The sequence below is a fragment of the Octopus sinensis genome, unplaced genomic scaffold (assembly GCF_006345805.1).
Source record: "Octopus sinensis unplaced genomic scaffold, ASM634580v1 Contig10780, whole genome shotgun sequence".
Classification (NCBI taxonomy): domain Eukaryota; kingdom Metazoa; phylum Mollusca; class Cephalopoda; order Octopoda; family Octopodidae; genus Octopus; species Octopus sinensis.
Window position 1 is genome coordinate 160,839 of NW_021832221.1, and position 72,089 is coordinate 232,927.

Below are 72,089 nucleotides of genomic sequence, written 5' to 3' on the forward strand. Positions count from 1 at the left end.
AATCAACAAAACAGACGGTAAAGACAGCCTCAAAACATATATTAATTACAAATTTGGTTTTTCTCGGGTAAATTTCTTAATTATAAATAAAACTATGGGGGTAAATCGATCGAAACATAAATTTAGCATCAAAAAGTATTCAATTTATAATTACTTAAGCAGTTCGTATTCGGAAGGACTAATTCTTAACTAAAATCAATAACCTTTGTTTCTTTCGTTTTTTACTTTGTACTTTCGTATTTTGAGAAGTTTGAAAAACTCATGTTCTTTCTCAACATTGATTAAGAGTTCATTAAAGTAAGCTACATATAGCGTACACAAAAAAATTGGAAGACATGTGTCAATTAAATTTTTATTTTTAAGAAAATGTTGTGAAAATGTGGCCGATTTAGAATTTGGCCAGTTTTCGAAACTTTATTTTACTTTTAATTATTTCTTACAAAATTAACGTTTTAAGTATATAAAAATAAATTAAATATTGTGTTGTTGATGGCAGAGCAGCTCGCTTCGATTTATGGGTCAGAAAAAGACAAGTATAGAGGGTATAGTCACAAGCAGAGTAAATTGTTCATTTTTCCTCAAAATCGGAGCATGCAGACACGGGGACCAGTGCACGCGCATTCACAACAAACCCAACTTCAGCCAAACCGTGCTGATCACGAACATGTTCCCGGGGGCACAGGTGAGTCACCTCTACTCGGGGTCAGCTCCAAGTTGGTCTGCAGACTAACCGACAGTTCCCACCAATTCGGAGGACCAGAGGAAGTTCGAGGAATTCTTCGAGGAGGTGTCGGGGAAGGGCTTGCTGTGGAAACAGATCCTCCATATCGAGATTATTACCAAATGGGGTCCCTCAGGGTTCTCCATTATCTCCACTTTTATTCAATCTCATGATGAACGACATACCACAGCCAGAAGGGGACAACGATCTGTTATTACTATATGCAGATGATATTATCGTCGCATCAAGGGATGTGAGCATAATAAAAGCAACGGATAGAATACAGGATAACCTCAACAATCTGAGTTCATAGCTATATAAAAACGAACTGGAGGCAAGTCCGGAAAAATCTATTTTGACTGTTTACGAAAAACAGAAGGCTTGGGAAAGTCTCAATTGAAGCGAAGTTAGACGGGGAAATTATACCGCAGAGCAAAAACCAGAAGATTCTTGGAGTTACATTCGACACCTTTCTAACCTTTTCAACCCACGTTGAAAATGTAGTTATGGCGGGTGCAAGAAAGGTTAACTTCCTGAATGCCTTCCTGAAGAACGCAGGAGAATGCAAAGGCCTATATGGCCTAAACAACATATATAACCAATACTTGGAACCTACGATCGGATATGCGTGCGGAATCTGGGGAACAAACTTAAGTACAAACAATCAATCAAAAATCGACAAAATTCGGTTGAAAGCGGCAAACCTGCTAAATACTTTTTCCGATAAAGAGATTATCTCAAAAGCCTGGGACAACATCATAAAGTCATCTGCAATCCATCTACGAGAGGTTCGTCCTGAAAATCCCCGTCCGTACCGAAAATGCGTCGGGAAAACGGCGGAACATCGGGAGAGGCTGCGCGAACTGCTGAGGGAGGCTGGGATCACCTGAATTCTTCTTTCTTTTGCCTATGACGGTGGTTTTCTGGTTCAATAAATAAATAAAATAAAATGTAGTCTGGATGGCAAAATGCGAAATGTACCAAAATAAAAAGCTCGAAACCTGAAGGCTCAGATTTTTAGAAAAACTTTTAATTAAAAATTTTCATTTTAGTCTTATTCATAAAAATATCTAGATGTACAAAAGTGAAAACTTTTTTAGTTATCTCCAAACTTTTTGCACCCAATTGAACTGCAAACAGTTTCTATTCTTCGCCGTCGTCCCAACATTTTACAAATTTTTCACGATATAGAGCATTTAACCTTTGTTTTAACACTTGAAACAATTCAAAAAATTAAGAATTTCAGTGAATCCGGACTACTAGATGAATGCATCGACTGGAGGGAAAGGGCAAAAATCAAGCGATATACCGAAAGTTTCACTTTCAAGAATTCCGCAGCCTACATTGCTAAAAATGGTCGAGAGTTGCGATTCTTTTGTATCGAGGAAGCTGAATTATAGCTAAAATACATTGAAGTTTGATATTTCCTGATTTAAATTAGGCTCAACACAATTTAAACCACTTTGGACGAGATAAATTATGTCACCGGTTTTATAGCCCACCGGGTTGGATAACCCACCATCGAAAAAACTACCAAAAAAATATAAATATAATCTAAAAATCATCAGAAAATATAATTAACTATGATTTTCTTCTTTTTTATTAGTTTTTATATTTCTGCATGTTGCATAAATCACACATCATTAATTTGTGCTTTACATTTTTTAAATAAATAAAATTTTATTTATTTAATGGGAGTCAATAAAAAATAAGAATTAATTCTTTAAAAAAAATCAAAATTTTAATCAAATTTTTTTTAATCTACTAAAATGAACGGTGGATACTGATTCTCCATTATCTTTATTAATAGTACACGTAGTTTCAAATTTTTCTGAAACTGTGTACTTATTTATATCCAGTTCGTCATATAATGGGTATCTCCGGTTACCAGGGTTATCATCCCTGTCGTGTTTCAGCAGCACTGTATCTCTAATTTCAATGTCTTCTGCGTCATATTTCCACTTACGACGTTTTTTCATTTTCTCTCCAGCTCCGAATCTCTTTTATCCCCCATAAAAATTTTGAAGGGCGCCCATTTGGTAGTTTCATGTGGTCTCTACCAAAATGAGTATTCATATGCTCGATCTTCAATTGTTTTGAAATAGATACCTCAATAATTTTTAACTTTAGCTCACTTTCTTCTAGAGTAAAAAAACGCAGTTTTTTATTTCCGACTTTTATATACGTTTTTTCAGGAACTTTGAAGCAAAAACGATTTTTAAGCGTCATGAGCCTTCTCCTTTTCTCTTTATCGTATATAGTAGTGGTGTCATCAAAATTTTTTATTTCATTAAGTTGGTTTGTCGTTAATTTCAAAAGAACCATATTCTAATTGAACTTTATTGAACAACCCTACTTATTTTCACAGTTTTTAAACTTTATTAATAAAAAGTTATAGTTTTCACGCTAAAATAGTTAAAAAAAGAACAATAAATTATTAAAATAATTAAGAAAATCATTTTTTCCAATGAAATTAAATATATGAAAAATATTATTATTATAAAATATGGCAGTAGGTGGGTTATCCAACCCAGTGGGCTATAAAACCGGTGACAAATTATATAGTTTATTGTCACTGACGATTTTCCAAAAAATACGAAAAAAGGAAATTGGAAGCACTATTAGATTTTGATGGTCAAAATGAAGACGCGGAAATCCATTCTACTTCGCCTCGAAAAAATTTAGAGGGTGAAGAAAAACGAAAAATTGCCCTCGCAAATTTTGTTAAATCTGGCGAAAAAATGAAAAAGCGAAGAAGATGGAAGCACGACGAAATTGAACATGGTGATGAGATTTTAATACGTCACGATGAGGACGCAAACGTGGGTAATAGAAAATATCCGCTGTACGACCAAGTTTCAACAAAAAATATAAAGTAACAAACACTGACCGAGAGATGATCACCATTCTTGATGATGAAGAAATAGAAAACACCGTTCATATAAGCCGCGTAAAAAAGTTGTAATAACTTAAATTTCCTTAATTTTTTGATTTTTATTTTTTTGAGTCTAAGAGAATGTTTTCGGAAAAATACCTCTCTAGAAAGTTAGGGTATCAAAAATACCAAGGGTATAGGGTCTAGTAGCAAGCTAAAAGATCTGCCCGTAGGGCTGTCGGTTAGTTTATTATTATTATTTTTAACCCAAGAATCACCAACAGTTAATTAGGGTAATTAAATAGGTGATTCCAACAATCCTCAAAATCTTTCTCAGCTTTTCCCGATGTTGGACTCTGGACCCAACGCAAGTGCGGGACGGGCGGGGAGCAGTTTTTGTGAGGAATTGAATTGGGGTGATGTGCTTCTGGTTGTTAAAGTCTTTTGGCAGGTGGTCTTGTTGGATGGCTAAGAAACCCTTGGTTAGTTTAGTCTTATAAGTTTAATATTATAAATTTTAATTAATATTTTTAATAAATTTCGTCGCAAAAATTAGTTTGTAGAAAAGCAGTTTCATATTAAAATGCCTACAAATCAACCAAACACCCAAATATGGCATTTGACGAAAAAACCATCAAAAGACTCATAAACTCCTCATATGCATTCTTCAACATCATCCCTCTTGAACATTCACAATGAACAGACAAATTATTTCCCCTAATCTACATTTCACCAATCACACCAACATACCATACGACAACGCCCACATTCCAAATCCTGCATTTGATATTCCAAACAACCTCCATCGCACAATCAAGACCAGTCGCCCCTCAATGTCCTCCATGTCATAAACTGCTGAACAGTCTGAAGAACTACAAGTCCAAGCCTTCTTTCATATTCCACCACGTTCTTGTCTCTACACAAATCAACATCTCTCATAAAGTGACACCCAGAATAAGTGACCTATCATTTCTCACTCACAACTACTTCCGTCAACATAAATGACCGACAAGGGTCCTCAAACTTCGTTCTTCGACTAAATTAACTCACTCCCAACATTGTAAACAAGATATACGAATTCTATCCACCACAAGTTCAATATTTCCATTCGATTTGAGTATCTTTTGTAAAAGAAGTGTATTAACTTGATATATTCTTAAAAATGCCAATCCTTCACTTTCTCTCAAACCCCGGACACCAGGAATGTCCGGAAATGACGATTTAGACAAAACAGACTGCAGGGAATTGACATATTTAAAAATAAGTTCCACTCTCCTACTTAAATAGACGTTCTGTCAAATTCTCTACACGAATTTAGCCATGGTCTCTTCCACGGAGTCGGAAAGGACTGTTGTCCCATCCAATCCTCCACTCTGGTTATTGAATAAGCAACCCCAACCATATTTTCCCAGAATTGAGCCTCCAAGACCTCTCTGAGCTTACTGAAATACTCAACGAGCATATTCTACAATAAATACAAGATATTTAAACAAACATTAAACATTCGTCGACTTCTCTCTGGCAGATACTCAGAAATATTCTAATTCATCATAATCTAAGCATATTTGCTAACAGAACGACTCACAGCCATATTTCCCTCAGTGAAAGACTCGGAAGTCAAGGAACCGTAGAAAATAGACTCTCCTTGACTGACACACTCACCTGACCAATAACCCCATGGTTAGTCTATTGCAATACTCAATCAAATTCAGTACAGTGTCCTGCCAAAGTAGGGCAGTCCATAGACGTGAGCAAACAATGGCCAATGAACGAAATACAAAACAACTGAGAATACGCTTATTCATATATTCCAAATAATTAGTGGCCTTCGACATGTTGGACTTTCCAGTCGATATCACTACTTGTGTAGAGTCAGAGTAGATCACAATAACCCCCAGACTACGAATTTGAATAATAAACTGGATATTCTTTGGTGGTAAATCCGAATAATCAATTTTCTAATCAAATTAAAAATCATTCTCACACAGGCCGGCCCATATAACAAACTTAATGTTAATTTAAGCCATCTTCAACATAAAAAAACACAAATAGCTGAAAATCAGCAAAATGATTCAGTGTTTGTATAAAGTCATTAAGCCACGTGACCACCATCATTTTAAGAATTCTAGTCATATAGTAACACTCTTTACCGGAACGAAGGGGCTGTAAGAGCCGAATCGTCATTTATTGAATAAATGGAGGTCTCATCAAATCCTTCCATTTTCTCGTTGAGTGAAGATGAGACAGGGACCTCTAATTCGTTAGGCTCAACTCCTTCCAACGCTTTTATTCGATGAGACTGAATTAAAACACTACACAAATCAACTTGAAGAAGGGCTGTCACAGCAACACTTGAAATTTTCAATTCAGCCACAATTCCGGGGTAAAAACCAGAACTATTCAGTTCAAATGACTCCACGTGGTCAAAATTAAAACTAGTCAGCCTCAAATATTTAACTACAGGTATGTTCTCTAAAAAGGAAATGCTTCATGAAGCCACTTTTTCTCTAAAAATGGCAGGAAAACTTATAAACCTAAACAAGATTGTACTACAAGACAACAAAGCGATTTGGACAACGCGGAGATGGATTTGTTTAAAGAGCGAGAAACCTTATCCATTGAAGTCTCCGCTTTTACGGTAAAAACAAAGTCAGGAAAGTCATTTGTCGACTCATTCAAAGTCTCTGATCTTACAAAACTCAACATTCGACCACAAACCTAACCGAGGAGTAAATATTAGAGAAATTGGGCAGTTGGGGTGACTTTTCTTTATCAACGCAGTCGAAAACGAAACATTAAAAAACCTACAATCTGTTTAGTCTTTCTAAAAAACTGTAGAAAAAACGCGGAAATACGTTGAACGTGGGAGAGTTGGGTCCTGTGAGATACCCATAGGTGGAAACGGTGCCCATCTCCAGCAAAGTATTGGGAAAGGCATCCAAATCCTGGGAACTTTTTTTGATAATTGATGAGCCGAAATTTTTCTTTTTTGGCTTTTGGCTTGTTTATTGTACAAACACAGCCAATGTTGATCATAAAGGGAAACTAGTCTCGTAGACACCCTCTACGTCACTCCCATTCAAATCTTGTACAGATTCTGACATTTTCTCGAACATGAGAGATGTTCTTCATTTTCACACAAACTACAGATTTAAAGAAAAGTCCAACAGTCAGCTCTCCCTCGGAACGTCTGTTTATATAAAAACGCCTTTTCATCATGACTTGAAGATCGTGCGAATGCCCATTGACTGTCGCCCATCATCCAGTTCACAAACCTAAAATGATTAAGTCAACATCACACTTAAATAATATGCCTGGGATGTTTATAGAAATCTGATGGGGACTTTCCCGCCTTTGAAATATCACGTGGGTCAACTTGAAAACCAAAACATTTTTTTCTGATTTATTTTTACAGGCCAATTCTTTATGTTTCCATTTACGTTTATGAAAGTTGGAGCCATTCCCCAAATGCGAACTATTATTGTCAGCCAAACTATCCAACTGTAATTAACGAGGGATCTCCCAAGATCTGTCTTCAGTGACCCAACTCCTCCTCTTATCCCTTTTCTGAGTCATGAACTCCCCGGGAGACTCACTAATCTCTCAGGGGACTTTTTATCTGTTTTTGAAAAAATTGATTTATTTTTGGCTGTCGAAGAACGTCATGTTTGACTAACTGTTTTTTCTGTAACCAGCCCGGATGACTCACACGGGAAACTCATCAAAGTGGAGTTAATTCGAAGAAAAGAAGACAGGATGACACGAATGAGGTGACAGAAACGAAATTACATAATTTTCTAAATTTTCTTGTATAAAATTTCAGTTGGATCTAGAAAACTCTTTACTTAAGTTCTTTCAACAGTGAACAAAGTTGGCTGACAATTCAGGAGTAATGAATACTTAGCCGGAGATATGTATGAATTAGTCATCTTTGATAAATTTTTCGTCATTTTCAAATTCCAACAATTCCAAACAATCATATGCCTGTTCAATGTGAAGCGCGCACTTTCGAATTTCGTTATATCTGGTATAGGGACATTACTCAAAAATTTGGAATGTTTGAATAGCATAGGATAAAGTCACCGCTCACTAACGAACGGTTTTGAAGACTTTCTTTGGCTGTTCAAATCATCATTCGCGAATGATTCGAAAATATTTTGTAATCCGATCAGATTTTCTGAATAGTAAGAAGCGGCCTTATACCAACTCTCCCATCTTATCAAATGTACACGAAATGGGATGGCGATGTTTCTGTGTGTAAATATTCAAATAAACTCAATGAATTTTGATGTTTCTGCGAGGATCGATGAGAATTTACAAAATGCCTTTTATAATACAAGGGGTGGGCAGAAAACATTGCCGGCTGTTCTGAAAATGATCTGATAAAACCCTAAACAACTGTGATGACCAGGACTAACTCAGGAGCCTACCCCAAACCCACGGGAGTTGGAAAACGATGTGGCAATGAGATTACTGTTCATAACAATATTAAGTAATTCCAGCCCACTGTATACATCAGATTGATGCTAAAGTAATGTCAAATGTTCAAGATTTTAAATTTTGCCAACAATCTCTTGACTTTCCCAAATTCACTAAATTATGTTTACTTTATCAAACGCGTATAGAGAAATATTTATCTTTAGTTAACACTTAAACTAATCATTCTTTTATAAAATGAAAACAATTGACAAATGCAATTATAATAACCCTGATCAATAAAGCTCTTTAAACCATTTTATTGACAATCCCTAATTAAAATACAATTTAAATAGTCACAATCACTTAGTAGGAACCATGTAATATACGGACCGTAGAAAAATGAATAAACTAAAAAATAAGAAAAAAACAAACTTGATCAAAAGAATTCCGCCAGTCAAATACGGCTTCTTGGTGGACATGTAACGTATGCACATCGGAGGAATGAGGACACCACTTGTTACTAGTGATTGTGACTGGAATATTTACTGAATAATGTTAAGTGTTTAGAAGGGTCAGAAAATGATTTATTGGCAGCATATACACCTGCAGTTCCACAGCCGATCCCCGTAATAAGAGACATTACACTTCCTACAAATATATAGCCGGTTTTTGCCTGCCTTGACGAAACCCATAATTCCTCCAACTGCCATTGAGATTCCATAACAGACAGAGACATAGTCGAACATTATTTAAATATATATTATTTTATTTAAATATAACAAATAATAATAAAATAATTTTAATTATTTAAATATTAAAATTAATAATGATGAAATAATAAAATAAGAAGCACACATATGATAAATGAGGAAAAAAAATAATTGCATATGAATTTTGCTATTTATAATAAAAGTGAAATACTTTTTTTATTTAATATATATTTAGTTAATTTTTTAATTGTTTTAAATTAAAATATATTTTAATAATAACGTGTTATCCTGCTTTAGTTGTGTTTGTTGCTTTAATTCATTCTTAAGACTAAATGGTTAAATCCTACGGATATCGGCATGGAACTCGATACATGTTTTCCCGTGATTATAGAAAACACGGGCCTCTGACCATTTCAAAGTCGATGAACGTTTTCAAGATTGGCGATCTTGTTGACATCAAAGTATTTTAGTCTCCTCTATTCTCAGGGCATTGGATCCATACAAAAGGGAATGCCCCACAAATCATATCACGGAAAAACCGGCCGTGTTTTCAACGTCACAAAAAGAGGCATTGGGGTCATCGTGAATAAACGTGTCAAGTTGAAATTGTCAAAAATATAATTCCAGGAACCGAATTTTGGCGAAGAGAATTTGTGTGCGGACAGAGCACGTGAATCCTTCAAAGTGCCAAGAAAATTTCAAAAAGAGGGTGCGGGAGGCTGATGCTTACAGACGGTCACTCAAGAAGGGAGAGAAGCCCGAAAAGTCATTCAAAAGACAGCCTGTGGGACCAAAGGGTTCCTTTTTTGTGGACGCCTCTGAGAAGGAAATGGTCGTAATGGCACCAATTCCTTACGAATTAATTATCTAACTACTCTCATTTGGATTATTCTTTCTTATGATTATTATTTGATTTGTTCGAGATATAGAGATGAGGGCGGGCGTTTAAAAATCAATTTTAGGAATCTCAAATTGCATTTTACTTTTTGTACCTTTTAGCCAATTTTGGTCTCAAATTCTGTATTGTGTGATCTTTCCATGTGTCTTTTTTATCACCTTTATTGGTATATACAACATGTATTAAATTTGTACTTTTGTTTCTGCTTTCTCTTTTGAATTTTCTATGCTTATCTTCAATTACTTTTACATTCTTAAAAAAGCGCAGGGGTTCTTCTAAACTCTATTTTGTACCAAAATCATCTTTAATATCTTGAATCAGCATTTTTATGTTAATAAGCTAAGCTGGATCTAATGCCGTTGCTGTTGTATCAAAAGACTATCAATTACCAGTCTGCACATACAATTTAATTTCCCTCATCCCTTCCGATGTGAACGGTTTTTTTAATAAACTGCTAAACAAAGATGTCTTCAAACCTGTTTGAACGTCAACTTCTTTTTTATAAAATCATTTCCCGTGTCTTAAACTAGCATTTCTACCTAAAATAGACCTAGATTGGGAAAGCCTCGATTGTATGACCACCTTCCTTTATCAAGTCTGGAATGTTTTTTTTTAAACGCGAAATGTTCAGATATCATTGCGTCTACTTTCCTAAACTTCTCTGCAGTGACTTTAGAATATTCATGTTCAAGAACTGAAAAGAAAAAGATTAAAATATGTTTATTTTCTGTAGTTTTTCTAGTTTATTTTAAAGTAGTGGTGTCAACTATAGTAAAGAACAAGGGCATGGAAACGGATGTGTCTGAGGATACTGGCTGTGGCACAAGGAAAACTTAATTAAATTTATGATTTTCCGATAGTGCTATATAATAATAAGTGGTGTCGTCGGCACGCATGTACATTCTCTTTTTTTAGTCTTCCTCGTTTTGAGAAACAAATCTGCTAATTAGACATCACATAAAAACTAATTTGTGGCATGAATATTTTGAGTTTTTTCGCCAAGTTCCTTGTGGTATTTTTCATAAAAATAGAAAAGAAACTTAATATAATAAAAACATTATCAATTTACAAATAACAAATCCAAAAATCAAATCGGGGTTTAGGCGTCCGTTGGTGTGCGATAAAATCCAAATTCTTTTCAATTTATATTTGATCGAAATAGATTCGAAAGCGACATTTTTTTCAATTTTCGAATCGAATTCGTAGATTCTTGGCTAGACGGATCTGAACTCCAAAAGACACACCTCGAGTCGAAAGACGAAGATAAGATACAAAGTCCCAACTACGGATAAACTTAAGGTTTTTTCCACGGTGGTAATCTCTTAATCCACCCAAGGAGAATAGGGTCATCAATATTAATTTTAAATGATAATTTAAGGAAGGCTTTTCCAACGCATATCAATAGCCATCTTGCGTGGGAATTGCCATTCCATCTTATCCTCTGCTGCTAATTAAATTCTAAATGATTAGTTTAAGTAATGAAATTTTTTTTATAAAAAAAAATTTAAGGGAGTAGTTGCAAGTTTTTTTGGCATGATTTACATAAAGAGCAAGGATTGTCCGTTGTTTGATTGTTTGGTTCTTCATAGACATGTTAAATAACAAAAGTTAAGAGCTCTGAAGAACTCCCAGAAGATACTGATTTTTCTGACTGGAATCAAGATTTAAAGACAAAAGAGTAACAATTTGAAACAAAACTCAAATAGAAAATGCTTACTGGAGGTTGCTAAGAAAGGAAGTATATATAGTGAATACTCCTAAATTCGCCATTTTTGGTTCCGTCATTTTTTGCGGCGAATTTCAGAATATAATCAATAATTTTTGAATGTGAGTAGAACTGTTTAATAATTCGAAAATAGCCAAAATTGACGTAATTGAAAAAATTAATTTTATTTTAACAAAGAATTAGGCTTTTTTATTAAAGTAATATTCCAGTCCCATTTGTTGTCTCTTTATATTTTGATTTTTTCCCACTTAGTTTGGTGTTAGTCCCATTTAATATGGTGTTAATCCCATTTAGTATGGGAAATGGTATAGTACTAAACCCACGTTGCGCCATGTTTATTTTTTGTATTTTTTATTTAAAAATTTTCAAAAATTCTGGCGAATTTCAGAATTGGCGAATTTCCATTGAAACTAGAATTTTTTTTTAAAAAAGGCGAATCTAAGAATTGGCGAATCTAAGAATTGGCGAATTTAAGAATGGCGAATTGGGGGTATTCACTGTAGTTGAGCTAGTCCGAGAAATAAATGCATTTGATATCTAAGAATCGATGGGTCAAATGATTAGTTGATCCAAATTAAGTCAGATTGCCGTTTTAATCATATCAACTAAATCGTAGTGCTGTCTGTTGATAAATCAATGTCTACAAATATGGCTGTCAAATTCTGGACATAATAGGATCTTTTAATTTTTCAATGAAGTCGATATATTTCAAATTCAATTTCTTTGAAAAGCACGTTAAAGAAATTGTGAATTTCAACATCTGATTCAATCCCTCGACTTGTCTTTGCACCCAAGGACACCTAGGACGCTCCCTGACGTGTTTTATAGCATTAGGTTGAGCATAACTCGAACATTTTTCATTTACAAATTCCTTGGTTTTTAAAACATAAATATACTCTTTATTACAATTAACATCGTCGTGGCAGATTTACTCTTTAGAAATAATGTCCAACACTAAATTTTTTTACATTTTTATTACAATTTTTTATTTACAAAAGGAACCAAATTTAGATGAGGTTACACTATTTCTCTCGGAACAACCATTGCTTTTCTTGAGGCTCTCTTAGTTTTTTTGAAATCAGTTGCCGAATTTTTCAACCGAGTTCAAACGACTGTGGCTCCGGAAGTTTATACGAAAATTGGAGAAAAGATGATGCGGTCTGACAGATTGGAATATTTCGAGATTTTATATTCTTCAGCCTTGTAGCGACTGAACCTGGACTGATTTGCGGAATAGTGCTGTAGATCAATTACATCAAAAATATACCTGATAATAGAATAGATAACTATTACTTTTTTACTGTATATTAGCGATTTCCAACCCTGTTGCCGCGAGATTTTTAATATTTAAAATTTAATTTTTTTACTGTCCAAGAAACCAAAGTCAAAAAAAGCGAAAAAAATCATTTACGGGGAGATATACACAAGACACAGAAGTGTCTTCTTTATTTCTATCTCAATTATGGTCATGAGACACGGAGAGGGGGAGGACTGATCGTGTATAATAATATTTTAATTTAATTAAAGAAAAATTTAAAAAATTATCAGCTACAGTGAGCAAAAAAGTCATTTAAGATTAATTTTTCAAAAACTATCTACAAATAACGAAAACGGAAACTGAATAACAATTAATTATAATTTGTGCCTTTGTGCCTCAGCTAATAGTGTAACCTCAGCTAAATTTGGTTCCAGAAGAACATCACCCCGATCCAATTCCTCACAAAAACTGCTCCCCGCCCATCCCGCACTTGCGTTGGGTCCAGAGTCCAACATCGGGAAAAGCTGAGAAAGATTTTGAGGATTGTTGGAATCACCTAATTAATTACCCTAATTAACTGTTGGTGATTCTTGGGTTAAAATAATAATAATAAAAGATATAATCAAAAGTTGTCTGTTGAGACGTCAGGAATACAGGGGCCTTCTACTCGGACCCTACTCCAGCGCATTGCCTCATTAATGGAAAGGGTTACCGGCGACCCGTGTGAGCACCGGTATTTAATCGAAAGAATATTTATAGCCATAGTCAGAGGCAATACTCTGGCTATTTGTCAATGACGATTTTTCCTTTGATTTGAAATATATTAAAACTATACTAACTTGAGTTATTTCTACTGAAATAATTAGTTGCATTCCCTTTTGTTAATAGTACTGGTTCCAATCTTTTTTTGTAATGATAAATAAGCTTCTGACATTCAAATTAAGTAATATTTTCTCATTCTTCATAGCAAATTGTTTTCAACTCGTGAATGTTTTTTGATTTCCTTATTTAAAATTTCCAATATTCGATTGGATTGAGATCTGGTGATTGACTTGGCTATTCCAAAAGATTTAAACATGCATTCTTACAGGATTTCGCGATATTTGAGTGAATTCATGTTTCCATATATTACAAATAATTCACCGACACCTGTTGATGAAAAACATCCCCCACAGCACGATACTTCCTCCCCGTGCTTTATGATGGGTATGGTGCATTTTGGGTTATACGCCTGATTGGATTTAAGCCACATTGAAGGCGTATATTTGGCATATTTAATTCTTGCAGAAATTTGTATTTTCTTTAATAACGGAACACAACGGGGCCTTTCTATTTCTTTTGATAGTCTCCTCACTTTTTTCCATGTAAAATTTGGTATTTTAAAATTGATAGAAAATAGGTTAAAAAGAATAAAACATTTCATTGTGTAATTTGGTAAACTAAATGGAAAAAAATTTAAACAGGTCAAATTAAAGAAATGATAGGTGTTTCATGACTTATTTGCCCCACTGTATCTTATCGATTGTATAGCACTAAATTCATCGCCAAATGCATCAATTGTATGTCAATGTTGAGAGAAAAAATTTTTACTTGTAATTAACAGACGCGGCAAATGTATGATTTCACCTGGAAAAACACTAAAAATTTGTATTGTAACCGGAAAAACACTAAAAAGTTTAAACACAAAAAATTGTTCCACGTAACATATATTTCACAATTGATTTAAAATGTCCTGTAGTGGACAACTTAATTGCATTTATAAACGGAGTCGTTCTGAAAAATAGTAGTCAAAGGCAATTATTTGCAGAAATAAGACCATTTCCAGAATCTATTGTTATAATTTTTTGCTTTTGAAGAAATTTCAACTACTTTCAATGTCAGGCTACTACGTGTTCGGTGGAGCGTTCGTTTTCAGTTTTTAATAAATTTTGTAATACTGAAAACGTCATTATATTATGATTCTATATAACTGCTATGTCTAAAAAACTATTGCCTAATTTTTTTGGGTTTCTTTGAATTTAAAGAAAAAGGGAAACAAAGAGAAATTTATTTTGAACTGCCGGCGCATAAGATGGCCTGCCAGTTTCCCTAGAAGATCGCTAACGGGACTTTTTTTGCAAAAGATGATAAGTCTCGTCTTGGAATGTTTTTTCCTAACAGACGAAGAAAAGAAAGCGATTCCGGACCGAAAATTATCTTAAAACTCATTTTAGGTTCAATTTTATATGCTATTGGACCAACTTTGTTGACATCAGTCTCTCGCAAAACCGAGATGAAGATCGGAAGTACAAGGAGCCTCTGGGTTGGATTTAATCCACCCTGCCTGTAAGCCGCGGTGGGATGGACTCCGTTCTCCCGTGTCTATCGCTCTTCCTGCTTTCCTTTCGTCAACGCATCATCCCGTGTCCTCACTGACATTGTTCTCAGAAACCTACCCGAACGAAAAATTGTCAGTTTGATCACGTGGCCGCTTTGGACCTTTGGGATTCATTGTACAACAAAGACCCAGTGACCCGTTTATCCAAGCTCAATGGGATGCCATTTCTTGTGAAGCTCTTGACGTACATCTACGCAAAAATTTCGATCAGCACAGACTTGCATGTCTCCGCGCAGGCTGATACACAGGGAGTGGGGCCGGCTGGATGCTCTCCTGTCCCTTCCACCGGTAACCTATTGTCTACGTTGGATTATCATTGCCTCGGATTGGAAATCTGCGAAATACATAAATGTCGTTGTGGTGCTGTTATTGACCGTTTCGGTCTACATCCCCTTTCCTGTCGTCGCAGTGCAGGGCGCGCACCACGCCATGCAGCACTTAACGACGTTATTCATAGGGGGCTCACGGCGCTGGAATTCCATCAATCCTTGAACCCGTTGGGCTTGCGAGGGGAGACGGAAAAGACCCGACGGTGTCTATCGCTTTCCCGTTTGAGTTCGGCAAGTCTCTGATATGGGATGCAACGTGTTTTCAACACTTTCTCGGTGCTTAATCTTCCTTAATTTCTTTTTTTATTGTTATATAAAAAAAATGAGATCATCACGACCGAATGTCAATTTTTGAAGTGAACAAATTCGCTGGTATAATTTATTTCTCAGATAAGTTAATATTCTATTGCATTTATTAATTTAAAAATTATTAATTTCTAACGGCTTTAACGCCGTATAACGTCTTTAATAGCTCGTATTAAACCGATCACATTTGTGGTAAAAAATAAAAACTATCAATAACAATAAATGAGCATTCAATTAAAAGGATTTTTTATAATTATTTTGTTAATAATATAAATAATGAATCTTTGTTGGGCTATTGCTACAAATTGGCGCAACCTGTCTTTAGTGATAATTAGAATGGTGCAATTCTTTAAATTCAATTTTTTAAAAAGGCTTCAAAAAAGAAGACAGTTGAGGACGTATACCAAAAAGTGACCCAATTAGAACACATATTACTCCGTCCTGACACCTATGTCGGATCGGCTGACAAAGTAACCCAAGTACTTGTCTCCCATTCTAATCTACTCAAGATGCAATGGGTTTTTGACGAAACTGAACAAAAAATGGTCCAAAGAGAGCTAACCTACGTCCCAGGACTCTACAAAATATTCGACGAAATCCTGGTCAATGCTGCAGACAACAAAGTGAGGGACGAGTCCATGACGACCATAAAAATCGACATTGATTCGTATATTCCTTCAACATTCCAGAAAAAATAATTCAATCACGGTTTTCAACGACGGTGCCGGGATTCCAGTAGTCGAACATAAAAAGGAGAAAATAATAGTCCCCTCCCTCATATTCGGCCATTTGCTCACATCCAGCAACTACGACGACGCGGATTATAAAATAACAGGTTCAGTCTTCCCAAGTCATTTTAGGCGGAAGAAATGGATATGGGGCTAAGCTGTGTAATATTTTCAGTACAAAGTTCACTGTGGAGACATCCTGCAAGGAATATGGCAAACAATTCAGGCAAACGTGGAGAAACAACATGACAGTGGCAGAGGAACCCAAAATCTGGCCAGCCGAAAAAAAAGACTTTACAAGAGTCCAATTCAGTCCAGATTTATCAAAGTTCAAACAGGAGACATTAGACGAGGATATTGTGGCACTCTTTTCTCGCCGTGCCTACGACATTGCTGCCACAACCAAAGGAGTGAAAGTCACCTTAAATGGTCGGTTATTGAAGGTGTAGTTGTCCGTTAATTTTAGGTTAATAATTTCCGTGATTACGTCGAGTTGTACACCAAGGATAAGACCGACGACCTGGACCAGCCATTAAGCATTATTTACGAGCAAGTTAACAGTCGTTGGGAACTTGCCGTGGTGGCCAGTGACACGAATTTCCGCCAAGTGAGTTTTGTGAACAACATTGCCACACATCGAGTAGAAATATGTGCCTAATTCGTCAAGGGTGGGCGACACGTGGATTACATTGCCGAGCAGTTTACCCAAAAATTATTGGAATGTGCCAAAAAGAAGCACAAAGATGCCAATTTGAAACCATCCCATGTTTTTTCCAACATTTTGAAATTTAGGTAAAAAATCACCTTTGGTTGTTCATAAATTGTCGGATAGTAAATCCGAGCTTCGACTCCCAGACCAAGGACTACATGGAGTTGGTTCCCAGGTCTTTTGGGTCCACGTGTGTATTGGGAGACAAGTTTTTTGCCCAAGTAGTGAAAAGCCCGATAATGGACAATATTCTGAGTTGGGTGAAGGCTAAACAGCATCAGCAATTGTCCAGCAAAATCAAAGGGACAAAAACCGTGAAGGTGAAAGGAATCCCCAAATTGGACGACGCCAACGAGGCCGGGACCAAGAACTCGTACAAATGTACACTCATTTTGACTGAGGGGGATTCGGCGAAGGCACTGGCAATGGCCGGGTTGGGTGTGATTGGTCGAGATCACTACGGAGTGTTCCCTCTCCGTGGTAAACTATTAAATGTCCGCGATGCCTCACACAAACAAGTACAGGACGGGAAATGTGATTGTAGATTATGGCGAATCAGGAAATTGTCAATTTGACTAAAATTATTGGATTGCAGTTCAAAGAGACGTACATTGAGCCAGTCAAACTGCAATCTCTTCGGTATGGGAAGATTATGATCATGGCCGACCAAGACCAGGACGGCTCCCACATCAAAGGATTGGTTATTAACGCAATCCACTTCTTTTGGCCACAGTTAATAAAGAAGGATTTTATAGAAGAGTTTATCACGCCAATAATCAAAGTAGAATATTCTAATTTGAATGTTTAGGTGAGCAAAGGAAGACAGGAAAAGTCTTTTTTTACAATTCCTGAGTTTGAGAGTTGGAAGGCGAGTTGTGCTGACTGGCATACGTGGAGGATGAAGTACTACAAGGGATTGGGGACTTCCACGTCTAAGGAGGCCAAGGAGTATTTTTCCAACATGGACAGGCATAAGATCGCCTTGGAATATTCGAATGTAGATGACGACAATGCGATTGATTTGGTGTTTCGATTATTCTCATTTTAGGCGTTTTGTAAGAAGAGAGTGGAGGATAGAAAGTCGTGGCTGACCAGTTGGATGGAGGAGTGTCGTTCGAGAGAGGAAATGGGCCTCCCCGAGCAGTATTTGTACCAAGCCGACACAAAAAAGATAACCTACAACCAATTCATAAACAAGGAATTGATATTGTTCAGCAATACCGACAATGTCCGTTCAATTCCCTCACTCGTCGATGGTTGGCACACATTTTAATTGTAGGCTTCAAACCTGGACAGAGGAAAGTGATGTTTACATGTATTAAGCGGAATATTCACAAGGAGATCAAAGTAGCTCAATTGGCCGGATCAGTGGGCGAACTGTCGTCTTATCACCACGGAGAAGTGTTTCTGTCGTTTCAAGTCTTAGCAATCCCTGATGAGCACGATTGTGAACTTGGCCCATAATTTTGTGGGGAGTAATAATCTTAATTTGTTACTTCCGGTTGGTCAATTCGGGACGAGACTTCACGGAGGGAAGGACGCGGCGAGTGCACGATATATTTTTACATGTTTAAGGTAGTGGGTATAAGAGAGGGTTAGTCCATTGACTCGGCACGTCTTCAATAAACAGGATGACAATATATTGAATTATATATACGATGATGGACAGTACATTGAGCCAACGTACTATGTCCCGATCATTCCGATGGTGTTGGTTAACGGAGCTGACGGAATTGGGACAGGGTGGAGTACTCATATTCCCAATTATGACATTCGGGCGATTGTTGGCAATATTCGTCGGTTGATCAGGGGGGAGGAATTGGTCTCCATGGTATGCTCTTAGTGATATGGTCAGACACCAAGTTACAAGAATTTCCGTGGGAGTATTGAGCAGGTGAGTCGGGATAAGTATGTGGTGAGTGGAGAGGTGGGTGTTATTGACGATCGGACTATTGAAATCACGGAATTGCCAATAAAAACGTGGACTCAGTTGTACAAGGAGGACGAGTTAGAACCATTGGTGAATGGTGGAGAGAAAGTGACTCCAATCATCAGGTTAGTGATGATAATCCATTCTAGTGATTACAAGGAGTACAATACTGATTCGACAGTCCGCTTTGTGGTAAAACTGAAGGAAGATGTCTCCAAATTTGAGGAGAAGGGACTCCACAGTGTGTTTAAATTACAATCCACTATATCGACCAGTTCAATGGTAGTATTTGACTGTCATCCACAAGGTTCTTTTCGATTCGGGTGGAGTTCTCAAAAAGTACAAATCTGCTGAAGAAATAATGCATGAGTTTTTTGTAGTTCGACTACGATACTACAAACTACGGAAGGAATATATGGAAGGCATTTTGGGAGCAGAGACTTTGCGGTTAAAGAACCAGGCACGTTTTATAAGTGAAAGACTGGGAGGGAAGATCGCGATTGGTAGAGAGGACTCTTATTTGTAGAAAACAAATCTCGGAAGGACATTGTACAGTTGCTTGTCTCTAAAAAATACGACGCGGACCCAGTAAAGGCGTGGAATGACAAAAATGGCAAAAACCGAAAGACCCACGTGGATGTTGTAAGTTTTGTGATTGGAGGGCAGGACGAATTGGGGGAGGAAGAGAAGACGGAGACGGGAGGGGATTACAATTATATTATGAAGATGCCGTTGTGGTGTTACAGCAAAGATGACCACGACGATCTGATGAGAAGGAGGGACTTGAAAATAGCAGAATTGGAGGATTTGAGGAAGAAGACGCCGTCTGATTTGTGGAACATTGATTTGGACGCGTTTGAGGTGGAGTTGGACAAGGTGGAGAAGGCGGAGATTGAGGACGCCAAACCTCCAGAGGGAGGACAGTCCGGACCCAAAGGCAAGAAAAGGGGGAAGGGCAATCCAGCCTCCCAGAACAATCTTCCGTCATCCATGGCCACTAGAGTGATCCCGGCCATTCAGTCATATGTCAAGAAGTACATGGCACAGACTCTCACGCAGGAGAAACGTGATCAGAAGAAGAAGGACAAGTTGTCCGGAGAAATTGTCACCAAGTCGCAGAAAAGACAGAAAGTCGGTTTTTGTCTGGCATTTTTAGTCGTCGGCCAAGAATGATGATCTCCCATTGGCAAAAAGATTGGGAAGTGCAGCGGCAGGAATGAAGTCGTCGAGTATGTTTGATGAGTGAGGTTGTAGATGCGGATATTCGGGCATTTATGAAGTCTGCTGTGAATAGTATTAGGAATTAGTTATGGGTTGTAGATGTTAAGAGTGACGAGGATTCTGGACCTCCTCCCCGAAAATTGTTGCCCAGTCGAACTGCCAAGATTGTTACTGATGTGGTTGATATCATTTCTGATGATGAACAATGTTCGTTGAATATTGTGTCCCGGAAGAAGCATGTTATATCGAGTGATGAGGATATTTCGGCTAGTGTTGAATCGTCCTCTGAGTAGTCTCGAATTTTCATTCTTTTTCGTTTTTATAAATGCTTCAAATGTTTAAATAGTGGATAATTATCAGTTTATATCTTAGTATTTTACCTATGGATTTTGTACAGTCAGGAATTTTATATTGCCATGTTAAATCACTATAAAATCGACCACTAATTTAGTTTATAAGCATTTGGTTGCTTTTTGCGTTTTTTCCATAACGAAAATTTTTTGAGAAAAAATTGGCCACTTTTAAATTTTCTAAGATAGTAAAAAGTTCTGCTTATGAAGCAACTGAGGCCTTCTTCGAACTAGTGACATACCTCTTTTGTGAATTAGGTTAGCTATTTAATTGCCAAAATGGGTGAAGCGCATTCGAATGGCGAAACACTGATTAAACCATGCGTAAAAAGATTTTTCAATGTTTTTTTTGGTGATGATTCTAAAAAGATTACCAGTTTCGATGACATATTTATGTGAATCTACATTTTTGTTATACACTCCGACCAAAACAAAATACAGGAATCAATTAGATGCGTCGGCTGACATGAGAGTCGATTCTCAAGTTTATGAGAAACCATTGAACGTTCAAAATAACAAACATCGATATACTTAAACAGTTGAATACAAATATTTTGCTTGAAGGGACAAATCCTAAAACAGATCAATAATACAAATATTCTGCTATTGATTCCGATCAATAAATAGATAGATTCTTCAATGGCCTGCCGTATTTCCCAAAATTTAATCTCCCCCCAACTTGAGACTGGGCTTCCTGCAGGATTTTCTAGTATTGCTTTGAGTAGAACCACGCTGGATAGTTTTGCCTGAAAGGGGAAGGTACAGTTTACCCTCTATTGCTCGCAATTCTATTGCTCGCCATTCTATAACTCGCCACTTTTTTGGAAAAAATGCCATTTTACTAAGGAAATTCCATTGCTCGCCAATTCTCTTACTCGCCACGTTTTAATATTAAAAATATTAAATTTATTATTAAAAAAATAATTTTTTCAAATATTTATACCGCGTGTTTTTTTTGTAACATGAAGAAGTGCTCAAGATTATCTTATGATCAAAAAAGAGAAATTATAAATTATCTTATTGATAATTCTTCTCTAAGTCTAAGGCGTCTTTCAGAAATTTTTTCGTCGCGTTTCAAAAAATCAATTTCGAGACGTGCAATTAACGATCTTAAATTGAACAAACAGAAGATTCTTGGAATTAATCCAATTTATGGGAGAAGTTCTCGTTTTTCGAAACTTAGATATTGGAAATATTTAACGAATGGTTGTATAATTGGAACAAGACTCTCAAACAAAAACAAAAAAAGATACTTTTGGTTGTAGACCATTGTCCTTCGCATAGAATAACAATCGAATTAAGTATGATAGAAGTTTTATATTTACCAAAAAACACGACTACTGTGCTTCAACCGATGGATCAAGGAATCATTAGATCATTCAAATCTCATTTCAACAAATTTAAATTTAAACATATAATTGAACAAATAAACTACGGTGACGCAACTATTGAATGCTATAAAAAATTAACCCTGAAAGATGCAGTCTTATTTTCTTATCTAGCCTGGAAAGAAGTGTGTCAGTGGATACAATATCAAAATGTTTTCAGCACGCCAAATGGGAAAACAGAATTGAAGAACCTATTACGGGAGACCATAAAATAAAAAATTTCGAACAAATTATAGAAAAATTAATGATCACAGATCCCATAAAAGAGGAGGAGTTTATAGACTTTACGTACTCTAAAATGACGAACTTCATGAATTTGTTCAAAACAATAACTATGAAAATAACGATGAAAATGCAATTTTAGACAGTTCAATTACTGAAGATTGTGAAAGAAAACAACTGTATTACACATCGAGATGCGATAAAATGTATTTCGGACCTCAAAAAATATTTTTCACATGACGATAATTTGATGTGAAATGCTAGAAAGTTTATTAAAAATGCAAAAAAATATAGAGAAAAGATCATACAAAAAAACTATAAATGATTACTTTACTTAAAATTTTGGTTTTTTAAATAAATGTTTCGGCTATTTATTAAATGTTTAGATAGTTAAAAATTATAGAAATTTTTTGTTGATAGAAAATAGGATATTGATTATTTTTCTTACTCGCCAAATTCTCTTAGTCGCCAATTTTGGCTTGGTCCCAAAAATGGCGAGCAATAGAGGGAAGACTGTACTTGGATCCAGACGCATACTTTTTAAAAGACGGAGAGCGGCAATGACTTTTCATTTTTTTTCCTTGATATATAAGTAGTAATTCGAGTTAGCGTGGATTGTAGCGTAAGCACTTAGGCCTAGGAATTTTACTGGGGCCCGGTCTCTAATCTAATGGCTTTCTTTCGTTGATTTGGATATAGGAAGATATGTCCATGGCTAGCGAGTGAAGCTTACTGATGGACCACTTCTTTATCACCTCATTGGAACTGAAAAGCCGTTTTAAAGGCTTTTGCGTCTTTTGAAGTGTTTAGAACAAGGAAGTTGTCAGCGTATAAGAGAAAGATTGTCTGGGGGTTGGGTTAAGGGAACTGCTCATTACCAAGTTGAATAGAAGTGGACTAGACAAGACTTTTTTGTCACCCCTCTTCGAAGCGTTGTGTTTCTTGAGTGAGAGTCAGATTTAAATAAGAATGAGTAGCGGTTTGAGAGAAGGCACCGTAGCAGAGAAAGGGCTTTACTGTTGGCCCTTTTGGGAGTTCACTAGAGTCAAGGATTGTACGTGGCTATTAAATCACAACCTTGCTACGTTCCTAAACACGCCTCTTTGATTTTGGCCAAGTGTACCGCGAATATGTTTGGAATTTTTCCTGCGAGGTAGGCATGCCGGATTGATTACAAACCTCGGCAGAGAGGAGGTTTATTACTTTATTGAAACAGTCGCTATGGTCAAAATCTTTACAAGACTTTTACTATTTTCTGACTGCGTCGAGCTTCATCGTGTGGTTTAGTTTTCCACCGATTTCAGAGATCATGTCTTTAAGCGTACCCGGTCGGTGGGGAACACAGCGTCTGAGTTTATTTTTCAAGCGTTTTCTCTTGTTGAGCAGGTTCGTCACTTTGGCGTTTGATTGATCTTCTGCACGTGGTCAGGACGTGGCTTGGTTGTGTAGATGATAGACATTGATTCATAAAGAGTGTTAACTACAGTCTTACAAGGCAATTTTGAGTTACTCACTGTTTCGACATCTGTCTTCTTAATGTTTTAGGAATAAAAATAGGACAATAAGAATGTAAAATGTATTCTTGGAAAATTTTTATTATTATTCAAATGAAAAAATTACGTAAAGTTCACTCAGAGGATTTTGTCATACTTTGACCAAATAAACAAATTTTAAATTTCAAAAATAAATTAAATATACGACGTCAGTGATAATGGCTGTGATGAAAACCCCTTAGACTCCTCATATTTTGAATGCCATTTGGCAAAAAACTATGATCCGAAAGAGATTTGTACTTGTTTTATAGCACAGTCTGACTCGCTTGCAGCGTGCACTGGGGATTCTGTGTACGAGATTATGTTTAAGAACATGTCCGCGCACTTTAAATCCCACACATTTGACCGGCTTCTTTAGATATATACATCCCTTTAGGTGATTTTTCATTACCACATTAAATTACTATAAAATCGACCACCAATTTAGTTTATAAGCATTTGGTTGCTTTTTGCATTGTCTACATAAAGTTTTTTTAGTTGTAATTTTAGAGATCGATTGTGAATTATGTAAGTTATTTTTTAACGAATTTATTATTAAACCAAGACACTAATTTATTCAAAAAATAAAGCTTTCAGTGACTTTAATCAGGGGGACATGTCCACCTGATATTCATCTCGAAAGTTTTCGTAAATCTGCAAACCAGGAAATCTAAATGCCGACCGATCACAAATGGGTTTATTTTCTGGCTTCATCTTTCTTCTGCCATAATAATAAATGGGGAATAACAAGGCCAAAACAGCGATCCCAAGAGTCACTAAATATTACAGTCTGGCAAGCGTACAACATGCAACGATCTCGCTCCAACTGAACCGAGAATTGTACAGAGAGGCCTCTAAAAGTCAAAATTATGTGGCAACTTGAATTCGATTTGTAATTCTGGTGGAATTTGAAATTTTTGGGTTTTTGAATTGACTCGAAATGGAGTGAACCGTTTTTTGAAATGTGCCGAACTAATTCGTCCATCGAAGAGGACCGATGAAACTTCCATTTCTCCGACTCTGTAAAACTGTGGGTGATCACCAAAACGCTAACTCCGAGTGGAAATCTGCATAATCACTCACAAGCTCAATCAGTTGTTCTCTGACGGGTAAACCAACGTATCCATCAAATGGAGAAAACCCCTTAATTTTAAAGGCGAAAAAACAACCGAGGCCTTGTTTTCGAGGCAACTGGTCGTTGGAGTGTCAAACTCGACAAACGTCGTTTCCCTCAAAACGTCGAAAGAAGAGTCCCAAAGTGCGAACATTCCACACGACTCCAATATAAATCGACAAAATATATTTCCGTAATTTTTTAGCCCCAAATCAAAATAAAACTCAAAAATTTTCTGAGCCGTCACTTTGGTGTATTTTCTAAACTGATTAGCAGGAAAATCCGACTCTTCCAGGCCGAATTTAAGCAGCACTGCACTCAAAGCGGTACTCAAATCTTGCTCAGAAACGGGCGGGTAATTGTCTCCTGAGTACCACTGTCTGGCCATTCCACATCCATCACAGAAAGAAAAGCCAAAAAATAATTTCAAATTCCAACCGTAAATCACACGAAGAAAAAAAAGGTTCTTGAATGGCTGTTGGTCTGTCTTTGCACTGGGAAACCAGGGACCGACAGAATTAGCAACCGCTTTCAAATCGGAAATTTTTTTCACGTTTTTCTATAAATACAATTTGTTACAAAATAATTATACAAGTTTGTTTCTTAGACAGGAAGACTCTGTACAGTTGTAGTAAGCATAAAGTTTGGTGCTTTGAAGGGAGGCGAGGAAAGTGGAGTCGAGTACCAGAGATGGTCCAAACAAAGCGTAATATCCCGAATACAAACGTTCAGTCATCGCCAAGTATAGGAGATCTGTGGCACTACTGTAATGTCCACTGTAGAAAATCCTCTCCATTGACACACAGAAAAGTTTGCTCAACTGAATAATCCTTAAATTGGCCATGGTTAAATCCTCGAACCCCAGATTTTCAAATTCAGGAATAATACTTATTAAATCACAAAAAATACTTTAAAAACCCCAAAAAACCCGACCGATAGTAGACAATGTAGACTAGTGCCCCACTCTCCCTAACAAGCCTAAAAGCGTCCTCAGTCAGACCCCGACGGTCTCTGTCAAGAACGTCCACATGCCATACAAAAGCAAAGGACGCGGGTTTGTCCTTGTAACAATTTATTTGCTGTTTTTGACTTTCGTCGTTAGTCGGAACAAACAAGTCGAAATCCAAACAGTATTTTCCTGAGAATGGAATTCCTTTTTCTCCCAGACACAAGTCAGGGTTGTCGGTCCTCGTTTGGAAGGTTCCTTTCATTACACGGCCGTGGATTTCAACGGGTCGTTTATAAAATTGTGGGTTGTTGTTGAGAATGAGTGGCAAGGAGTATGGAATTCCGTAGAAGTAAGCCACGTTTTGACTTCCTGGTTGTTTATTTATCTAGAATTGTGTGATTGGCTGATATTTTACTTTTCCCTCTAAGGAAAATGTCTTGAAATTGAAGACTACATTCTGATCCGATGAGAATAGGGGGAGTGTAAGCACTATAAATGAAATCTTGTGTTAATAATGATTGTATTCTAACCATATCTTAACAAAAGTTCCAAGTTATAGAATTTATTCAAAATCGATTGTACACATGTATTTAATAAATAAATAATTATAATTATTTTAATTTAAAATCATTAAAATTGAGTTTTTTGATATTAAAAGTTTGTGATAAAAATTACCTGAAGATGCGCAATTTAATTCGATAGTTCACCTTGAATCCACTTTCTGACATTGTAATATGAGAGATACCAATTTCTATAAATTAATGTCATACCACAATCGTGATATTTAAGAAATTTAGATATGAATGGGCGGATTTTTACATTTAGAAATTCATTTTTTATCAACTTTAGACAATTTTCAAAATTCAATCGAAAGATCGAAATTTTTGTAATCGAATATTACTTAATTACCAAGGTTGAGAGTCGACTTTTTGATATTAAATTTGAATTTGTAAATCGAACATTTGCAATGTCTTGCTGCTGTAAATTAATCATTTTTTAAGTAGTTTGTGGTCTACTTTTTGTTAATATCAGCTTTATCGTTTTTATGAAATCACAAGAATACCGCTCCTATGATGGCTTGTGTGGCAATTTTCATGTTTTCAATGAACGAACACTTTCTATTATGTTTTAACCATATCTTTTTAAATCTTACAATGGAGCCTTCACTTAGCGATTCTAAAGAGGAGAAAACAGTCGTGAAAATTTCATTAGACGCGCAACAGCTTATCCCTAAAAACGCATTGAGAAGTACATTTGCACTTTATTCTAATTCTCAAATTTTACTTAGAGTACTATGATAACTCTGTTAAAAAGTAAAGTACCCACTTCAGGAATTAAGTACTCTTTACAGCGTCTAAAAAATCAAACATATCTAATGTCTTAATAGCTGTATTAATCAAAGAGATAAATTTAAACAACAGTTAGCCTTCCTTGCTCTAATTAGCAAGAGCATTTATAGTGTTGATTCGAAATATTTTCTTTGTGTATTTTGACGGGGGAGTGACTCCTCTGGTAATTAAACTGACATTCCTAATTTTTATTCTGTTCTGTAAGATGCCCTAAGAATTTCAAGTTTATATTTTTTAGGACAGTCTATGTAGAATAAGTTTTTTCGATCTGATCAAAATTTGGTGACCACGACTTCAATGTCAATTGTGTTTTTAGTGTGCAATTTTATTTTTTTGTATAGTTTATATAAACACGGCACGAATTTAATCGGCCTCTTGAAATGAAAATTTTGGTAAGAGTCCAACTTTTTGATCGAACAATCCAGCTCGTGAACATGAGGAATTTCTTAGCTAAAGTCAAACAAAAATAGGGAATTTAAGAAAACAAGACACTACACGAAGTCATAAAAAACCTCCAGATAAATCTCTTTCGCAAATGATTAATCGATAACTTTATAGTACAATTCAATAGGTCTGTCCGTGTTCCACATTTGCTTTCCTTTATCTCGCTTTCATAATCGCTTCCATCCTTTTTAATCGCCGGCGGTTCTTTCATTTCTTTGTCTTGTGGCGTCCAACAGGGCGATCCTTTGGGCCCTTTATTGTTCGCTCTTGCAGTGGATTCTGTTGCCCGGGTAAATGAATCATCTCTAAATCTCTGGTATCTCGACGATTTTACCCTGGGCGGTCCGCCTGATGTTTTGTTGAAGGACTTAACCACTCTAATTCCGGCGTTATCTAACATTGGTTTGGTTATTAATTCCAGCAAATCTGAGTTTGTCAATCTTTCTGTTGAGTCATCAATGTTTAAGAACTCCTTCTCTCTTTTCTGCGGATTCCTTCCTGAGTTAAGACAGACACCTCTGTCTGATCTGAAAATTCTGGGGTCACCGATTCTCGCCGACTCAGCTACACGAATCCTCCTCGCCAAAAAAATCGGTACTTGTAGATTTCATGCTGCACGAAATAAGGCTCTAACTGAATTTTGGAAAATTTTTTTAAATATTTGAACTAAAATTAAAAAAAATGAACAATGCCGAATTTGTAAATATTATTAAATTTTTTTTAATAAAATTTTGAATTCTTAACGTCTTAGTGGTGTTAAGACGATACCGACAAAGTCAAAAAAGTTATTAAAGTCAAAAAAGTTCAGTTGTTTCGACGTAGTGTGACGTTCGGTGGGCGATATCCAACGATTGCGTCTAATAATTCGTCGAAAGCGTTGTCCAAATGGCTCACTTGCCTTCTCCATAAAAATTCTACACATTAAATCGGAGTATACCAGCAAAGTATTCACCCATGTAGTGTCGTGCGGTTCCTCTGTGTCTTTTATTGCGCCATTTTGCGCTCCCCCACATTCTCTCCACAGTCTGAGTATGTGCACCGGTCCTCGGGTCTACAAAATTCCGCCTGTGATTGACTGTAAGGTGCACATATGCAAGAGCATTAAGATCTGGCGTTGAATAACCTATTAACAAGAATAAAGTAATTACAATTACCCTTCCATTTGTCAGAGTATATCACTGAACCCGGTGCGATATTTCGCTGTACCGCGGCTTGACTTTTTCGCCAAGGGAGCCTTGAATTCCACGGCTTGTCGACCCGGTTCGTCTGCAGAGAAGTCCGAATTCACGAAACTGACGAAATACGAGGATTTACGCGATCGATTTTGCTTTTGGGCTATTGCCGTCGAGACTTCCTCTTTTTTGGGGTCAAGACGCTTGCTCATCTTAAGAAACTTGGCCGTCTGTGCACCCATCGCTCCAGAGATCCCAGGGAATTTATATTCCTTATTCAGAGGATCTCACTGGCTGTTTTACGCGGAATTTTCTCTCAATCCTGCAAGCCGATACTTAATCGATAACTGTATAGTACAAATCAATAATTCATTTTATTCTTATCGATTGTTTAGAATAGCTAGTGATCAGTGGTCCTTCAAAACTCGATTAAAACGACAGTTCGCTAGAAATGACACCCATTCTCCCGGATTAGACAAGTCAAAGACTAACAAATAGCATCCAAAAAGAAGAATAGCTGAATTCCCTTGATGTAATTCAATGAACGGCCATAAACACACAATTTGCACTTTATTGCGTCAATTAAGTAGAATTATGTAACTTTGTGTATAGAAATTGATAAAAAAACTAATTAAAACCACAACTCAAGTAACTTTTTAAATTGTTAAAGAACGAAATTGATTAGTTAGTAAAGAGTCCAGTTCATTAATTAAAATCAAAAAGGTTTATTAGCGAATTTCAGCTCCACGAATCTTTCTGGCGAGTTCAAGATCCTTAGGCATGATGGTGATCCTTTTTGCATGCCGGGAACACAAATTGGCGTCCTCAAAAAGGCCAATCAAAAAATTCTCTGCTGCACACTGAAAATGAAATATTTAGAATGCCTGAAGAGCTGATAATGCTGCCCCCTGGTATCTGATTCCGTCGGCCAAACTCATGGTAACTTCACGGACCAAACGCTGGAATGGGAGACGGGGAATTAAGAAATCTGAACTTGTCTGATATTTGAGGACTTCTGCATTCACACGAGTAGTTCTGGAAATTTTTTTAAGTTTTTTTTCGGGTTTTTGTTTATTTTGAGAAGGGAGAAGTGTATTATTTAGAAATTTCTTAACCCCACTGGAAGACTTCCTAGCTGTGTACTTAACAGTTTTCATTTAAATTATTTAACGATTTTATACAAATTTATTTAATAAATAAATATATAATTAATATTTATTAATAATTTAGTAATTTTTCCAAGTTTATTTTTTTGAAGTATTTGTTAGCTTAACCTTATTTTCTTACATAATGATAATTACCTCATCGCCAATCAGTTTGAATTAGCAACATTTTCTGCTTCGTCTTATCCTCACTTAGGCAATTTAGTGTTTCAATCTCCCTTAAAGACTTTATATTTATGAATTTTATGAGAAATTTTTATTATTGCAACTAATTATGTTTAAAACTAATAATAATCGAGATGACGTTAGTCTCAAAATTATTGATCCAATTGTAAATTATTGAATCAATTGTTAATTAATAATCGAACTGTAATTTTTTAAGTAACAAATGTCGCGCGCAATGGATGAAACGCGTGCCTAAAGTGAAACGCTGTGAACCTTGAGAAAACCACAAAAAACCTCGAAAATAAAATTAACAATCCTTTGATGAAAACAGGAATAAAACCGAGAAATCAATTTTTTTTGCCACTCAATACGCAGCGCGGCATCGTTGAGCTGACCCTCAGGCTCTCGACAATTCCCTTAGCCACCCAATTGCTTACTTTTTTTTTCTTTCTTTCTTGGAATTTTTTATTATTATCGTTTGAAAGATTAACAATTTATTTAAATAATGGTTAGCCATTTTAAAATTACCAAAAAATTAAAAATATTTTAACCTGAAAATTTACCTGTCTAAATTTTTTAACTTGTGATTTAAATACTATTTTTTCATTTCCATCTTGATCTTTTATTTTAACTCTATTATTTGAAATTAAATCTTCAACAGTAAAGATTTGTTGATGATAAAAAGATTCTAATTTTCGCTTCTTCGTCCTTTGATTTGTATCAAAATCTTTTTTCAGCAAAACATTATTTCCAATTGCAATTTCTTTCAATGTTTTTGAAAAATTTCGTTCCATTCTTTCAAGATATTTGTCATTTATGATAGTTTGATTTTCATGTTCTTCAATTAATTCATCATCATTATAATAAGAAATGTTATATCCTCTTGTTCGGAAAAAAGCCATAAATGGTGACATATTTATAGAAGAATGAATTGAAATATTGTACTGATATACAATTTTTTCTAACACATCCACCCATTTTTTCTGTTTGTCTGTGAGTTCTTTTTGAATCCATCTGCAAATGGTTTGATTGCAACGCTTCACTTGTCCCTGTGATTCTGGATGTCTTGGACGTCCCCTTTTATGAATTATTTTAAATTCTTCACATAATACGCCCGAAATCCCAATTACTCATACACCCGAAATCCCAAAAAAGTGATGTGTGATGTGCAGGAAGTGGCTGCTCTTTGGAAATGTCCTAAGAGCCTTGCAAATGACGCCGGCCAATTAGGCCATGGAATCTTACTTCTGCTTACCAAACAAACCAACATGTCGGGCCGAAAAGAATAACATTACCGACAACAATCGACCTTGAACTCAAGTCGATTGGAAGGAAACCGAAATCGGTGAATTATTTAAACGATCTGAGAGATCTTGCACCAAACAGAAGAGGATGGAAACAATTTTGGATACAATTCCGAGTCACATGGCAAAAGTGAAATCTTAATTAACTTTTCAATTTCGCGAGAATAGCAGTAATAATAATATTAAGGTCTTTTTTGTAGTATGATTTTAACAGCAAATGTTTGTTGTTTATTAGAGGTGCACCCATTAATCGGCGATTATCGGTAATCGGCAAAATCTGCCGATTAATCAGTAATGTAATTATTTTCCGAAATACAATTGTATACAACAAAACGTTAAAAAACAAAATTTTTTTAAAAGAATCAATAATTAAAGTCTAATGTTTTTAAATTATATTGAAGGTACATCATCATTTCTCCATTCTCTGGCAAAAGTCTATTTCTTTTCGGTTGATATATATTTCTTCCAGTGCTGAAAACTCTTTCGCTTTCTACAGACGAAGCAGGAGCTGTTAAATATTTCGACGCCATTTTACTTAAGCGGGAAAATATATTCGTGAAGTTCTTCCACCACGTAAATATATTATCAGTTCGTCGTATTAAATCTAGCTCTAAATAATTTTGAAGTTCCGTCAAATAGCAATGTTGGTAATTTTTCTCCATAGACATAATTCGGTTAGAAGATGAAATTTGAGAAAATATTTCCGAATTTTGTATTTTTGTCAAAGAAATGGCATTCTCGTGCCTGACCTACCCGAGCAGAATAATCTTCCACCCTCCATTCCCGCATCCATTCCCAATCCCTTGGTTTTTCTCAAACTCCTATCAGCATTCCGGAGTCATTCAATCATTCCTGCCAGAATCCCAAAATCAGCCAGACTTACCGTGGCTAAGTCCCTCTCGGTCTTGATCGACCAGGCACTGTTATCCAACGATCCCGAAACCTGGTTCAAGTTATTCTGTTTCTTCCTGTCTGCCTTAATTCTACATCAATTCGCTCACACGATGCCAAACTCGTTTCTTCCGCTCAGCGGATCAAAGATCGCTGTTTATCCTTTATTCATTCTGAATTCAACTCTGACTGGCTGTCCGTCCCTTGTTCTCCGTCTAGTAATGAGCCGTCTCCCAAACAAAGCGGTTCAGCTGAAATGCGCCTATATCGAGCAGTTCAAAGCAAACTTCTCCAGGGGGACATCTCCGGTGCTGTACGTGCAATCTCGTCGGACTCCTCAGTGGCTCCCCGGTGTGACACTGTCCTAAATCAACTCCGAAGTAAACACCCTCGCACTCCCGCCGATATACGAGCAATTCCGACTTTGGACACGGTCCCGCCTATCCCGATCACACCGGCCGAGTTCTCGGCTGCCCTGGGGTCTTTTGCTCCCAGCAGCAGCGGGGGCTTAGACGGTTTAAAGCCCATCCATCTCCGGGATCTCGTATCACCCATAACCCTCGATTCCGGTAGGGACTTATTATCCTCCATCACCCGTCTTTGTTCGCGCATTGTGTCCGGCACGATCCCAGCCGTCGCAAGGGAGCTTCTCTTTTCTGCGGGGCTTATTGCCCTGAAGAAAGCCGAGGGCGGTGTGAGACCGATTGCTATCGGCAACGTCTTCAGAAGGCTCTCAGCCAAAATCATGTCATTCAGGGTGGTTCCAACTCTGAGTTCGGAGTTTTTACCCTTCCAGTACGGTGTTGGTGTTAAGGGTGCCTGCGAAATCCTAGCGCACGGTACCCGCCAACTCTTACATTCTAAACCCAACGACTGTGAGTTTATTGTCAAACTGGATGTCAGTAATGCTTTCAATTGTGTCCGTCGTGACCACATGTTCGAGGTGGTCTCAAAACGGTGCCCAGAGCTCTGGCCAATCGTAAATCTCGCATATTCTTCTCCAAGCTGCCTCCTGTTTCATGGCGAAACCATTATGTCCGAATGCGGTATTCAGCAGGGTGACCCCCTTGGGCCATTGCTGTTTGCCCTCTCTGTTGACCATATTGCACGCAACCTTGCTTCCAATGTCAATTTTTGGTACCTGGACGATATTACTATTGGAGGACCTTTGGATGTCGTTATGGAGGACATTAACAAAATCACGTCTGGTTTCGCGGAGATCGGTCTATCCTTGAATGGTCGTAAGTGCGAACTCGTAAATATCTCGTTATCCTCGGGGGCTCTTTCTCAGGCATCTTCTTCCCTACGCGGTCTGATTGCAGGGCTAAGGCTCACACCTACCAACGATCTAGTTATTCTGGGGTCACCAATTTCCGAACATGGAATCTTAAAGAGCTTATTGTCTAAATTGGAAGAAATCAAGCTGCTTACCGAGCGGATCCGCGGGCTTGACTCGCACATGGCTTTTTTCTTGCTGAGGAATTTCCTCTTTATCCCGAGGCTAACATACATCCTCCGTTCTTCGCCTTGTTTCGTGGCTCCCGATGCTTTACTTGCAATCGACAATCTTATCCTCACCTCGCTGGTATCCCATCTCAACACGAGACTCACTGGCGTCGGTCTTACCCGTGCGTGCCTACCTATACGTTTCGGGGGGATCGGGATTCGCTCCTGCAAGGACCTAGCCTTGCCTTGCTATCTCTCTTCGACCTCGGCATCCAGGAATTCGGTCTGCTCGGTTCTTTTTCCCTCTCTCGAACTTAACGAGCTTTCCGAATTCTCATCAGCCTCCCGCATTTGGTTGTCACTCGGTCTGGATTTTCCGACGATCCCTTCAGTCCAAAAGAACTGGGACGAAATCTTTTGCTCAGACACTCTGTGCAAACTCCGGTCAAAGTTGGACCAAGTCCAACTGGCATCTCTAAACTGCGCTTGCCAGCCGCATACGGGAGACTGGCTCAATGCACTCCCTACCCCTAGTACGGGATTACTCTTGGACGACGAATCCTTACGGATTGGTGTTTGCTTACGCTTGGGCCTGGACATCTGTCAGCCCCACCCATGCCGGTGCGGGTCCACGATCTCTCCGAACGGTTTGCACGCCCTCTCGTGCAAGAAGAGTGCTGGCAGAATTCCTCGCCACACTCACCTCAATGACGTCGTGAAAAGGGCACTAGAGTCGGCAGGTTTCCCCTCCACTCTAGAGCCAGTCGGTCTCTGCCGGAGTGATGGAAGCGTCCTGACGGGATGACTACCTTCCCTTTCAGGGAAGGCAAGTCCCTGATTTGGACGCAACTTGTGTTGACTCGTTCTCCGCGTCGGTGTTACTCAAGTCCATCACTAACCCGGGTTCCGCCAGTGCTCAGGCTGAGGAGGCTAAGAGGTCGAAGTATGGAAATATTTCGGACTCTTACGAGTTTGTCCCCCTCGCCTTCGAAACATCTGGAATTGTCGGCAGGTCTGCGACTCGCCTTTTGCCGACATTGCCAGGAGAATCGCCAAGAAGACCAACGACCGGAGGGAGACGAGCTGGCTCTTCAGCGAATCTCGGTCGCAGTGCTCCGCGGAAACTGCCACTCGATACGCAGTGCGGCGACTTTGAGCTGACCTCCAGGCTCTTTATTAATTCGTGTATAACTCATTCCCCATTTTCATGAAGTTACCTTATTACCAAAAAAAAAAAAAATAGAGGACATTAATTTTTCAATTGTTTCTTTGATTTCATAAAATTCACAAGATTCTTTTGCCTTTTCAAGAAATAAGAGAATTGTTTTGATTGAAGGAATAATCATGGAAGCAGTAGCACTCCTTTTGCTCGCCTCAATTGTTATTTCCTCAAATGGTTTCAAAATTTTAACAATTTTTTCTGCTGTTATCCACTGTATATCTGATTTAAAATGGCTTACAATATCCCGAGTGGAGAATGATTAAAATGGCCGATTAATCGGTATCGGTATCGGTGAAATTGGCCGATAATCGGTAATCGGTAAAATCCAAAAATGGTTATCGGTGCATCACTACTGTTTATTAAAAACCATTAGGTATCAACAGAATTATGGTACCGACAAGCAATCAAATATTTGGAAAAAACTAAGATCTGTTCAAAGATGTATATTTATTGATTCTTATTTGTTAGCACTTTTAAGTAAACTAAATTAATTTTCTGTTTTTAAACTTCGTATATGTCCAAGCCTTCAATTTTACCCGACATCATAAGGAAAAATCTTGTTTCATTTAGTCTAAAAGAGTTTAGTCGGATATAATTTATTTTGAGTAAATTTTCTAATTAAAAGATTTTAAATTTATAGAATAAAGTGGAAACCAAATTATGAAAAAATAAATCAAACTATTAAAAGAACTCTGAATGACAGTGTTTATGTAAATAAAAACTATTCACTGCATTGTAATCAAAATTCAATAATTGAAAAAAGCAAATTGAATAATCCAAACTGGTGACAAATATTGACGAGGCGTAAACATTTTTGTGGCTGTTGACCGCAATGTAATATTGCAAAAAAAGTTAATTCATTAATTGGCTGTTTAATTTGTATTTGTCTACTTATTTAATTGAACTTTTCATCTTGTTCATTTAAGAATTTAATGCCATTTATTTATTTATTTTTTAACAGATTTAGCTATACTGTTATAAAAGTAAAAAATCATTTTTATGGTATTTTATATGAGGGTACACATTTCCCCAAAATGTTAATTTTCCAGTTTAAACTTTTATCTAATTAAATTCGTCCTGGATTTCAAAAACCTCACAACTATTAGAAGATCATATAAGATTACTCCCTCTTTAACTTATAATGTGACTTTAAGAAGTCTGTCGGTTTTCTTCGTGCCGCATTCCTCCCAATTCCAGGGGGATAGGGTTAATTAAATAAATTCCAATAATATGAAATATTCATTTAATTGAGAGAGAATTCCGAAATAAATTTTTGTTGCCTTGTAACGAATTGTATTTTTAAAAACTGATAAATAAATGTGTAAAAATTAATATCTAGCGATTTAAGCCTCCTGAAAAAGTCAATGAACGGTCCACTCTGGGCATTGAAGTAGAAGTTGTCGTTGGTAAGAAATATTATCTTTCAATAAGAAGTATTGTTTATGTTACGACTGTAAAGGGGCCAAATATCATTGGTTGTAAAGACATGTGTGACCTTTAAAGACCAGATTTATAAAGTCCTCTAAAAATTAAAATCAAAATTTTCAGGTTAGATTAATTTCAAAAATTGTTATTAATTGTCAGTTCCTCTCATTACGATTTTTTAGCAATACATACTAAAACGACTTAAAAATACAAAAATCAACAGTCAACTGACATTTAAAATAAGACAAAAAACAGCGATCTTTTTTTCTTTTGATGTAATGATTATACGTGCCGTTATTTCAATAGCTGTGTGTCTGTTTTGAACATTTATTGACGAAATCACATAAATCGAGTTATCAGCTAATGACAGTTCTTATCTATCATTTTGGACGAAACTGTCATTTTACGATTAGTTCTAATGAATAAGCTAGTTATTAAGTACCGACTCGGAGGATTGAGAGACAATTCCTGCATAAACAGTCAGCGAGATCCTCTGAATAAGGAATATAGAGCGATGGGTGCACAGACGGCCAAGTTTCTTTAGATGAGCAAGCGTCTTGGCCCCGAAAACACAAAAAGTCTCAACGGCAATTTTCCAAAAGTAAAAGCGATCGCACAAACCCTTGTATTTCGTCAGTTTCGTGTATTCGGCCTTCTCTGCCGACGAACCGGGTTGACAAACAGTGGAAGCTGCTTCCCGGATTCAAAAGCGTACAGCCGTCGGGAGTTTTAATGAATATTTATAAAATTAAGTTAGTTTTGATCTAAAACTACTAATAATCGAGAAGACGTTGCCCATAAAGTTTTAATGTATTTCCAAAAAGTAATAGCACAGCCCATTATTTTTGGCAACAAAAAAATCATAGAATGATAAAAGTGCAGTCCTGGATGATCCCAGTGACATTGGTTTGTCCAATTTTCCGCGTTGGTTTAAAATATTTTTATTATTCTAACATCAATACTAGAGAGAAGTGGATAATTATTACATAATAGTATCGAAAGTAATTAACTATAATAATCAATAAGGCTTAGACAACATCAATAATATTGACTACCACAAATTATTAGAATTAGACTGAGTATCCAAAAATATTGAATTAAATTTAATTATTTATTATTTCTAAATATGAAAGTGGAATTGAGTTATGAAATAACCCGAATGTAATATCGTAGTTGGATGCATGGAAAGCGATAGTTCTCCTCGCCGAGGTTAGAATTTAACACTTTCACCTTCCTCCTTATATAACACCTGTAGACAAAAGTCGGATATCATCCCAGAAAAGTTTGCCTGTGATAAATACAAGCAGCACCCCTGTCGCACCCACTCGGTTATTACGTAACTTTATTTTTAGGCAGTCAGATCCCTTTAATTTAGTCTTTCCGGACTTTTCCCAATTATTTCCTAGATTCGAATCACCAATTCCCCCCTTATTTTTCCAAAACTGTTTTCCATTTCCCCTGGAATTACCGCCTATTTCACACCTCTCCTCTCCCCCGTACGGGCTTTTAACCAATTCTATGCCCTTTAATCAAATGTGTGCCACTGAGCACACCCAAACCCCAATAATGTAAAATTCCAATTTTTATAACCAAAAGTAAACAAGAGCCTCAGGACTCCCCAGTCGCAGAATATTGTCCTAAACCAATAGTGAGTGAGATAGGCCAAATTCGGAGAGCAAAGCAGGGAATAAGTCCTTCAAAGAAGGATGACCTGTTGACTTTTGATTGACTGAAATATAGTTATTACGACCGACGGAGGAAGAATAATCGGGCAGCCAAAAAGTCTCGAGAAAAGCAACGTCTTTCTAACCAATATTGCAAGTCTGGCTTGTTGCATTACCATCGAGAAATGAATCAAGTAATAAATGTATTGAAGCAAATAATTGTGAGACACTCTATTCCTCCGAATGAGTTTATAAATGTTTCCCGATTACTCGAACGCCCTGTGACTGAATTCACTGCCTATCAAAGTTCTCCTGCCACGCCTACATATCCCTTTTCTCCGTTAAAAATTCCCAATGTCAAACACCTCACAGAAGATCGGGTAAAGAACATTAAAAAGTTTATCTGTGGGGAATATCAGAAAGTGTTTAATTTCACTCCTCATGAGCTAACAACCCCGGAAATGGGAGTTTCCTTAAACGATCTCAACTTGTATGATCGTCTACATCCTAATTGGAGTTCTTTGAGTAGCACTCGTGATTCTTCTGTTTTTGAAAATACTGACAATTCAGAATTGAGCAGATCGTCCCTCGGAGATGTAACTCCAAAGAAATGAACTGTCTATTGCCTGGATACCTCATTAAATTAAACAGTGATTTTTTGTATTTCTTTAATGATAATCCAGTTTATTACTTAATTACATCATTGATTGCACACTATGTGGTATCGATTTTACAGATATCACCATTGTTCAGTTACTAGACAATACTGTCAAATTAATACACGCCTGCGGTTTTTATTGGTAAAAATAAATTGAGTTTATTCAATGTTTCATGTAGGTATATTGAACTTATTTGCTTTGAAGGAAAAATGTCATATTTTTTCATTTCAAAATACTTTACCAAATACATTCGAACATTTTTAGTTAATAAGTCGTACTAGGGAGTAATCGCTAGAATATTTTCTTTGATTCTTCCAATATTTCTGAGGCCAGAGATTCAGTAGGTGGCTCCATATTGTGTTTCGTTGCCTTTAATTGATATTGGAGGGTTGTATGGGAGATTATAATTAAAAAGTAACGTTACGGCATGTTTCCTTGCTCAGTTATTTCGTGAGAGAAACACCAATGCCAGTATTGTGAAATGAATAGAATTCAAATTATATTATCATAAATGAAATTTATCACAAAATTAGAAATATTCAAATTTCTATTGAATAATTCTGAAAAAGTTTATTTCTCTTAGAATTTTTGTTGGCTGATTCTATTTTGTTATCTCGTTCATTTTCTAAATTGTCTAAATTAATGTAAAGTTGATAAATAGTAGCTTTATAATTCTTTTAGAAAAAAATATTGTTTATACCATTCTGCCGGATTCCAATATTTGAGGATGATTCAAGTTTACTTTTGTTAAATCCATTTTCCTAAACAGTTTATAAAACAAAAAATATAAAAATAAAAAAATATCAACCTTAATCTTGCCTGGATAAAGCAGTACAGTCTGACTTTTTTCAGGGTCCCATATATTATGAAGTGTAAAATAATTTATATTTCCAGCATTTTTATTTACTTAGTGGTAATGAAAACTACAAACCTCGTAATCTTTTAACAATTTTAATTCCAGTCAATGCACACATAAGCACAATCATGAAAAAACTCGCAAGTGAAATTGCAATAGTTTTTACTGAGAATTGCTGTAATTTTTGCACCGGGAAATTTGATATTACAATGGTAATGTTGAACATTGTTTTTTTGCTATTTTGTTTTTTGTCAACTGCGATGACGGTCATATTGTAAATCCAATTTTCAAGAACAGGAGGACGTTTCTGCATATACAGTCCACCATGTAATTCGGAAACGGCAAATATAGAGGAGGAATTATATGTTTTTAGGAAATAGTAGAAAAATCCGAGATCCTCGACATTTTTTCGCGGATAAAAATATGCAAAGATGTCACCAATATGGATTTTGTTATTAAATAAATTGATTGTGTGAATGCTCTCGTTGGGAAATATGAAAATTGGAAGTTCTCTCTCGGTCTTTCTCAGTTCAACAATTACTGAGATTTCCCTTTGAAAAGAATTTGGAAATCCTTGGTCATTCACGTAAAATTTACAGACACGTTTTGAATAGCCCATATCTCTAAAACCAAATGCCGTGTAAATTTGTCCATTTTTATCAACGTGGAAATATTTGTGACAAAGCGACGATTTGTCCCAATAGTATTTTAGTGACACATTTCCGTAAAAGTCGTCGTCATAAGCCTTGACTGATCCAACCAATTCCCCGACAGACGCGTTATCAAAAACAGAGAATGAGTATTCGCGGATTTTAAAATAAGGAGCGTGGAGATTATTCATCACAGAAATTATGCTGACGGAAACATTTGTTTGCAAAGGAGGAAAGCCTTGATCCGTCGCAAGAACTGTCAGTTCATACTTTGTCTCATACTTGATGTCACCGACGACAAATATTCTGCCATTTAATTGTCAATTTCAAATGGAGTGTCATGTGAATTTAAAATTGAATAACAAATATCTGAATTTGTGCCTCGATCTTGATCGAATGCATTCACAGTGAGAATTGGATATTCCTTCAAGTCCACTTTTTGTATCCACAGTATTGTTTCGTAACGTGTTTGTGTAAAAAACGGTCGGTTGTCATTCACGTCAGTAACGAAAAAGTCAAAAATTAGATTTTTAATTTTTTGCTCTTTTCCATGGTCGTGACATATCATTGTTGCATCAAATTTTTCACAATTTTCGAAATCAACTGTTTTTGTCAAAATCAGAGCAAATAAGTTGCGAGTTATTGATTGTAAAAAAAGAAATCTGTTTTCGCTTACGTGACATGTAACTCGACCGTTTTCCTTCGAGTCACGGTCACTGACTGCAATGTAAAGAAGAGCGGTGTTTATGGGCTCATTTTCTGGTACAAAGAATGATTTTTCATTGAGTTGTTTTACTTTTTGATGTTTCGAGATTACTTTAATGACTGGGGAATTGTCATTCACGTCAAGAACGTTGACAACAAGTTTCATTTTTCCTACTTTTTTGTTATCATGTTTGATATGAGCGACAATGACCATCTCAAAACTTTGAATTGCTTCAAAGTCAAGACTTTTTTTAAGTGAAATAATTCCACTCGTGTGATTTATTGTGAAAAATGCTTTTGCTTTGTCGGTTGTTTTGTCCATACCAAAGGAATATATAAACATGTCATCTTTATTCATCATGTTTGTCTTTGCGTGATATAAAAGTGCCCCAATCTGCGTGTTTTCATCCACAAATATAAAATCAGTCGAGTTGGAAAATTTAGGAATAACCGAGTTTGACTTTTTTATTTTTATTTTCACTGCCAATTTGGTTTCATGGATCACATCACTCGCAACAAGATTAAAATTGTATTCCTGGAGAATTAATCGTTTTGTTATTTTGAGAAATGTATCTTGTTTATTCGACAGTTCAAAGGGAAATTCGACCAGACTTGCTGGTTCAAGTTTATAACTTTTCAAAAAATGGTTCCAACCGTCCGCATCAATCGCCCTTTCCAATAAAATAATGTCCCCAATTTTTGAATTCTCTGAAACGTTGTACTCGACCGAATCTGATGGAAATATTGGGGGGTTATCGTTCATGTCCACTACTTCAATGTTTACTTTGATAAAATCGACAAAACGCTTTTCTAACGTAGTTTTTTCTTGCAAAGAAACGGAAATGACAAATGAAATAAGACATATTTTGGTGGACCCATAACTGGACTGAGGGCACAGCTCTTCTCGATCGATTTTGTCTTTTAATACAAGAAGTCGTCGGTGGTTTAAATAAAAATAATTTTTCCAAAAATCATCGATAATCTGTACTCCATAAACAGCGGAATCTTCAAAGTGCCCATCTTTAATAATATCCTTAGTAAATTTATAAGACTCCTCTTCAAGCATGTAGTAAACATTTTTTAGTAAAACAGTTTCGACAAGCAGGAAAAGCAACATTACACGCAATGAATATCATTCGGCCTTTAACGTCTGGAATAACGCTGAAATCAATTAATTAATATTAAAGGGAGTCATTCTATATTCAACAGCACATCATCAAAGAATGTGCCATCTTGAGACAGCTCTTACTGTCAAGAAGTAGTTTGGAAGAAAAACTTGGTAGCTTGTTGATGCCACCTGATACTTTGAGTGGAGAGACGAGTTTCTTTATGGTATAATTTTATTTTTACATTGTTTTTGTGACAGGTAAGATTAATATACTATTAACCAATATTAATAGCGTTTTATATGAATGATTAATGAATGAGTAACAAAGATCCCAAATGATTAATAGTTTTTTTAATTGACTTTATTAAATTATTTATTTTTTATAGCTTTAATTCGACTTTGAAAAACAATAAATGAACAGATCTGACAACAGGACCAAACTTTGTTTAATTCAATAACTGAAACATCACAAAGTTATAATTTTTAATTGTTTATTTATTTTTTATAGTTAATAGAGGTGGTTAAGTAAATAATTATATATAATTAGTCAGAAATCGAAATGTGATTTTTTTGTTTTTAAAATTGATTTAATATAGAATAATTATACAAATGAAAAAAATAATTGTATTGATAGGAATATAATCCACAGGGGCAACAGCTGTTTTTCTACATTTATTCTTGAATAAAAAGTTGTAAGCATGTAAAGAAGCCATGTCCGTATTGAGTGAAGTGTCGGAATGTGCTTAGTCGACATTCCTTCCAGCCATGTCTGTTTAAGTATTCCCGACAAATCAACCGGTCAGACACACCTAGTCTATAAAATCACATAATTCGCATTCTATGAGTAACTGACTTGATTATTCTGTATCCTCAGACAGGACAACCTAAGTAAATTAAAAAAAACTTGTTGGACTGCTAAATGCGATCGACGTGATTCTAAAAAACAGTCACGGGTTATATCAATCAACTAATTTTGTGTGCATTTGTTCAAAATAGACTTTATAATTCCATAAAAGAGATACGTCAGAAATAGGCAGGAGGCCCATTAAATCTTGAATAGTACTAACTTATAAAAATATAGTTCAGAATAAAGTCGTTTTCTGAAAAAATTAGGAATTTTATTTTCATAAAACTCAATCACGTTTTCTGTTAATTTGAGAATATTTCAAATTAGCCACAAAATTCTAGGAAACAAAAATGGCCAATTTGCAAAAGCGAGTACGTACAAACTCGCAGAAACCAATTAAAAATAACTAAATATTCTACTTTAATAAAGCTAGTGGAGGTAAATTCGACATTCATTTATCATTTCGAGCAAAACGATTAAAAAAACTAGGACCATCTGCATTCCCCTTGTCCAACAAAGAACTCCTTTTAGCATGATTAGTGCCCTTTCCAGATGACGGTGGGTTAGTCAACGCAACCGGACAAGAATTACTATTCTCCCTCACCACATCCAAAAACTCAGTTGAATTGTCCAAACTCGCTCTCGTCAAAAACGAGCCTCTAACACGTCTCTACAACAAACACAACACACCAACTTTGCAAGATAAAGAAGAATTGCTCACAAACTGAGAGGAATCACCGAGGACTACAATAAAACACCACAAAACAACACTCGTCGTAATCCCCTCTCTGGGACTTCATAAACGTGTCTCTTTCAAATCGTTTAATCCTCCATTGAGAGTCGTTGGTCTCCTCCTCGTCAGAACCCGTCCCCGATGCATCCTCTCCCGCAAACTCGGTGACATCTAAACTGTAATTGACCCCCCAACTTGTATTCCGCCACCGAAAACTCTTTAGACGTTGACTTTGGTCATCAAAAACGTCATGATCAGGCAAAAAACGCTCTTTAATGTAAGAAATTGCCTCCTCGTTGTCATCTGCCAACATTTTACTGTGATTATCGACGAGAAAATTACGTGTTAATGCGGGCTAGTTGGGCTTGGATTCTTTCTTCGTCCAACTCCTCGTCGTCGATCCCTTCTGACTCATATCGGTCCTCAAACTCTTCCTCGGCCTCATCCCCGCTGTCGGACCCGGACAGAACTGCCTCATTTTCCACAAAATCCTCAATTCTCCTCACCCTCGACTTTCTAACGACATTCTAAAACTGAAATCTCTGCATATAACCGATATTTCATCATCTGACATGTAAACACGAGACATTCCATTTCGGGTCCTCTTCACGGAAGAACACGTCGACTCCTCGGCTTCGTCGTCAATAAAAATATTTTTCTAAAACCATTTTACGGAATAAAAACCGTCTTTTCATCTTCGTTGTTGTAATTTATCGAATCAATATCGGAATCGGCAGGATCGTTGTTAGAATCGACACATTCAATGTCAGAATAGTCAATTTCTGAATAATTATTCTCGATATTTTCCATTTCATTATTAGAACTGTGACTTTCAATGTTCGGCTCGGTCATTTGGTTGTCAGAATCGGACATTTCTTCGTTGTCCCCTTCACTAGGACTACCACAGTCCTCTACTAATTAGGCACAGCAGTAAACCGTCGTGAATCAAATCCTCATTATCAATAAAGTATAATTGCTGTCGTCGGGTGACTGCCTCTTGCCTTATTTGCATTATTTCTGAGTGAAGTTTATCCTTCAATTCACTCAGCTTGCATTCTGCTGGATAATTGGCATAAAATCTACCAGATTTTGACTTTGGGATATTTTGAGAAGCTCCAATCACGTGCATGTCGCACTCATCTGTTGAGGCGTTTATTTTGAAGCAAATTCCTTCAAATGGCTTTATTTGAGGAGAATCTTTCTTTGGAGGAGAATCGGTTGTTTTTTTCAGTTGTAAATGTTTTTGCCGAATGTTCTTCATGACGTCGGAAATCTTCAAGGATGGAGGAGGAGTGGCCTTGGGTAGTTTAATTCTCGACTCTTTTGAATAATTCAGATTTAAAATACCTCGTACAAGTCGTTGGGCGTCGATAAATATTTGGTCTTTTGAGTCAGTTTGGGGCATGATTTGTACCACTACAAAAAGCGGTGGTATTCTATTATTATATTTTAATAAATTATGTTCATAAATTTATCACTCAAATTAAACTTTCTATTAAAATTAAGAGAGAGTAAAAAATAACTATTTCTCCGGTTATTTAACCAGTTTTTTAACCCTTAGGTGATATGTGAGTCTTTTGATCAAAAAATAGTTGAATTTATTACAATTACTCCTTTCTCTAATTGGTTATACTTCTTATATAGTTAAAATTAACTATGATTTTAAAATTTGGTAAATTTCTATCCTTATATTAGTTGGAAATTTTATTGTATAACTCCTAATATAACAAATGATATAATAAACAAAATTTGATAGCAAAAATTATTTGAATTGGTTACTTTAAATTTATGCTGAAATTATAAGATTTATCAATTTATATTTGTTATTGTCTCACTTGCCACTTGAAAAAATTGGTTGATTAATTTTTTGAATGAAATTCTTATTAATTGTATCATGAAAAAATGAAAATTATCCCAATTCTATTAACTTGAATAAAATCATGATTTCGTAAATCAGAGAACATACATCCAATAAAAAGAGCTTAGAATTGAGAAACAAAATTGACCTGTATCACTGGAATATTGAGCAGAATAATAGGATAAATTGCATTTACCTGTGATTTAAGAAAATTGTTCCATAGAGGTTTCCAATAAAGAATAAAAATACGGGATTACCAACTGGATGAAAAGTCTGAAAAAGGACTATTTAACTAAAGAGGTCAAGTTGTCACTTATGACCATAAATCTGTATGATCCTCACTCGTTCGGATCACTTTTTAATTTTTCGAGAAACTAAGTTAAAACGGGATTTTACTCAAAATTCACAATTTGTAAAAAACGTAAATTTAAAGTAAAATAATGCAAGGAAATTAAAATGTTTTTCAACGAAGTTTTTGAAGAAAGCGTTAATTGAAAAGAAACAAATTTTTATAATGACCCAGAATTACCAAAAATTAAACATCAGTCAAATAGAAGAAACTAGTAAAAACACATTTATAAGCTAATTAAAAATTATGAAACAATATTAAAAGTGAATTTTTGATCGATTATTGCTAACTTAAAAACAAATAGTGCAGTCGAGAGCGGACCCTCCTAAGACAATGAAAATCGTCGGTTTATAGAGAGATCCAGTTTATCAAGATTTATGAAAATCATCTTATCAAAAGAACTTTAGGTAAGATTATATTCTCAATTGAGATAATTTAGACTTGCGATTACACGAAGGAAGTTACTGGCTACAGGAGTTCTGAGCAGAATACGCAAACATGGCCCTAAACCAGGCCTGTTAATCGCCAACTCAGCCTTTGTGAAACCTTTTCTACTTTATAATTCCTCGACATGGGAAATCTCGGATACTGAACAAAAACCTGTAGACTCCGTTCATTGCAAGCAGCTGCGCCTTCTACATCTAAACTTTATAATCAGTCACTCACAAACACTACAATGTTGCAGCGCTTTCTGAAAAAATTATGGCAGGCCCCTGGAAATTTTTCGGGCATATTTTGAGACTGAGACCAGTCACTCCAGTTAATATCGCAATGCACGAATACTTCGATGAGTATGGCGAGAAATAGCATGGAAGACTAAGATTTAGTCGCCTGAGAGTTTTGGGGAAAGATCTCAGCTCTGTTGGTAAGAAATTAGAAAACGAGATTCAACTATAATAAGTGACCCGTGGATCTGCAACAAAATACTCGCATGTGAAAATCTGTCTCAGAATTGTTAGTTATCATAATTCAATTCCTCGATCGCTGATTTTTGAAAATTATCAATATTTTTGTTTATTTTTAGAAGCTTTTATTAAGGAATAATCTAAAAGCTTTTTCTGTGAATGATTTATTCAATAGTTAAAGTCAGCCTGATCTTAATCAAAAAAAATTTTAATGTAACGTGTGACATGGACAACCAGGTTACTAATGAACAGGATTTGAAGTTTCTAAAAATCTCGAGTCATTTTTTATCTTAATGGTCTCCGTCAGATTCTACAATCGGAAAATAGGACAAAATTCAAAAATACCAAAATCCGAGTTCTCTGCGAAAATTCACAATTCAACAAATCCACAGCAGAACTAGTAATCTTAGATCACAGACTATTTTAAAAAATAAAAACATTTTGCAGAGAATAGTTGACCGCTTTTATCAAACGATTATGAAATGATTATCAAAGTTGAAGTTTCCTAATGAAAATAAATGGGTTTCGATTTTTGAATATTTAGTCTATTAGTACAGCAATGCACTAATTTTCAAGTGAGACCCCATTTAAACGATATTTAAAAATATTGAGAACAAATCTGTTACCGGTGATCGAATGCGTAGAAGATGCCATATTTTAAATAATTGTAACAATCGTAAGAAGACACATACTTTAATTTTAAAATAGATCCGATTGACGGTGATGATTAATACTACAAGTAGATTAATTGAAAATAGGTTTACACTGTAGTAAATAAAATTATGCCTTACAAATAAAAATTGCTGAATTCTTCATTTTGTTTCGAAGAAGAGTTAATGGTTAAAAAATTTGTAAATTAAATTATTTTAAATAACTTTGCTCATTGAAGTGCAAAGGTAAAAATATTTCTAGAAATTTTTAATTTCAATCACTGGCTGTTTTACGCAATAATTGTCTCTTAATCCTGCGAGTCGGTACTTAATAACTAGCTTATTCCGTTTTATTCCTTTTAATTTCAATTATTTACAAAATTAAGCAATTGTGAAAAAATACCACGATCAAAAGATAAACTAAAGTAAAGCAAATAACTGAACCTAGTAAAATACGTCGTTTTATTAAATTAGTAAAATTAATGACAATTTCACTTAGTAAAATCTCAAAGATTGGAAGAATCATAAAGAGTTTCAGCCTGATTTCTTAGAATTTCCGCAGCCTTGTATAAAAATACACAAAAACTTTTTCAGGACTGAAATCTCGTGTTGGCATTCCCAACATATCGAACCCGACCATAAATTTTTTGACACTTGCAGATCGAATCAACGGCGGGAAGTAATGTGCATGGAGAGAAGAAAACCTTAAGTAGTCCTCTCCTTCAGAATCGTCACAAAAAGGAGCCCCTGAAAAAATAGTTTAGAACCTTCTACCATGCCAGCCCATAGAATAAGGGAAATCACATTTGAACAAATTATCATATTTAATCATCATCGTCCTTATGATTTGAGCCAAACCTGCCGTCTCTTGGTCTGTGAGGTCGTGCAGATGCGAGACCATTCGTTTAGGGAGAAGGATCAGTTCGAAAGGCCACGAAGCCCAAAACGGTACTATATAACACCATGTGTCGTTTTGTAGAACAATTCGTTCCTTTCCAATATAGAAAATCCTTTACTTTTTGTTCAAGTTCTAATTCGAGGTATTTTACCAACATTGGAACTCCGTGCTTTTTCCAGTATTTCTTTTGGGAAACTGTTTCTTTTAGTGGAACGTTTGGCATGAAATTAGTGCACCAGATCTGGCAGTGCGGATGAGGGTTAGAACAGCCCATGACCTGTCCTTTATTTTCAAAAATCGGAAAAATAAACGACTGAATCTACCTGAATCCATTTATATTTTTTTGACTTTTCCAAGCTTATTTCTTTCCATTTTAATATGATTTCTTCCACTTCTCGAACTTCCATTCTCGAGAAGGTAACAGCTGTGTTAGGATGAAAGCACATTACATCACAACACCCACTCACCTCCTCCTGAAGTAACAAATCGTCTTGATTAGAAATGGAATTTTTATCTAAAAAATTACTGTCTTTTTTACCTGGTTCGTAATCAATTAGTGCGGGGAAATCGTTTGAGAATACAAACACGCCTTCGTAAAAAGGGTTTTTCTAAAATAAGAAAATAATAAAATAAACAATATTAGTCGCTCTTATCCCACCTGGTTTTAGTGGATTGTTGAGAATCTCGTCAACTAATTTCTTATCTGTAATTTCTTGTTGACCAGTCCATGGTCTGTTTATTCTATTGGTGTTAACTAGCACCCATTCTTCTGTCAGGGGATTGTAACGTCTACGTGGGTAGTCTAAAAAAATTAGCTATGCATGTGACACCCATATGCTTATTTAAAATTTAAAAGTTATTTAGTTTTATTTTTGTTGGGGTTGTTTTTGAAAATGATTAAATTTATTAACAAAAATGCTAAATATCATTGTAAAAAAACAAATATAAAGAAATGAAATCTAAAATGAACATGTAATTTTTATTTGCTGTCAATCAATTATATTAAAATACGTGCATTATAAATAAGCACCAAACAGATTCACGTACATTGCTCATCTAAAGAACTGAGTAAAACTTCTTGAAGTATAATTTTCAGATACTCACTATTCCCAATATTTTGGGTTTCGGATCGCATACAATTACTTTTTGACCACCAAAATTTATTTCTGCAAACAGCTATGATTTTTTTGAAAATATGACTTTACCGCATTTTCTTCTTTAAGGGCCAGCTTCATCTTTTTTCAATATCTTGGATAACGACCAGTAATAGTTTGATAATTTCCTAACCTTATTCCCTAAATATTTTGAGAATATATCGAAGTGTGGTTCCTACATAACTTTTTAGTTTTGGATTCTTTTTTATTAAAAAAGTTTAAATAATAAAAATTATTTTGTCATCATGGCTGCCTTCGTTTAGACAATTTTTTCTTCAATTCTTTTACTGAGAGTTGTTCAGCCTCTTTAAAATCCTGAGAAAAATGATTTAATTTAATGCACCGCCAAATAACGGAATCCACAACAGTTGTCCATCAGCCGATTATGAGGACAAAACATTGGTTGGCACATTTTATATAAAAAATAATTCGGATCTAAATTCTCTCCTTCGTTTCGTCTATTTTTAAACTTTTTAAGTTTCATTTTCGCCAATGCTAGTGTCGTCATTATGTTTGGATTTTCTGTCGATTTATAAAAATTGCCAGTATTTATTGGTTTCTGAAAATTCCAAATTTCCAATATACCAACCTGGCCGCGTTTCTCACATTTTCTATTGGAACTATAATATAACGGAAAATATGAATACATACTTGTTCTGCATTAAACTATAACGCCAATTAAATAATATATAATAACAATTGATTTTTTGTCATTTTATGACGGACTCTAGATTGCAATTTACGACAGTGGATAATTACTGCCAAATCACTCCAAAATAAAATGAGAATAATAAAAATACACAAATAGGTTAAAAATAATGTTTTATGTTAAAAAGTAGGAAAAAAATAGAAAGGGATACTTTTTTAATATTGGTAGATCTATTAAAGATAAGAGTACATAATTATTACTCTCAGAAAGATACTGATGACGATATGCTCTTCTGAAAGTTATAATTTATTTCTAATAAAATTTTAACACTCTTAGTTGTTTGTAGATTGAATTTTTAAAATTTTTGATTAGCTGTATTTTGAACCAAATATACAGAATTGATATTGCTCCTTCTAATGAAATATTTAATCCGTTTTTCGTGACAAAAACGACAAAAAACCATTTATGTTTCTTTTCCTAAATTTTGATCTTGTCTGAAATCAATGCAGAAATTTTTATTATTCTCATTTTGAATATAATCAATTCAAATAACAAGTAAAATAGAGAAGTTAACTAATTTAGATGAGTCGCCGAGCGGATGGACAGGCAATTCCCACGTAATATCGCGAACGATATCCGCTGAAAAAGCCAGCTCGTTTCACGACTGTCGTGACTCCTCCTCGAGATGATTAAACCAATCTCTGAGAGGAGTTTAAGGGCTTTGGGTCCAATTATCCCACTGGTCTCGAAAGCCAGGGGAATAAAGCAGCAGGTATCTGTCAAAGAGGCATATTTTGCAGTTTTCTTAGATTCGGCAAGGGCAGATGCAGACCCAGGACGAGAAGCGGAGTCAACCAACGATGATTTATAAAATGAGTCTACGCAGGTAACATCCCACACGAGTGCCATTCCCTTCCTGAACGGGAATAAGGTCGACCCGTCAGGGCGTTTTCCATCTCCTCGGTCTAGTCCTATCGGTTCCAACATCGAGGGAAATCCAGCGGCGTTAAGCGCGCGCTTCACAACGTCATTCAATGAGGCGTGCCTGGGGATCCTGCCGGCACTGAGGCGACAAGAGAGAGGGTGTAAACCTCTCCTGTCAATGAGTTGTCCACATCTGCAATGGTGCGGCTGGCAAATCTCCATGACAAGCCGTAAACAGATTCCGATGCGAACAGATTCGTCGTCCAGGAACATTCCAGCAGAGGAAATCGGCAAAGCGACAAGCCAATCGGCCGAGTGGGGTTGACAGGCACAATTAATGCTTGCCAACTGAAATTGGTCAGCACGTAAACTCTCATTTTTAAGACTTTTTATAATCAAACGAAGACATCAAGTACTGTGCTTTTTCTGTACTTTTTTGTACTCGGGTCAAGAAAATTATTTACCAAAGAAAAATTTTAATTTAATTTTGCAATTTTAGCAGAGAGATCGACTGTATATAATTTCATAAGAGCACTGGTCTGGATAAATAATATCCGACACATTGTCCAGGTTTTAGGATGGTTGGATCTCTCATATTATATAATTTCGGGTTCATTTCAAATAAAAATTTTTTATCCAGAGAGCTTCAAAGGAATCTTCAAAGTGGGAGGGCAATTGTTTCGGGGAAACGTTGTTTCAATACTCTAGAATAGGATGTGCGAAAGTTTTCGTGTCCCAAGACCCATTAATAAATAATAGCCGGACCCAAAAACTGCAAGAATCAAAAATAATGTTTTAAATTTTAATTGAGTACTTATGTGCTTAAAATGCTGGATTTGGATTGTTAGCTTTTGAAATTTTTTATAAAAATACGTAAAACTATGATATTTTGCATTATTTTTAAGTGGTCACTTTTTTTCTGAATTAAGTGTAGATTTTTTTAATGAATTTATTATTACACATGAACAGAAAAAGTAACTCAAAGAATAGTCGAGAGCCTGAGGGTCAGCTCAACTACGCCACATTGCGTATTTAATGGCAGTTTCCGCATAGCACGGCGACCGAGATTTGCGAAAGAGCCAGTTCGTATCCTTTCACATAGATTAAGAAGCAAAATATTATGTAGCGTGCAGTTTTGCAAAATTGGATGTTCAATTGTATTTTTCCAAATTCAACTGTTTCCTTGTGTTTTTAAATTATATTATCAAAATATCATCAACATAAACATCAATAGTTAGATTTGGAATTGTTCTGAAGCAATAAATACATCAATCAAATGAGGTTAAAAAGTGAGATTCATATCAGTCTCATGCCTTTTAAAATCCTTGAATCCTGGGAAATATTTTTAAATGTTTTAATAGTTGTCTGATATCAGAAAAAACATTCAAAATACACAGAAAAGCTACATCTTGAAGAAATTAAGAATCTAACAAAACACAATTTGTTGGTTTTTCGTAAATTTCAATGATTTTGTTATTAATTAAAAATTTATTTTGTTTTGTGGCATTTCATCAAAATTGTTGATTTGCGCAGAATCGGACCCTCCTAGCTGTTCAATAAAATTTGAAATAAAAATATGAAAAAATAATACATACCTGTCAGATCTCATGCGGTTAACTATTTCTGTCCGCAGTGCCTAAAGAAACTAAAAACCGAATAGGAAAACTCAAAATTTTGAACAACTTTCAACTAAATGATCAAGAAAACAGTAAAGATTTTTATATTTATAAAAAAGACCTCACCCGCGACTCAATTCAATGTCATCAAACCTACGTTTATTTATTAAATGTGTTTTGATTTTATCTATTAGTTAAATAAAGCTTATTTTGTTTAAATTCTTGTCATTTTAATAAAACGAAAATGATACATTTTTGCAATTAGCGTGTTCTCTTGTTCTTTCCTCACAATGTCGAAACCACACACGTTGACTGACGAAGAAATCGTCCCAACGATAGCCAAATACAACAACACATTCGAACTGGTCCCCACAAATCAGAAAGAACTCACCGTCCAATACCAGCACTACATTCTCGAAAAATGTATTGAATACATTGGCAACCAATGGAAGGGGCTTAGTGTTCCTCAAGTCACAATTAAGCGAATCACTTCAGGGACAAGCAACATAATTTTCACTGTCACGCTAAATTCCCAGCCAAATGATAACTCTCCAAAAACAGTGCTTGTCCGCATCTACGGAAGATTTTTGTCCGCTTCCTTCAGGAACCAACTCAAAGACGCCGTTGTTTTTGCAATTCTCTCTGAGAGGTCCCTTGGACCTAAACTTTATGGGATTTTTGAGTGTGGGCGAGTCGAAGAGTACATTTCTGTTTATTTCTTGTTATATTTGTCAGTCTCAAGGACTTTCGCCTCTGGATATCCGTTCTTCCAGGATCTATCCCCTTGTAGCCTCACGAATGGCACAAATTCATAATCTAAATGTCCCAATTTCCAAATCTCCGAGGTTCCTGTTTGAAACAATGAGGGCTTGGCTTGAGGAAGCAGAAAAAGTCGCCAAAGATTTTGAAGGAATAGGAGATCAACTCGATTGGCTCCAGTTTGTATTTCTGTTATGACATTCCAGACTAATCTTGGCAGATAATCAGTCTCCAGTCTGTTTTTGTCACAACGATTTGCAGGCGGGGAATATTTTGTTGAGGAGCAGTGAGGCCTCGTTGTCTCCAGACGACCTTTTAGTGATTGATTACGAATACTGCAGTTATAACTACAGGGATTATGATTTGGCCAATTTTTTTTGCGAATTGTCATTTGAGTACTCAAATGATTACGAAGATGGGTTTTTCTATTTTCCCGATCGTGTCCCTACGCTTAGAGAGAAGGTTGTGTTTGTTCTGACTGTCCAGGAAGATTTTATTAGAGCCTACATTGATAATTGGAATTTTTTCAGCGACAATTTGATCTCAATGGAGGATATTAAATCGGCCATGAAAAGTGTGGAGGTGTTTGAGTTAGCTTCACATATTTTCTGGACTTTGTGGAGTATTCGGCAGTCACAGAGTTCGTCTATTGGATTTGGATATGCGGTTTTGTTTTCTGGTTGATTCGTAGGCTTATGCTCGCGTTAGATTAAAATTATATCAAAATTTAAAAAAATCTATTTTTGATTAATACATTATTCTATTTACATTATCCATAAACTTTGCTTGCTTGTTTTTGAATTAAGTTCGTATAAATTTTTAATGCATTTTTGAGGTTGAAAAAATTGTTCAAAATTTTTATTATTCACAAAATACTTTCTCTCTCTTTTTTCGACTTTTCCGTTTGAATAAAAAAATTCATTCATTCACAAAATACATCAACAGCAGAATTTTTTATTTTAGGATTTCTAGCGTTCTAATGGTCACTTTAGCGCGAATCTCTGAAAAAAGCTGGCATAACCCGCGTGAGAAAACTGACGCGGAGAATAATCCGTGGGGATTCCTTCGTGTTAAAAAACACTAAAAATATATTTACTGGGCACGTGCCCGAGGTCCCATAATTGTCGACTCCTTATTTTTATGAAAGTCTCATAGATTAGGCGAAAACATGAAACAAGTCTTAAGTATGCGATTCGGAAATTTAAAAATTAAAGACGATATTTTCTTATTGATCAAGTTCCATGAAGTTCATCACTTAATAAATCAGCTCTTTTTTCGGCAAGATTTTTTTAACATCGGCTTTTTCCACTGATTGATCTCCCCTCAAATCGGGAGATATGGATATTGAGATTACTCTCATTCATGCAAATTGCGTTTCGGAAATATTTTGAGGCAATTGAAGAGATCAATGCAGGCCTTCCTTGACTGTTTTGTAGACTTTTCCAAACTTAATTTGGTCAACCGAGACAGTTCTATATTATTTAAGGTTTAAAGTAAGTCTTACCAAAAACAAACTGGAACAATAAAATTATTTAAATAACCATTTCATGATTATTTAACACCGATGAGGCCAACTTCCGAATTCTAGCAATTACGGTGTTGCATAGAGATGGAGTGATTATATTTAATCAGAGTTAATCATACTTTTTTTTCTAACTTTCTAACTCCGCATTTGTCAAAACTTTTTGTTTCACATCATCCAAATTATTTTTCATGTTTGTTGTCGTTTTATATCGGCTTTAAATACTGACCAAATATTCTCAATTGAGTTGAGAATAGGACTATAAGAATCCAATCTTAAGATTTTATTTCCGACGAATTCCTTATCTGCTGACAATTTCCGGAATACTCAAACAAGATGGATCATTATCTACTACTAGAACTACTGGGAAATTGTAAGTTTCCATGGCTTTTCTTAAACAAATTTTCATCCATCCATGGGCAGATTCCTTATTAAAAGATTCACTTTTCAATTCATAATGCAACAATCCAAAAGACCAGATACAGCCAATAAAATGTACATTGACACCTCGCAAACTTGTTGCAAAGACATTTGGACTCAAATGGTTTCTTTTGACACATTTGAAATTAAATTAGAATTTAAAATAATTCTCAAAATCGCAATTTTTTTTGCTTTTGATCCCCGTCACTGATCAGCTTCATCCTTTTTTTTCACCCAACGATAAATAGTAGTTTTCGAAACGTCGAGAAATTTTGAAAGCTCCCTCTAGTCACCATCTCTCTCATAGGCTGATAATAAGATTTTTTAATTGCAGTCTCAGACTTTTTATTTGTGCAGGCATACGAATGAATGAGACTTCCCGAACTACTAATACGTCGTAGGTGTTGAAATATTAAAATAAATTAAATTATTTGTAAATTAACATAAACAAAAAATAATTGAAGACGTGGTGCACACGTGAATGGCGCAAATCACAATTAACGGAATTGGAATATCATTTCCCTTCGTCCCCTATCCCAGTCAAATGACCTACATGTCCGGGATCATCGACTGCCTAACAAACGTACCCCATTCCTTCATTCCCAGAAAACCAATGGGCTATTGGAGAGTCCTACTGGGACTGGTAAGACTCTCTCCCTCCTCTGTGCCACTCTCTCATGGCTTCAACACACCAAACATACCCAGGAGGACTCAGCAGTCCCCAAAATTATATATTGCTCCAGAACTCACTCCCAACTCGCACATGTCATCAGCGAATTTTCTAGAACTCTCTTTTCCTCCACGTTTTCCTGTCTCACTACTGTAAAGAGTGAAGACCGCAGTCCTGGGATCACGGGACCAACTCTGCATTCACCCAGTCGTCAAAAAAGAGTCGGGAAACACGGCAAAAGTCAATTTATGCAGACTTAAAGTCAAATCTCGGGCCTGTCATTTCCACAATCGAGTGGAGGGTGTGTTCCCTTTGATTTATGATTAGTTTGCAAGACACAGGTTGACAGAACAGTGGCTATGGACATTGAAGACCTTGTCAAAAAGGGGACAGAACTCTCGTTTGTGGATTTCATATATTTTAGTTGCTGTCCATATTATTTGTCCAGAGAAATGAAAGAGGAGGCCGACCTTCTGTTCCTTCCATACAATTACTTGATTGATCCTCGGGTTTGTCGGTTTTGGTAAGTTTAGTTGAGAGCCCGACATGGGATTGATATAAAAGGCAATGTCCTCATTTTTGACGAGGCTCATAACTTGGTTGGCCGAGTGTCTTTATTTTAGGAACGGGTTTGTGAGGAGAGTCTATCCTTTGATCTCTCGTCCACAATTCTGAGTGGAGCCATAATAGAATTGACCACGTTTATGGAATGGATGGAGAGAATCCACACTCAAAATGTGGACCCCGACCAACCAGTTGACCAGAAATTGGGTTTTCCTGTCTTTTCTAACCACCCAGCGGCCACCGCAGACCAAGTGATGCAACTAAAGAGTAATATTTATCCAAATGATTGATTAGTGAGGCTGATGAGGTTGGAACAAGTCATTCAGTCACACCAACTAACCACGGAGAACTCAAAAATAGTGCGGAATGGAAGGTTGGAGTGTTTGTGAGAATTCAGTTATATTTATGAGTTGTACGGACGGGCTCAGTTTGTCAAGTCAAATGCCAAGGAAATTGTGTCTCTGATCGATGACAAGTTGGTACAGCCAATGTCCAGCACTTGTTTGAATTTATCCTGATTTGTAGCCACCATGAATGTCAAAAGTAAGGGATATTCCCTTTCGTATTTCTCGGACACACTCAAAGTGGATTAATCTCTCTAAATTAGATTCTGTTTGACGAATCAGCCTCTCTTCAGTCGAGTAATTTTTACCGTCTGTTGATCCACTCTGAGTATTTGATTGTGTTTGTTGTCAGTTCAAAGGGGACTGCCCCCACGCTCTCCTACTGGTGTTTCACTGCCCACTGCAGTATGAGGGAGTTGTTCAGTCACAAAGTCCACTCTGTTTTGCTCACCAGTGGCACACTCGACCCACGTGATTTATTTTCTCGGCAATTGAATAGGTTTTGTGACTAATTTATAGTGAAAGTGAGTTTCCAGTCCAACTGCAGACTTGTCATGTAGTTGATAGTTCTAATTTTACTGTTTCTGTGCTGAGTAAAGGCTGTGATGGGGTCGAGTTGATCTCCTCCTATGGAAATAGATCAAACGAGACTTATATTCAGTCACTGGGCAATACTATTGGTTCTCTTACTGCTGTATAAAACTAGTTAATCTCATCAAAGTAATTCCTGCCGGCGTTTTGGTTTTCTTTCCGTCTTATTCTCTCATGGACAACTGCCTGACTCAGTGGAAGGTAGGAAATGTGTTATTCTCTCAGAACACCACTGTCTATGATTTGATGAATAGGTCTAAGCCTCTTTTTGTCGAGCCGAGATTGATCGAGAAGCGGGAAAGTGGTATAGAAGCCAAGGAAAACGTGAAATTGTCAACTGTATGGAATTGTACTGAGATGTAGATGATGAGGGAGTATTACGACAAAGTGAGGAGAGGGGGGCTATTTTCATGGCAGTTTGTAGAGGGAAGGTGTGGAGTGTCCCTTCTATTTTAGGTCAGTGAAGGACTGGACTTTCTGGACGATTATGGCCGAGCAGTGATTCTGATTGGATTGCCCTACGCCTCCTACAGAGACGTGCGGGTTGAGACAAAAATGGGGTTTATGGACGACAATGTATTGTTTGTGGCATTCAGAGTAGTTCGGGAATGGACAAGGGAGGGTGTGGTATAACAGGGAGGCCATAAGGGCAGTCAACCAGTCAATTGGGCGGATCATTCGACATAAGAATGACCATGGGGCTATTATTCTGCTGGATAAGCGGTATTCCAGTTTCTCTCTTATTTATAGATTTGCTAACACTCAAATGCAGACCAAACTCCCTCCGTGGCTCAGACCGGCAGTCAGGGAGTTTGACGCTTTCGGGGCTCTGCTTAGACATATGAGTGTGTTTTTCAGACAGTTCAAACTCACTGTTGGATTACTGTAATTAGTGTCCCTAGAATAGTCAGCCTGCTGTTCCAATCGGGAGCCAGTTTGATGCTCCTATAGAGGACACACAATCTGACAATAAACGACCTCGTTATGTAATCAAGGTACATGAACTTGTATATTCAGGGGAGGGACACTGGTGAAGTCACGTCCGTGTATTTCAATAATGCTAAAGAGTTGTTGGAGGTGTTCTATTTGATGTTTATGTAAGGATACGGGCACTGATTGCATGAATTGTCATTACAAAAAGCTTTCGTATCCTTTGAGAGGGGTCTGTGGGCATGTTCTGTGTCTTAACTGCTGGAGAAGGACTGAGAAAGATTCTCGTCTTGTTTGTCCTCTTTGTTTAACTAAAATGGCTCGCACAGAATTGGTTGTCCTCGCCGCCAAACGAAATATTTGACTTTTATAAATGTGTTGTGGATGTCCTAGATATGTTGTGTGGATGATTTTGGTCTGCTGTGTGGGCATAGTCAAGGAAAGTGATAGGGGTATCCTCACAGGGATATTAATGTAGACAATTGGTCGAATTGGGGTTTGCCACTGAATATAAATTTCGCCCATGATGACAGTATATGAATGATTTAGGGAGTACTCCTATGCTATGTTATTTTTTCTTTTGACTTATCTTTTCAAAGACATGCTCAATAGTTTGACAATTAAGTCATTTTTACAAACTAGACAAACATTCCGTGTTCGTCATATGCCGAGTTTTGCTCCACAATTTCGAGAGAAAGCAATAAACCACTAACATCTATCAAATTCAAGTATTCGTCTTGAGTTTGTCCGTGTCAAAGTTACAAATGTAGTTCCCGAGAGTTTGATTTAGGATGTCGGCAACCAAACTAGGATGTAGATAGTTTGTATATTTTATCGGCAAATCAATAAACCTTTATGGAATTATATTTTCTGAAGAATGGTCGATGAATTAATAAGTGACGGAATACACTTGTGTTTTCTAAAGGTCTATTTTTGGAGCACAGTCTTTGACTTTTAACAAATGATTTGATTTATTGAATAAGACTTCAACTTGGCTAATTAAATTACGTACATGCAGGTTGACCTTTCACAAAAAAGAAACCTAACAGTAGGAACAGTATTCTCATCAGATACTGTTAAAAGTATTATAGTTTTTACATTCACTTTTGTTAAAAATTCTCAGAACCTGATGAAAATTCCATGTGTGATGACAAGGACGTCGCACTGGTGCATCAGCATAACTCGTTACGCATTTTTGCATCAGAATATATTGATGAAATGACCGAAAAACAACTGAATCAGTTCAAACATTAATTAAATTCCAGTGAAATATACTTTTTTGGTTGGGTTATAGTTTTATATTTTTTGTGTTGAATTTAGGAAAGACCAAGCCACCTCCTCAATTCCATAATCAAGTTTTAAAAATGGCATCGGAATTTCATAACGATTTTTGAAAAGTTTTTGCTTACTCTAGCGGCCATTCCTGAGTAAAAAGTGCTTTCACCCAAAAAAACTAAGCTGGAGTAGAAATCCTTTCGGATACTAGTCATCCAAATAATACAAAATTATCGAGACTATACACCTAATTAGACAATCAAACTTAAATGAATGATTAAAAACGTGTTTAAAAAAATTTTGAAATATATTTGTAGTTATTTATTGGTTCGTATTTTCTTTTACAATATATCGAGGAAAATGGCAATTGGTGATGTTCACAATCTCGAAAAATTGCATTTGCTATAAATCGACTTTTTTTTAATTTATTTCAATTTTTAAGCTTTCCACAAACATTTAAAATTTTTTTCCATTGACATTACTAAATTTTCTGGGTACCAATTTGATACTCATATTCGAAATAATTTGATGTTTAAATATTTACTCAAAGATGTCTAGCACCGTCTGGCCATTTTATTTTTATTGCAATTGATTGGCAATAAATATACAATCATATACAAGAAAATGAGAATTTGTGTGAATCTTTGTTTAAAAGTGCGCAAGCTAAGGATGCCGTTTGCCTGTATTTGTATTTAATACAGTATGATCTCTATTTGGGGGACATGTTTAAAAAATAGCCCAATAACAGAGGCTTCCCCAAAAATTGAGGTTCGGCATTTTCTTTAAATTTATCCGCAGTTTAAAATTTTAAATTTTACATACAACGTGGGGATTTATATTTTCCTATTAATAATGGTTTCAATTTTTCGCTACAAGCACTGACCGACAAAAAATAGCGATTTTTTTACTCCTTTTAATTTCAAAACAATTTTCATCTGAAGTTACAAATTATTTTGATATTATTTTTTTAATGTACAATCCCGTTTTATCGCAGTTAAAAATATTTTCAATTCCATAGTTATTAACATAGTCATCGTACTTATCAAACAAATTCCAAGGCAAGAAATACCACACGACTTTTTTCACTTTGCATTATTTTAAATGACAAATTGTCTTTTCTTAAACCTCTGAATAAGGTATAGTTCAAATTCCTAGCTACTTTTATAGCAACGTTTTTAAAAATAGGTCCTAAAACGGGAATCTTGCTTTTAAGCAACATTCATAAACAATTTTATTGAATTTCTGCGACAGGCTGTCACTTCTCTGTGAAATTTGACTAAGACAACATGATTGTACGGACCCATTATTTATAGAGTTCAATCCATAATAGAGATTTCTTAATTTTGAAAAAGGCGCTCTCTCCCCAAGTGGATATAGTTATGTTTTGCCTAACTTTAATTTATTAAGTTGCACCTCAAAACATCCAAGCTTTAATTCGAGTTCTCTTCACAGAAAAAACATAATTTTAGCCCATTTTTTGGAAAATATGTTTTTCATTTTCAAAATCGAAATTCATTCCCAATTTCATATTTGAGTAATTCTAGATATATCCGTAAATATTTTAATGCAATTAAAAATTAAATTATCAGGATAAAATGTTAATTTTTCACAGTCGCAAAAATCGAGCGACTTTTGAGCGATCATTACACCGGAGGTGTCCACATAAACAGATTCAATGATAAGAATTTCTTAGATGCTGCTATTTGCCTTTTAAAACTTTGATTTGCGAATACTGGGCACATTTGAGCACATTAAAAATTGTTTTTTAGTTATAATAAAAAGACACAAAATACATAGATTACAAAAATTGTCGAGGAAATAAATTTTCTCTCAAATCTTTTGCGCCCAGCAGCAGCGGGGGATTAGACGGTTTAAAGCCTATCCATCTCCGGGATCTCGTATCACCCCTAACCCTCGATTCCGGTAGGACTTATTATCTTCCATCACCCGTCTTTGTTCGCGCATTGTGTCGGGCACGATTTCAGCCGTCTCAAGGGAGCTTCTCTTTTCTGCGGGGCTTATTCCCCTGAAGAAAGCCGAGGGTGGTGTGAAACCGATTGCTATCGGCAACGTCTTCAGAAGGCTTTCAGCCAAAATCATGTCATTCATGGTGGTTCCAACTCTGAGTTCGGAGTTTTTACCCTTCCAGTACGGTGTTGGTGTTAAGGGTGCCTGCGAAATCCTAGCGCACGGCACCCGACAACTCCTACATTCTAAACCCAACGATTGTGAGTTTACTGTCAAACTGGATGTCAGTAATGCTTTCAATTGTGTCCGTCGTGACCACATGCTCGAGGTGCTGCTTACCGAGCGGATCCGCGGGGTTGACTCGCATATGGCGCTTTTCTTGCTGAGTAACTTCCTTTTTATCCCGAGGCTTACATACATCCTCCGTTCTTCGCCTTATTTCGTGGCTTCCGATTCTTTACTTGCAATCGACAATCTAATCCACACTTCGTTGATATTCCATCTTAATTCGAGATTCACTGGCGTCGGTCTTACCTGTGCGTGCCTACCTATACGTTTCGGGAAATCGGGATTCGCTCCTGCAAGGACCTAGCCTTGCTATCTTTCCTCGACCTCGGCATCCAGGAATTCGGTCTGCTCGGTTCTTTTTCCCTCTTTCGAACTTAACGAGCTTTCCGAATTCTCATCCAGTATTTGGTTGTCACTCGGTCTGGATTTTCTGACGATCCCTTCAGTTCAAAAGAACTGTGACAAAATCTTTTGCTCAGCACTCTGTGCAAACTTCGGTCAAAGTTGGACCAAATCCAACTGGCATCTCTAAACTGCTTTTGCCAGCCGCATACGGGAGACTGGCTCAAAGCACTCCCTACCCCTAGTACGGGACTACTTCTGGACGACAAATCCTTACAGATTGGTGTTTGCTTACGCTTGGGCCTGGACATTTGTCACCCCCACCCATGCCGGTGCGGGTGCTCCGCGGAAACTGCCACTCGATACGCAGCGCGGTGTCGTTGAGCTGACCTCCAGGCTCTCGTCCATCGCTCTACTCATCTACACAATAATCAAAATTGGGTTTAATTTTGCTTTATAAGCCAAGTTTTAATCAAAAATGATTTATTGCAACAATCTCAAAATAAAAATTCATTTTATAAAAGCATCAATAAAAAAATTAAATTATATTTCGAAAATGATGCCGAAGAAAGCATTGTTAAACAGGAAAGAAAAGGTGGCTAATTCTTAATGTTCCGTTTTACGCGTCTCTATTTTCATAACTTCAGAGCTCACCTTGTCCGCAAATACGTTGTTTCACTTTGATGTCGTGATATTCCGCGAAGAGTTATCTGATGAAAGTGTCAATTAGGGTTCTAATAATATGTCAAAAATAGATTTTGTTATTCGACCTGTCATTGTTTTTGCGCCAACCATCTCGTGTTCATAAATGACATTAAACTGTTTGCTCGACTTCAGAGATTCTCCACTCAATAGACAAAGGCTTGGAAGGTTTTATGAAGGCCGTGAGTCTGGAACTCAACTAAAACAAATCTGCGACTAACACCCCATGTGTGTGGTGACCTAGTTAAAGTCTTAAATGAGCAGCAAGGGTATAAGTATCTTGACGTGGTAAGAGCCCAGCCTCATTAATCACACCCGAAATGAGAAAATGTGTAGTGGAGGGTGTGCGTAGTAGGGCGGCAATGTTATGCAAAACTCGCTTCAATTCAGGGAACTAATTTACGCGATCTCATTGCCAAACTACTACGTTGGCCTGATCGATTTTGAACCGAGTGAGTACGATGAAATGGACTTTATTTTCCGAAAAGTACTCCGAAAAAATCACGTCCACGTGTTGGCAAACAATAAAGAGAGATTATATTTGTCTCGCAGGCAGCTAAGACGTGGATTGAGTATCATCGTACACTTATGAGAGCAAATTCTTACTAAGATGCACGACACCTTGTGGAGTGGGTAAAATGTATCCCAAAGGAAGGTTGCCATCCTTGCTGTTGAAAAAGCGCGTGGTACACACCTAGGGACCATAAAAGACTACGTGTCGGCTAAATATGGTCTGGGTGCTACCCAGGTTAATGTGAAGGAGTTGATCAAACTTCAGAGGGAATCGCTAATAAAAAGATCTACTTAAAAATCATTTACAAGACTCTCTTGCAGTCCGGGCAACCCGCACATTTACGTATCGTCTTCTTCATCGTGGCTGAAATATGAAAATAACTCTCCCCAATCAGAAGAGTTATTCTTATATTTGCAAAATAGAAACTTTTAATTGGTCAACAGAAACAATAAAACCACTGTAAAAGTAAAACGATGACCGTTTAGCTACGATTTGCGGGAGTATGCTTTACTATGATTTCACATGGAAGCACAATAATGCTCAGCAAATAATATTAATAAATCTTGGCATTATAAAATCTTTCAAGAATAATTTTATCAGATTCAAGTTAATCTATTTATTGAAAATTCGAAATATTTTAGTCTATAATTTTTACAAAAATTGAATCTAAGGGATACGGTCTTTTTTAAAAATGACATTGAAGACGTATCCGAAAAGACGGAATTGTTTAAAAATTAATAATTCAAATAAAGGAATTCTTCTAATCATATAATATGAGGTTAAAATGAAAAGATAGAATTATGTTTATGGTGCATATGTAGCCTGGCGGATTGCCAAACTGTTTCCCCGGATAATGGCAATCGAGAGCCGTTGCATAGCCAGTTCGCCTCCCGGGATCATGGGTGCGCATTGAGTTCTTCTAATTGATATAAATAATACAAAATCAGAAGAAGAGACATATTGTATTCTCTCAAAATTGCTGATTTTTTTAAATATTGAATACACGGAGAATGAAACATGGATTAAGAACAAAAATTCTTCCGAAGATTCCGAAAATAGCGAACAAGAATCTTCAAAAAGGCATACAGGTAAAATTGAAATCGAGATTGGATTAACTGCAATAGAGAAAGAACTTTTAGCTAATGTTGAGAATGAACATGAAATTTTCCTAATTTCTCAATTAAAACATTACAAAGCAAATATTGGAAAAAAACAATTAGGAAGCACATTTTAATTAGACTAAAAAAACGAAAAGCGGTTAAGCAACAGCCGTTTTGCGAACCTACCAAATTTGAAAATTCAATTGAGCTTTCGAAGAATTCTTTGCTGGAATTCTTCCGCCGTTGTATAGGAGCCCTGACCAAACTTGGAGTGGATATGAATATGCTGCAAGAGCTCCTGCTAGAAGGGAGCAATTCAGCAACATAGCCACTATCTACAGTCTGTACCAAAACATTATAATAATCGTAAATTTAGTTAAAATATAACTCTATTTTCACAATATCCATTTTTATGACTTAATTTTTTACATCCAAATTCAAATTTACTTTCTTTAACTATTTAAAAAATTATTTGATTTTACGAGATCACTGGTTGGTGTGTGGGTGATACAAATGTCATGTACCATAACATTATAATAATTTTTGTCATGTACCATAACATTATAATAATTTTTATATTTTTCATACAAAAACAAATTTATTTTAATTTACACGTTATTATTTAATTGACATGGAAGGAAAAAGCGACTTGTCATTTGATACCAAAAAAATTATTTTAAATCTCCATACCTTTGGACTTAGTCAAAACAAAATCGCGGAAATCACAAATTGCTCACAAGGATCAGTTTCCAACGTGTTGCGAAAGCAGAATAACGAGAAAAACAATCGTGTCGGAAAGGGAAGGCCGAAATTAACGTCTTCACGAGAAGAAAGAGTTATTCAAAGAGTTTTGATGGAAAATAGATTCATCTCTATTAAGGAAATTTCCGAAAAACTTATTCCTCACGGAATTAATTTGAGCCGAATGACAATAAGCAGACGTCTAAACCAATTGGGATTTTTTTCCATAACCCCTGTTTGCAAGCCCTTCCTAACATTAAAACAACAGAAGCAAAGATTAGCTTTGGCTAAAGGGAAAATAAACTGGACTATAGAACAGTGGTTCAAAGTTATTTTTTCTGACGAATCTAAGTTTCTGCTGTTAATTGGTGAAAAAGGTGTGTATGTTTGGCGTAAAAGAAATGAAACAATTCATCCTTTATGCATAAATCAAAAGCTTCATTACAGAAAAGGAGCTATGGTGTGGGGAGCGATGAGTTTTAATGGGTTGAGCCCGCTTTCAATTATTGATTCAACTGTAAATGGATTAGTATACAGAGAAATATTAGAAAAAAATTTAATTTCAACTGGTCAAAAGTTATATGATGGATGTAATTACATTTTTCAACAGGACAATGCTCCTGCACACACTGCAAAAGATACGATTGAGTGGATTCAAAACCAAAAAATTAATCTTATGAAATGGCCTCCTAATTCCCCTGATCTCAATCCAATCGAAAATCTTTGGGGAATAATGAAACGGAAAGTTATGGCTCGTGGATAAAAACGATAGAGGATCTGAAAAATGAACTGAAAATCATATGGAATGAAATTAAAATTGAAGAAATAAAAGTTTTAATTGAATCAATGCCAAAAAGAGTAGATGCTGTACTAAAATCTCGAGGGAAAAACATCAAATACTAGAAAATATTATAATCTTTTGTTACATGACAAAAATTATTATAATGTTTTGGTACATGACAATATATTTTTAGCATGTAATATATTTTAAGAATTAATTTATTTAAGAATAGTTAGATAAGGCTGATAAGGCTGAGCTCTCTTGCTGGGTCTCGTGCTAATAAGGCTGAGCTTTCGAAGTGCCGGAAATATCAGTCTTTGATGGATGACTTTTGGTTTTGGCCAATCGTTGTCGAGACTTCCGGCGTCTTTGGCTCCGGGCCTCACTTCCCTAAAGAAATTGGGACATCTTTGTTCTTCGCGGTCCAAGGACCCTAGGGAATTTACTTTCCTCATTCAGAGGATCCTGCTGGCTGTCATGCGTGGCAACAGCTGTTCCCTCCGTCTCGCTGGGAAAAATTATTAGTTTGTTGACTTTACTTAGTAGTTTGACCCTAACAATATTGTACAGTTAGATAAGTCAATTTAGAAATTACATGCTAAAAATTAACACTTAAAAATTGATATAAGTAGAGAGATACAAATGATTTATTGATAAATTGCCAATATTATAATGTTTTGGTACAAACTGTATACCATTTCCTATACTAATGGGATTAACGTCAAACAAAGTGGGATTAAGGTCAAACTATGTGGGATTAACGTCAAACAAAGTCGGATTAAGGTCAAACTATGTGGGATTAACGTCAAACTAAGTGGATTACGTTTATTATAAATATTATATTTCGACGCAGCAAATAAAAATGCCACGTAAATCATTGGAAGAGAAAAATCAAATGCATAGAAATAAAATACATTTAATTTCAGCTGCAGAATCAGGTGGAGATTGGAAAAAAACAGCACTTGAACTCAATATCTCGAGAACAACAGCATATCGTTGGATAAGGGATGGAGTTAAACTTGACACGAGAGGTGGAAATTATAGAAAAAAGTTTGACAAAGAACATGTCGACTTTTTAATATCATGCATTGAAGACGATAGCACAATTACCCTTCATGGAATAAAACAAAAATTTGAATTAGTTTTTCCGAAATTATCAATATCAACATCAAGTATCGCTCGACATCTCGATCTAAGTTTGTATACATTAAAGAAAGTGAGATTTGTTTGACGTTAATCCCACATAGTTTGACCTTAATCCCACTTTGTTTGACCCGCATTTGAGAACCGCTGATCTATACCATTTTCAAGTCAATTTGACAATTACAAACTTCAAATGTCATCTGGATAATTCAATTTGTCAATTATAAATTTAAAATGTCATCTGGATAATTCAATTTGTCAATAACAAACTTCAAATGTCATCTGCATAATTCAACTTGTCAATAACTTGTCAATAACAAACTTTAAATGTCATCTGAAAAAATCAATTTGTCAATGTCATCTGAAATAATTGAAGCATATGAAAATTTTGGCGATTGACAGTCTCTATGCTCCTCTCTTGGAGTTAATTTGAGAATAGCTTATCATTGGATTGAAAATAAAGATAAAGAAAGACATCCAAGAGAAGGTAAAAGGCATTCAAAAAAAATCAAATAAATATAAATGAATTAATCAGTTGGATTGAAGCTGATCCTCAGATCACTTTGAAAGAATGTGCGGAGAAAATACGAAATAATTATTCAATGTCTGTGTCGGTTATAACAGTAAAAAATTGGCCTGTGACCAATAGTTGCAAATGTAAATTCACCTGAAAATAAAGAAAAAAGAATATATTATTTGGATTGCTTGTTTAAAGCAAGGTCTGCTGGAAGAACTTTAATTTGGATCGATGAATCCAATTTTAATTTATATTGTAAGAGAAAAGAAGGACGATCAAAAATATAGGATCTCGTTCTTTTGTCATTACTCCAAATTTGAGAGGCTCTAACTTACATTGTATAAATGCAATGTCTGCTTCAACATTGTTTAATTTTCAATGCAAAAGAGGTTCTTACAGAGGAGAAGATTGTAAAAAATGGATGAAAGAGTTAATTAATGAATGCAGGCCTTCAGGCGTACAAGATCTCACTTTTATAATTGACAATGCACCTGTTCACAATCAATTGGAATCAGTTGTTGATCAAGAAGAAAATATTGAACTTTTACGATTGGCTCCATATTCCTACTTATTAAACCCAATTGAATTAGCCTGGAGTACTTTCAAAGCAGAAGTAAAAAAATGCTAAGAGAAAAGATGCCAATAATTCTCAAATATAAGAAAACTTCGGATGGTTCTTCAATTTCTGAATATAGGCTAAAAATGTTGGAAGAAATCGCAGGAGAGGCAAAAAAGGTTCTAACACCACAAAAATTAATGGGATTTGTTAACCGGGTTGAAAGGTATTATTCCCGAGTTACTCGTGGTGAAGATCTTTTTGATTTTTAATTTACCAGATCTTTTTGATTTTTAATTTCGGAAAATCGCTGATATGAGATGCAACTTGCTCAGATACTTTTTCTGAACTAAATCTTCCTCCTTCAGCTGTCGCAGCTGGCTCTGCTTCTCGCAGAGCAGAAGAATTAAAGATTTCAAAGTACACCAATCTCTCGGAACGCTATCTGTTTACCCCGATCGCCGTGGAGACCTCTGGCGTAATCGGTGACAGGTCACTCATTTTCCTCAAAAAGCTGGGTCGTCTGATTTCTCGCAAGAGAAACGACACGCGTGAGTGTGGATGGCTCCTTCAGAGGTTTTCCCTTGCCATTGTACGTGGAAACTGTTTCTCCATCTACGAGGCGGGGAAGTCCTCTTGTTAACTCTCTTTTCTCTCTGTTTTCGTTTACAGTTATTATTTTCAAACTAAAAAAAAAAAAAAAAAATTTACCAAATAAAATTTGTTCTGTTTCCCATAATATGATTACAATTAGTTTATAGTTGATTAGTATATACAATATTTTGATAAAATGCAAACTTGAATTTCAAAATTGTTAATTTGAGTTTTGCAGATAACATTTGAAGTTTATAATCGACAAATTGATTTTTTCAGATGACATTTGAAATTTATAATTGACAAATTGAATTATCCAGATGACATTTGAAATTTACAATTGACAAATTGATTTTTTCAGATGACATTTGAAATTTATAATTGACAAATTGATTTTTTCAGATGACATTTGAAATTTATAATTGACAAATTGATTTTTTCAGATGACATTTGAAATTTATAATTGACAAATTGATTTTTTCAGATGACATTTGAAATTTGTAATTGTAAATTTGGGGTTCATAAGTGCCAAATTGACTTGAAAATGGTATAGATAATCGCTGTGAACGCCCGATCTATCAAGAGACGGCATCACGACTTCGTTGAGATGGTGAACAGCGGCCGTCCAGACATTATTGTCATCAACGAGTCGAAGCTCATGAAAGATCACTTTTACTAGCTCCCAGACTACCGGTCAGTGGATCTTAAATGGGGTAACTGCTCTACGCCTGGGATTGGCTCGAGCATCTTCTACTGTGAAAAACTCCAAGTCCGTAACCTCACTATCATCGAGGGCACATTATGTGAATTCCTCTCTCTTGAGGTGAAAACTGAATCTTTCTGGCTAAAGGTCGGTGGAATATACTGCAAATATCTTCATCCCTGCACCAGTCTGATTAACGAATTCTTCTCAAATACAGCTCACTGCCTTCTTATCGGAGACCTAAACTCGAAGCACACGGCGTTTGGATGCCGATTAACCAACCAAGATGGTCGAACACTGAAGAAGATCACTGACAAACTTGGTGTTTTCGTAAGGACATCTGAAGACCCGAACTACCAATCCCCCTTCGGCGAAGACAACCTATGCCTATGCATTTGTTCTCACTCGATCGCTAACATTATGGAGAAGCCAACAGTGCTTGACGATATCGGAAGTGATCACCTTCCAATGGAGATCAAAATTCACACTAGATCTGTTAAACAAGAACGCATATCCACACGCTACAGTCTCTAAAGGATCAATTGGCCACACTACAGAAGCTCCGTGAGTGCATTCCTACACGTCAACGCTCGACCTACTGGCTATAACACTGCCCTCGACATCGACTCTGCAAGCGATGAGTTGAGCAATTTCATGCTCCATTATTTAACATCGTACGAAGCAGTGCCATGTGCTGACCGCGCACGAAGATCCATTCCAAGCGCAAAAGTGAAACTTCTCAACGAGAAAAGCGGCTGAGAAACAAACTCAAACGCTGTATTGACCCCACTGACAGGGGTAGACTTGAAAAAATGATCTCGGAAATTGGCTATGAAGTCCAAGAGACGTAGCTGATTTCCATACCGAAGAGAAGAAAATGCTGCTAACGCAGCAATGAGGTTTTCGCTCTGGGCGTAGCTGCAGTGACTGTTTCATAACGGTACAGTCCACCATTTCGAAAGCAATGGAATTCAAAGAAACTCTATCTCTTGTATGTCTGGACATTTCAAAAGCTTTTGATACCGTCTGGCACAGAGACCTACTGGAAAGGGTCCAACTCTGTGTGCCTACAGCGGAAGTCTACCTCTGGCTGCGTTGCTTTCTCTCCGAAGATTACTCATTTATCTCCGAGTCTGGATTCTTTTCAAGAGATATTTCACTCCGAAGGGGGGTTCCGCAAGGGTCCTGCTTCAGTCCACTTCTCTTCAATTTGGTTATGAGCACTTTCCCTTTGCCCCAAGACCCCCTGACAAATCTACTTCTCTATGCAGATGACGTTCTTATCCTTGACGCCTCAAAGGACGTGATGGCCTCAGAAAATAGGCTTTTCACCTACATTGAGGTAATAAAGGAGTGGTGCGCCAGCAAGCAGCTCTCGATAAATCCGCATACCTACAAATTAACTCGAAAAAGTCATCAGATCAGCTGCATACGCTACCTGGGGCTTACAATCGACGCTAACTCGGGCTACCGTCTGCATGTCAAGAAAATGAGAGCGAAAGCCATTGCGGCTCTCCGCCTCTTAAGAAGCATGCATCTGGATCCTAAGACTTTCCTCTTCGTGTTCCACGCAACCATCCTACCCAGCTTGTTGTACGGATTAGAAGCATGATACTACTCGAAAGATCTCGAGAAAATTTACAGGAAATGCGAAAAAATTCGACGCTACGCGCTGAAGCTAGCTTACAGGCTTGACCCACGAGGCCCCGTCCAGACATGGGCGGAGTCCAGATCCCCGGAGATACGACTGGTCATTGAGAAATCGATCCGGTCTTTCCGGAGAAGATCTCAAGTGACCGACCTGTTTATTGATCGGAAACCCTCTGCACTCGCCACAAATTAATGGACCTGCTTTCTTAACTCTGGCTCACGACAGATGAATTGGACGCACGCTCAGAAGAGTTCAGTTGCCTTGGCATCAGTCTCGTGCTATCATCGTCCTTAATTCATGTCACTTTCTCTGTTTATTACAATAAATTTGATTGATTGATTAAAGCCATTTTTTTAATTATTTATATTCGAAAATTATTGATTTGTTTTTTTCAAATTGGCAACAAAATTTTAAGGGCCAATTTCTTATCCACATAAGAAGATATCAATTATAAGAGATTAATTTTTATTTAATTAAAAGTAATTTCTTGGGTTATTTATTCTTCATTTTCGCGATTCTCCAAAAAAATCGACACTCGGTCGCGAGTATCTGATTGACAGTGAGACTTCTACAAAATAAAGGCGGATCTCAACCATGTGTACAATCTCAAAAAACTGCACAAAAATTGATGTAAATAAGGACAAAACGACGTATATAAAAAAAGATATAAACACGATCTGATAAATGTCCGAAAATAATCTGACGCGTGAATCCTCCGTTGACATCATAATATCATTAATCATATCCCCGTTCATTATTGCAAACAGAGAAATAGCGGATAAGTAGAGAGTTTCAAACTAAAAATAATTGACAAAACTAGCCTTTTCATTATAGGGATGAAGAACT

The 72,089-nt window shown here is 36.2% G+C and overlaps 4 protein-coding genes, 2 long non-coding RNA genes and 1 pseudogene across 6 annotated transcripts; 4 read left to right on the forward strand and 3 right to left on the reverse strand.

Moving 5' to 3' along the window:
- Positions 1-5,004: 5,004 nt before the first annotated feature.
- On the reverse strand, positions 5,005-5,226 carry LOC118761219. The gene is made up of 3 exons (XR_004997221.1): positions 5,182-5,226; positions 5,092-5,151; positions 5,005-5,061 (listed from the first exon to the last, which is right to left on the reverse strand). It is a non-coding gene; the product is annotated as an uncharacterized LOC118761219 (long non-coding RNA).
- A 10,698-nt stretch (positions 5,227-15,924) lies between these two features.
- LOC115228504 lies at positions 15,925-20,159 on the forward strand (annotated as a pseudogene).
- A 4,955-nt stretch (positions 20,160-25,114) lies between these two features.
- LOC118761218 lies at positions 25,115-26,262 on the reverse strand. The gene is made up of 3 exons (XR_004997220.1): positions 26,178-26,262; positions 25,406-26,147; positions 25,115-25,372 (listed from the first exon to the last, which is right to left on the reverse strand). It is a non-coding gene; the product is annotated as an uncharacterized LOC118761218 (long non-coding RNA).
- A 6,244-nt stretch (positions 26,263-32,506) lies between these two features.
- Positions 32,507-36,419, forward strand: LOC115228505. The gene is made up of 2 exons (XM_029799078.1): positions 32,507-33,835; positions 36,258-36,419. Exons 1-2 carry the CDS (start codon positions 32,507-32,509, stop codon positions 36,417-36,419), a joined length of 1,491 nt encoding a protein of 496 aa, XP_029654938.1.
- A 4,066-nt stretch (positions 36,420-40,485) lies between these two features.
- On the reverse strand, positions 40,486-41,943 carry LOC115228506 (protocadherin beta-12-like). The gene has a single exon (XM_029799079.1). It carries the CDS (start codon positions 41,941-41,943, stop codon positions 40,486-40,488), a length of 1,458 nt encoding a protein of 485 aa, XP_029654939.1.
- Positions 41,944-52,858: 10,915 nt separating this feature from the next.
- LOC115228507 (choline/ethanolamine kinase-like) lies at positions 52,859-54,011 on the forward strand. Its single transcript, XM_029799080.1, has 3 exons — positions 52,859-53,260; positions 53,304-53,491; positions 53,534-54,011. Exons 1-3 carry the CDS (start codon positions 52,859-52,861, stop codon positions 54,009-54,011), a joined length of 1,068 nt encoding a protein of 355 aa, XP_029654940.1.
- Positions 54,012-55,750: 1,739 nt separating this feature from the next.
- Positions 55,751-58,327, forward strand: LOC115228508 (regulator of telomere elongation helicase 1-like). Its single transcript, XM_029799081.1, is given in 6 exon segments — positions 55,751-55,912; positions 56,473-56,770; positions 57,130-57,318; positions 57,554-57,777; positions 57,895-58,012; positions 58,044-58,327. Coding segments are annotated over 6 exon segments (1,275 nt in total).
- Positions 58,328-72,089: the final 13,762 nt, after the last annotated feature.

What these genes read in the sequence shown, in the direction of transcription:
- LOC115228505 (XM_029799078.1), top strand. Translation starts at nt 32,507, where the DNA reads ATGCGCCTATATCGAGCAGTTCAAAGCAAACTTCTCCAGGGGGACATC. An exon ending in ATCTTATCCTCACCTCGCTG is followed by an intron (nt 33,836 to 36,257) that starts GTATCCCATCTC and finishes ATTAATATCTAG; the next exon opens with CGATTTAAGCCTCCTGAAAA.
- LOC115228506 (XM_029799079.1), bottom strand. Translation starts at nt 41,943, where the DNA reads ATGCTTGAAGAGGAGTCTTATAAATTTACTAAGGATATTATTAAAGAT.
- LOC115228507 (XM_029799080.1), top strand. Translation starts at nt 52,859, where the DNA reads ATGTCGAAACCACACACGTTGACTGACGAAGAAATCGTCCCAACGATA. An exon ending in GGATTTTTGAGTGTGGGCGA is followed by an intron (nt 53,261 to 53,303) that starts GTCGAAGAGTAC and finishes TATATTTGTCAG; the next exon opens with TCTCAAGGACTTTCGCCTCT. An exon ending in TTTGAAGGAATAGGAGATCA is followed by an intron (nt 53,492 to 53,533) that starts ACTCGATTGGCT and finishes ATGACATTCCAG; the next exon opens with ACTAATCTTGGCAGATAATC.